The 72089-nt window shown below is 40.3% G+C and overlaps 1 long non-coding RNA gene across 1 annotated transcript; it reads left to right on the top strand.

Moving 5' to 3' along the window:
- The first annotated feature begins 12983 nt into the window (after positions 1 to 12983).
- Positions 12984 to 20612, top strand: LOC139605714 (uncharacterized). Its single transcript, XR_011684504.1, has 3 exons — positions 12984 to 13239; positions 17975 to 18008; positions 18804 to 20612. It is a non-coding gene; the product is annotated as an uncharacterized lncRNA (long non-coding RNA).
- Positions 20613 to 72089: the final 51477 nt, after the last annotated feature.

Consider the following 72089-nt stretch of genomic DNA (forward strand, 5'->3'; position numbering starts at 1 on the left):
TCGCAATGTCTACGGGCCATTTACAAAAATGGTGAACACTGCAAGTGATGCCATGTCCTGTACTCCAGATGAGCCAGGCACCTCAGGGTTGTCTCCAGGTCAGGCATTCAGTCCTGCGGCTATATGGCCGTTTCCAAAAGCAGGGCCAAGGAAAACAGTTGGTAGGATCAGGAAGAAGAGGCAGTGGGAAATACTCTCGGATACATCAGTGAAGCAAGCATACATAAAGCTCATACACTGAAATCATGTCCGTTACTGTTATTTGTACTGTGCATGTTGTGCTAATTTTATCATTGGATTTATTGTTTATGAGTCATAATGATCTGTTTTGATCAGCCTGTGAACACATCTGTGGACAATAAAGATTATTATTATTATTATTATTGTTATTATTATTATTATTATTGAGAGAAGAAGAACCGAGAAGAGGAAACAAAACTGTAAAAGACAGTATCTGAGGAGAGAATAAAGGCAAGCAAAAGAAAAAGGGGAGAAAGTGCTCATTAAGCATACAGACCATGAAGGAAGTTTGCTGTTGTAGACTAATTTACAGCCATGCACACACACCATGACGCCACAGGGGCCCAGGAGACACCCCTCCTGTCAGAGGGTTGAAAACACGACCTGTATGTTTGTTCAGGATGGAGGACTAGTTGACGCTCCCTATGATCCCCTGTCCAATATTCTGTTACCATACATTTGGGTCAAATTTGATCCACGTCAAGTTCAAATATGTCATAATTGTTATCCTCCATTTTTTGTTGGAACAGTAACCCCAACCTGTATCATCTAACCCGTAACCACATTAGCCCGTGTCATATTAAGTGAATACAGAGCCGGGAAACACAGTTTTCAGCTTCCCATTATGTGTTAAAGAGCTGGGTGACGTAGAACCCTGGAGAACATAGAACCTTTTGTCATTATGTGCCATTTAATCTGGGGAACACAGAATCCTGGGAATGAGCCTGACTGTGGCTCAGGATCTGTCTCCTGGCAGCACCACTTACTCGATGTCCGCCCAGATCATATTCATGGGTGTTTACTGTCTGTACTATTGCATGTCTGTCCATCCTGGAAGATGGATCACTCCTCTGCTGCTCTTCCTGAGGTTATTTGCCCTTCAACATATTAATCCAGTTATAGCTGACAAATACTTACCAAAATATAACCGTCAATGGCACTGTTTTCTTAGTGAGGAGGGCGATTGGTGCAAATAAACCAAACTAAAATAAAATGCAAAAACAGTGATTTTCCTAGTTTTACCCTACGACCTACCTTTTCAATAAACCATTGTTACTATGGCAATCAGGGGAAAAACACCCACTCTTCTAAAAACTTCTAAAACCAGCCCACTGATATTCTGCATGACGAGCTTTCCTTTTTACCGGGTCATTTGGCAACACATCAACACCTTTGAGATATCTTTCTAAAAATAAGTTCTGCCACAGAGAGTTTTTATTTCCTTTGTTCCAGACAAAGAACTTATTGCATTAGAAACGCTCGAGAGAAACCAGGGGGCTTCTAGGTCAGAGCACTTTGTGATGGGAAGTGTAAATACAGAGAGGCAAATCAAGTTAGGATGCATTCAGTGCTCATTTGCTGACAGCGTGAAATGAAAGCAAGGTGCAATAAGATCTGTGCAAGGAGTGTGCTGAAGGTGAGCCGTGGGAGAAGCATAATAGGGGAAAGATCCACATGTGATGGACTAAGAGGCTGGTAAGTTGATTTTAGCCCTCCCTGATGAGTAAGTCAGCACATAAAAAAAAAGGAAGAAAGAAAGTGGGAGGAAAACCTGAGGTCACATCAGCTGCCACTTCAAAGGGAGAGACACGATGATGAGCACCAGCAGACAAGCAACAAAAAGTTTATTTCTCCAGGTTCTTTTCTCCGACTTTTCTTTGTGAAGCATAATTAATTAAAGCACATCAAGCATGTGTGGAGATGACAGGCAGTCTATCACATCTTGTTTTCATCCTCAGCCTCGTGCTATGGTGACGACAGGCAAGATGAAAGGTGGGACCACACTGAGCAGGTTGCAGAAACCGGAGCCAGGTTTTAATTTTTCCCTCTCACCACCAGAGACCTGCAGAGAACAAACAAGCCCGACCACGCTCACAGCAAAAATGTTATTACACTTTTTGCAGAGAGGAACATGTACTTTATTAGAATCTGTCACAACCAAATTTCAGTCTGCAAAGACAGGAATCCATTTATGACATGACACACATGGCAGCTTTATTCTACTTCATTCTAATGTCCAATCCACAATCCTGTGGACCATCAACACCTTAAAACAAGGCCTGGTCCTATTTAGTCAATTCTTTCATGTCCATGTTCATATTCTGTACATCAGTCATCAAAACATCTATATACAGTATATGCTCCTAATTACTGAACTCTTTGACCCCTCTGCAGGTGTTCAGGAGCAGCTAATGGTGTTGCATCACATAGAACTGAAAATATTTATGAAGCTCCAGCTGGAAACATCACTTTGTGCACTGTGCACAGATTATTCATGGGTACAAAGTGGAGGATCAACTCTAAGTGAAAAGCCCTGGGCTTAAGAACTAAGAGTTTAGTCATGGCAGACTTTTGCATCTCAATTGTGGATCCATACCTTAAATACACTTATCAGGAGCAGTCCCTTTATTCTAATGGTGGAGCTACCTTATGTGGTTTAGGAAGCACATTTGAAACACTGACAGATACACATACCACTGAGTTATGGGGAGCTTTGTCATTGTGTGATCTGTAATGATGAGATATTGCTCAGCCTTCAGTTTAGCACTAAGGAACTATGGGAAGGGGCTGTATGATGGACACTCAGCCCCCTTGTTTGACAACTTCAACAAAGGTGTTTGTCTGTAACTGGCACAACTGCAAAAGCTGTATCAAGCTTTTTTTGGCTCCAGAGGGAGCTGTGTGAAGTCTGATGAGTGGATCTACATTGAGTCAGCGTTGGTTTGGTCTGGAGACTACAAGTTTGTGCAGTCAGAAAGATGTGAATTTACTAGACCTCTGAAGCCTACTACTCATCTCTGCTTGAGATTAGCAGCTCGAGGCTACATGAGTCGCCACCACTGTAACAAGCCTGAATCTGAGTTTGCATCATCATTGACAGGGGAGGAGAATGTGTGGGATGAAGCAGACGATGTCTCTGGTTCTGCAGCATCAGTTTTTACCTTTTGGAGTGGAGTGCAATAATAAGTGTGTGGAGGCTACAGCAGCACAAGGTTAAAACCACACAGTAATATTAAGTACAAGTCTTGCTTACCAACATTAAAGGTCCATATTTTACACTTTTCCTGTGTTTTAATCGAGGTGTTGATATCCATCAGAAGATATATTTGTAGTTTTAAGAAACAAAAACCATCTCATTGTAGTTTTGCATCTCCTCTCTCAGGCTTCTCTCTGGAGCCCTCATAACAACAGTTTGGCCAATCAGAAGAAAGGCTCTGACTGTATTCTCAGTGATCTAATAGAAATATAGCAGATTTCAGCTAAACACTCAGAGAAACAAAATCCTGCAAGGTTGGATGGTGGGTCCAGGTGGGCGGGGCTTGGGGCATGGCTGAGAGCAGTGACTGCTTTGTTGTGACATCACAAAGTCACAGAAGTCCTGACGGCTGGTTTCAGTTTCTGAATACAGGCTGTGTGCATTTCTCTGTGGACTGAGGCTTTGATACTTTCACAGTATTAATATAGAACCTAGACCTGCTTTATAATCAAAAAAAGACATGGAAATCTTACTTTATACATGATGGGACCTTTAAATACAGTCTATTCAATAAACCACAAAATAGTTGAGGAAATTCCTCTTATTTTTATGTGTCCCCCATCTTTCCAAACCAGGTCCTACACAGTGCACAAACATAGTGGCTCTTTCTGTGATGGTGTTGTCATGTTTCATCACCGAATATCTACATAAGTGTGTTTGAAAGGCCAAAAGTCGTGACTTTAACAGGTAGATGGTGCAAGCAATGTTATGTACTCCAGGTCTGGAGCGGGGCTTTGAGGGATCTTTGTGTGTTTATATTGTTATGCATGTTCACCATTGTGTGGAAGCCTTTCACTGGGACGCTGCAGTGTAACAGACATGAAAGCTGATAAGTGAAAGCCAGTGAAGCGGAGCAAAACCTTCTAAATAAGCATCAATAATAGATAGTTGCACTCTCTCCTGGGCTAAGCACTGCAGGAGGTATACAGTCTGGTGAAATCAACCATCTGTGGCCCAAACAAAAGCCCTCTGAAGCTCTGATCTCTGCTGCCCTCACCACCACCACCACCGTCTCTCATCTCCCCACCGCGGCACCCTCTCCCAAGACCCTAATACTTAGGGGACTTTGCAGCTATTTAATGTTTAATGTCCTCTAAAGCCAAAAGGAATGCTAATTTCTGTGGCCTGCTACCAATTTTCCTCCTTTTCACTCTCACCCCAAAATTACAAATCTGTTGTCCCTTCTGCCCTATTTATCTCCGGTGTTACAGCTGGGGACAATTATGCACAGGAAGCTTGCAGGGGGACGTATTTTGGGGGGCAGTCAGGAAGCGAGCAGTGGATCCATCCGTCAAGGCAGGCAAAGTGCTGTAGACTACGGGGGGGTGAACTCTGGCCACAGGGCCTTTCTGGGGTCTCTGCACCAAACCCCCACTGGTTCCTTGCCACCACCATGGCCTGTGAAGATTAGCCAGAACAAGACATGGAGGTGGGTGAGGGGATTTGGAGGAAGAGGGATGAAAGAAGGGGAGAAAATGGGAAGTAACTCTCTGTTTACCCTCTGTCCTCCCCTCCTACTGTGCACAGCACTCGAGTGTTTCTGCAGCTCGAGACATCATATTTCCGGACGGAAGAAAATGTCTTTGTTTCTCTGTCTCCAGCTCTCATCAGCTTTAAAAGTTTTCTCCGCTTGTGAGAGCGAGCAAAATCCGAAATGACCCTTCAAACTGCATTCCATTTTATTTTGTCTGCACAGCAGGGAGCGCAAAACTAACCAGAGTTAAAAGGAAAGACCATGGGCTTCATTTACAAACATTTTATTCTCTCTTGCTTGTTGAAGGAGCAAAATAAACCCTCACAACTGATTCAGAAAATGTGTCAAAACTGGGATGTTTGTATTTTATTGTGAAATTCTAATTCTCTCTAAAAAAGTGTTAGAAGAAATGTAAACTTTTTTTTTGATGATGATGTAGAAAGAGAGAGAGAGTAGATAGATAGATATTATGTGGAAAGACACACACCTGTCTGTTAGGTCTTACATCTGATAATGTATATCAGGGCAAAAACCATGAGGAGACAGGATTGTGAGCAGTGGCCTCTGACATTCTTACATGGAAGAAGTTTTTAACACAGGGGGAGAAGGGTCTTGGTAAAAGAGCAGACCAAGAACCTGATGGTCACTCTGGATGAGCTCCAGAGATCCTGTGTGGAGGTGGAGAAACTTCCTTTGCTCTTTTCCCTCCAAACTACCATGTTCAGAACAACCCTATAACCTATAAGTTAAAGAATGGACTTTTGAATCTCATTTGTTATTAATTTTATTAACATGTCAGTGAGATGATTGTTTAATGACTATTCTGTTTGAGAATTTGTATTGCATTAGATTCCTGTGTTTAATACCTGAATGAAATGGACAATGGGAATACCGAAATTATAAGTGTGAAGTTTCATCGGCCTTATTATTTTTGTTAGTGCTGAGATTTTGTTTATCTGCAATTGTATTTATTTCTGTCTTTATGTATTTAATTTCCTTTCATGTGTAGAAAAAACCATCCATCCCTCCTTCCATCGAGTGAAACAACAAACTGTTGGAACGGCCTTTGGATCCTGTGTTTAAATGGGCACTCCACATCAGATGCTCAGAGAGGCACCATCTCCACTATAGTTTTTACAGACTTCTCCTGCACTGTCCTCGCACACACAAAACCTGTGTCATAATAACACACATTCCTTAGGTTTCCACACTTAATGCAAAACCTTTTAATACAGGTTTAAGATTTCCTTTTAACACTTACATGTACAGAAGTGGAGAAATGTGACAAAGGCTTTAGAAACAACACGCAAGCATTGCAACACTGTGGGATGGAGGTTATGGGTCTATGTTTTACATTAATTAACTTAAGTATCCATTATTTGCCTTGAACAACAAGAGGAGTCAGGACTTAACTGCGATCCATTACTGAAGCAGCTTGTATCTACAGTAAGCAGTGGGTATGAATATCTCTGCGTTCAATAATCCAAGTGTATCCGTATGTGATTGTGTGCATTGAGGTGCATTGTGGGAAGGCTTGACTGAACGGCATCCTCTCAGGGGAAGCAGATCTGGGTGACATTTATCTAAGGGGACTCTTTTGTTCTTGAAATGTCCCCTGTGCTTTCAATAATTCAGCAGGCAGCCTTTTCTTCTCCTCACTTCCTCTTGACTCGATGCCAACATTCACCACTTCAGGGTTAAATATCTGCTCGCCTCCACATCCCGAGAAGACGACGGCTGAGGTGCCACACATCAATGGGATGTTATTTACAAGGCTGTGTATTAAATGTCTGTGTAGACACTGTACTTCTGTGCAGGTACTATACTTCTGTACATGAACATGTGTCTGAAGTACATTCTTGTGAATGCTTCCTCCTCCATGAATGGCATTGGACACAGGCTTACACACACTGCTGTTATTTATCTACAGTATGATGTACCCTAAAACACCTGCAAATTACATTTGACTAATAAGCCAAAGGGGAAAAAAGAGGATAAAATTGATCTTGGTTTTTAACATCCTGGTTGTGTAAGTTTGCTGGTTTGTTTCAAAGTTAGCTGTTGTTTTCTTATAAATGTGATCACAATCTGCCCGAGCCTGCTTTAACTATGACCATGGCTGTGGTTGATTTGCTGCTGTTTTTTTTTTTTTTTTTTTAACTTTATTTATAACACATGGACAATAAATACTCTCTTCCTAACCACAAACACAACGGAGCAAGGGATCAGAATAAATTACATTCAGGCATAAGTATATAGAGTTTCCTGCCTTGAGCACTTGACATTTTTATACATTTGTTAAGTACAGAAAATTATTTTTTTAGTGGATTGCACAATAGAGGGATTCACTGAAATGACTTTTATGTGGGTTTTTTTTTTCCAATGATAATATTATTAACTAGAAATTTAATCTTCTTGTTCTTCATGATGATTCCTGACTGGATCTGAAAGAGAAGAAATCTATGTTCATAGATTTGGAGCTCAGCCAATCATATAAGGATTTCCATCAGTTTTGGATCATAAAACAGGTTGTTTCTACATTTATGTGCGTCTGCTGTGGTGAAACAATGGTGTGTCGTTTTAAATGTTGCTGTGGCAAGGAATTGTGGGAGGGAATTTCTCCTTTCCTTTGTAAAGGAAGGTCCAGAGTTTCCTTTTCCTATCATTTAAATAATTCGACAAACTCTAAAAGCACTTTGAGTGGTCGATAGGACTAGAAAAACAGTATATAAGTGCAGTCCATTTTCTTATCATGGCTGCCGCTTGGATACTTCCGGGTCATTTCATTCAGAAAGGAACCATATAGTTGTAGTCCAAGAATTTATTTTGTTATTTTGTGGTGGTCAAATGAATTTGAGTTCAGTTCAATCTCTGTAAATTTATTTGGTCATTAAGGCAAAAGTACATTGGCTTGAAGCATAATCTCCCATCACTTTCAGCAGCAGAGAGAAAGGAACAACCTCTACTGTTGAAAGAAGGACAGATTAAATCAGATTAAATAAAGAACATATGTGAGTCAAATCAATGTACTTGTGAGGGTACAACTATACAGACCTGCCACCTGCATGCATTATTATACACATGCGCAGATGTGTGTGGAAACTGTACTTTATCTACATGTTCTTACAGAACATCCTTCTGTCTCCTAAAGGTGCTGATTGCCTGTTGTCCCACTGACAAAGGCTTGGGCTTGTCAGGCAGAGAGGCGAGCACCTTTATTGGAGGTTTGTGCATGGTGGGGATCTTTGACGAGTGACTAGTTATAGCTAGCTACAGACAAGTGCACTTCTCAAGGTGTCCTTGACTCATCTTGACTCATCTTCCACATCTTCCACAGATACTGCATGCACTATTATACACACGTGCAGATGTGTGTGGAAACTGTACTTGCACATTAGAACACTTCTTCCACAGTGCTTTTGTAAGTGTTAAGAGGCAGCAGCAGCAAGTAAACAAACTAATTACACTGGGATTCATCATCTCTTACACAAGTAGTGCAGCTCCTTTAAGGAATAGCTCAGTATGTAGGTATGTGTGCTGAGTGGGCGAGAGAGTGGGCGAGAGAGTGGGCTGTGACACTGCTGTTATTCATCTACAACTATATATGTTATATATAAAGTATATCACAGGGAAATGTGCAGTTTAACCAATTTGTCAGTAAGTAAATGTTCTTACTCCTCAAGAACCCAGTTTCATCTGACTTCGGCCCTGGGACCATAACACAAATTAAACAACAAGAAAGTGTGTTATGATGAGTTAAATATGTTGGAGATTACCAGAGAGGTGATTTTTGAATACACCACCGGTGACAGTTTCTGATGCAAGCAACAGGAAGAAGGAAAAAGGAACTGGCAGGTAGCTGGACACAAGTCCACAGATAACTTTTTTTTCATCTTTCTATTTTACAATAACTAGCAATCACTAACTGGTGAACCAACAAAGAAACAGTACACTGAGTATCTTCATATTCCACATCACTTCCCTCCATTCCCCCATGTACCTAGGTAAACAAACCAAAACACTACAAATAATCAATATATAAATATAAAATATAATAATAATATAAATAAAATATATACATGTGTCACACATATACAGATACATACATACATATATGCACCCATACACATACATACACATACATATACACAAATAAAAGAAAGAAAAAAAAATGTGAGAGTTGTGATGTAAACTGTACAATTGTGATTTGTGATGTAGCTAATCAAGGACTTACCTATTGATGTTCTTTTATTATTGTTCAATATTCATTATTGTTGTTTTCTAAGCAAAAAACTAATGGGAACCATAGGTCTTAAAAACATAACCATGGTTATTTCTCTAAATGTAAAAATTCAGCAACTTTGTCCAGGAACATCAGCTGGAGAACAAGTTGGAGGGGATTTATTTTTCCTAAATAAACATATGCAAAGTATGCTATAATAATTAATATTCAACTTTTTTATTTTATTTTATTTTATTTTTGTAGTTGAAAATCAATCATATTGTTTAATAACTGAGCCAAGGGTTTAAATCAAATTCCGTTTTCAAAACTGATGTAGTGAAGGAGAGACTTGAAATCCAGGTTGCACAAAACTGAGGCTTGTCTTGCATCTGGGACAGTGGAATTAATTATCTGCATTATCTTTGTGGGAGTGAGGTCCACAGAGAACTTAAAGAACTTGACAATATGGAAATTGACTGTGGTTGATTAGGGAAAGGAAACAGGTGAGAATCTCAGACAAATGTTTCCAACATCCTGTGGAATCAATATCCCGAAAAAATGTTGACTGAAAATGTTGGGAGAGCAAAGGGAGGCCCTACCTAGGATTAGTACGGCGTTCCTAATAAAGTGCTCGGTGAGTGTACGTCAGCTATATACATCAACTATCCATTTCCTGGAGATTAGAAGGGGTTGTATCAAAATTGTTATTTGGGGGAAATGTCTCATTGAGCTTCAGTCTCTAAAAGACATAAAGCTTTTATCCTTGACCAGCCCGAGTGAACGACCCAGGTGGGATTTGGGGAAAGATCCAACCTGACCAGACCAGAGGACAAGACACAGTGATCTGCCTCTCACCCTCATTTCCCCCAAGGCCACAAAAATGTGTGTGTGTGTGTGTGTGTGTGTATGCATTCTCGAGGGTAATCAGGTTCTGTGTTCAAAGGAATACAGGCTCTTGGTGGGTCAGAGGGGCCTACCTGACGACCGCATTTATCATCAGCTGAGAAGTGGAGAGGAAAGGTCGTATGTAACCATCTCTGAGGTTGTTCAAAATCAATCACAGAGTCGGCTGCACCCGCAGACCAAAATAGAGACTGATTATTTGGTTTTGTTGTGCAGCTGTGTGTCATTACCTGTATGGCTGTTGATTTGTTTTGCCATGAGATTGATATCTGAGAACACTTTTGTGTGGCTGTGGAGTGGGAAACGCTATATGGGTCAAAGTTTTGAATTCCTGGTTCAAAGCCTCATCAGGTTAATAGGCCCCATAGTATGTATTTAAAATAGTCACATATCTGGTGATAAAGAAAAACTATGAAAATCATTCATAGCCAAACAGATGATCCTGATCATCATAGGCAGAAACTAAGAAATCTTGTGCTACTTTGTGTGTACAGTACAAACAGGGCCCCGTCTTTCAAACATGTCTTAACTAATCCCGCCTAACATGCTGGTATGAAAATGAAACCATAGGAAAATCTCTTGAAAAGCAGTTTTAATATACCCATACTGCAGCTTTAATTTCTTAAATAATTTCAGCAAAATTAATGATAAAAAAATAGGTTTAATGAAAATTTTAGTGGTCAAATGACAATGTCCATGGAAAATTAAGTTCCATATTTTCTGGCTCCATTGGTCTTTTAACAATAAGACAGTCTGAGTTGAGTTGATGTATTTGCTCTCACAGCATCTATTAAAACATTTTTAATTTGTATTTTTATGTATTTTTAAGTTATCGTTATAGAAACTGTGATCATTACACCAACAGATCATAATGATTTCTCAAACCTTATGTATTAAATTTTTCAATTTGTCAGTAACAACATGATCCATGTAGCTGTCCAATAAAGAGGCGTTTGAACAGGTGTGGGTTGACAGATCTGTTGCTCTGAGAGCCTACATGTTTTCCATGTATGACAAAACTACTTCACTTACTTCTACTTCTACTTCTACTTGTATTAATTACTTAAGGCGAACATGACGTTTTCTTCCCTCACCTTTTAAATAAACACAAAAAGAATAGATCTGAAACCATGATGTGTTGTGTGTGACTGACACTTTTACACAAATGAAGTTCCCATCAGATAAATGAAGTTATTTTGAGTTTGAGTTGAGTTGATTCATATGATTGGCTGAGTGTTGAGTGTTGTGATTTCAGTTACATGTGGTAAGTGCATTGGGAACCTTTCACTGCATGCACTGGGGTGATGGAGTAGAAATACTGAAGTACTAGAAGAAACGTCATGAGTTCATTCTACTGTCTGCAGCCATAGGGAGTATAGTGCCCATGTTGACTCAGTTTTTATTTCTACACCTTCTTTTCTTCTTCTTCAGTTAGTATACTAACCAGCTAGCTCCGGTCTGGCTGGCCCGTCAAGCACTTTCAGATACAGAGTAACTTGTAATTATGACTGTACTTACAAATTTTGACCAGATAAATCTCATAATTCTGACTCTTATTATTTCACTTTTCAGTGAACTTTTACACAGTATGTCTTGATTGTGACTTTTACAGGATATCAGAAGGGAACAAGACAACAGCTATAACTGGTTATATAACTCTTTCCCATCATAACCCTATTTTATGAATGGTGATGGTGTACTAAAAATGGCACAGCTTTAACAAGAAAGATACAAGCAGCCACCGCATTATGACCTCAGAGGAGTTGTGCACCCTCACATGATAACAAGGAACTGATAAGGAATACTTCAGCTAAATCAGAAGTTTCAAATCATTTATTTTCCCTCAGCGCCGATGTGTCTTCTGAGGGACACTGTGTCTTTGATGGTAAGACTCTCTTAAGGAGTCCAGTCAGTCAATTAGCGCCCCTCTGATCTGGCCTTGTGTACAGGCTGAGCCTCTTCACCAAGACCTCTGAAATAACCAGCTGTGTAATCTCGTTTAGCAGCACCTGGGCCACAGCGGGACCGAAATGAAATCATTATATGTGCCTGTTCACACTGGTGAACATATGCAAATTGAGATGAATCAACCAATGCCAAAAATATTGTGTTTCAGGTAAAGCTACACCATTAATCAAGGTAAATGTATATATGTTTATATAATTGATGATCATTCATTGAAACTGATAGTGAATGTATGTAGTGTATGTTACTTCCAGAATTCCAAAAAGGCCTGAGAAACAAAATTAGAATGGGACACATCCGAGGAGATTTCTATACATCATATTTTAAATTGAACAGTAATATAAAAACAATACTATCTTTATCCAAATCCAAAATATGAAAGACAATTTAAGGAATTTAAATTTTATATATTTTCTTGTGAATTTTTGATACCATTGAACCATTGACCACTTTTTTTTTTTCAACAGTCAATAGTCATTAAATTATGCCGATTCACTAGTTGTTATTTATATAATTTGATGAAAACCGTGTGGGTTCTCTTATATCTATAACATAACGGTACAAGTTCATTTCCAACAGCACAGTGGGCACGTACAAGAAAACCAGCCTACCAAAGCAGGTTCCAGACATCTGGGGGTTGATTTGATTAACTTTTGCTGAAACTTGAGTGTTTTGCCATTTCACCACACTGGGATCTAGGTCTGGATGATCTGGCCAAAAGATCATGACAATATTTTTGAGTGAAATTGGAATCAGTGATCTGATACAAGATCTGCATCCTATTTTCACTCTGGTTTTATTGTGAAAGTCCTGACTGGAAGTTGTGATTTGTACCTTTCTATCAATTTGATCCATCTTTTGAATGCTTCTCTGCAACATATTATGATTTGTTTTATCACAACCAATCCATTTTTATTTTTTTTAGTTCATGTTGAATATTTGTTTGAACAGCGCCGTTGTTTATTTATGAGGTGCCCAAATATAAGTGTTGTGTTTGAAAGTTTAGTCACTGCTGACCAGCTAGCCCTGGGTTGTCCGCCTCCATGCTTTCCTGCCTGCAGGCAGGTCTCTCATCTCGCAGATGGACTACAACTCTACCATTGTGGACTGCAGCTGGTGACGATTCATGTGGAGGACTTGTACAGGTGCCGCTGCGCCAGGCTCGCTGGAGGTGCAGAGCAGAAGAAGGACTGCTGTCTCCAGCTGCAGTTAGCGGGCTAGTATCTTAACAGTTAACACTGGGCTGGTTAACAGCAACTGACTTATTGAAATTGAATGTATAAATATAACATAATTTCTGTAAGATTCATATGAAAACTCGATCATATACCAAAGTAAGATTGTCCAGGATATACGCTCATCAGATCGCCCACCACCACTGGGATCCATACAAAACAGGTAACAATAGATGGAGCCCCTTCTTTTAATGTGGGAATAAATGTTTGTATGAATTTAATGTGGGTTTCCCAGTGACTCAACAAGTAATGAAATTATGCTAACTTTAGCAATCTTGGCTAATTTACCGCTTCTTATTTTCTCATTTGACTATAAACTTAACAGCAGCATTGGTTCTCCTGAGCGTTGAAAACAGCTCGTCAGTACTAACTATTGACTAATGATGGTTAAGGCTACGTGACCTTGTTGAAAAAGGGAATACAACTATGATATCAATGTCCATCTGCTGTCTCCCATTAGCAGTGCATCACAGATGTTTCATAGAACTTCACAGGATGTAACGCAAAGGCTTGGGGTTTAGATGCTGCACACAAACCAATGACTGTGATGTTTTGGCTTCACTTTTGGGGAAGTGTCATGTCATCCATCTTCTATATACACTCACCCCCTGCTCACAGTTTAGGTCTCCACATAAACTCCACCCCCCCTCCTTGTTAGCATATGTGCCAAACTTCAAAATCAAAGTACTCATTACATACAATTTTCCCAAAGATGATTTATGTCATTTTAGGTTCATTCAGTTCTTCTCTTGCTAATTTATGTTCAAGTGTTCTGAAATGTTTGGTTTTAATTAGTTATTTGAAACTATAAATCGGACTTGTGTTTTGGTGTATGGGCGGGACCTTGATCGAGCAGTCAATCACTCCTGTACAGACTGTCCCAAAATGATGTCACCAGCGCATCATGGCAGCGACTGTATATGGGATATTTTGGCTTCCTTTTTGTACAGTGGGAGGAAGTGGAGACACGTCCATCTTTACAGTCACTGGTACAAACTAGTAGCAATTCCGTGCAAGAAAAGAATTTCAAATGGTAGTATATTGGAAAACTAAAATAACATTTTTGTGATTTTTTTTATGTACAGAAATCAAAAGGAATTTTCATTCATCAATAACCCTATAGCCCTGCTTAATGATGACACTGGATGGGTTTGTATGGCTATTCTCCTAAACAGTGACATGTTGTCACAAATACAGAGGAAACCATCTGTGTGGGTCAAAGTGATTGTTATAGAACAGCTTGCAGCAGCAGATTATATCAGTCGTAATGCATGGAAAGTCCAAAAATGCACACTGTAAGCAGACTGCAAGATTACTATAAGCAAATTATTTAAACACTATTTGTACAGGAACTTTGACTTCAACTGGTGTAATCAAGACAGCACTTTCTCCCTGCTGAATTTTGTGCATTATGTGCGTGTAGAGTGAGCACAAAGCCTGTTCTTCACAGACTTCTTCAAAAATCTTGCAGATTGACTGCCACGTCAGTACCACACTGCACTCTTATCTGCTGGGGCAAAATTAGCGCTTAGACTCCTGTCAGCGCTATTCATCCCGATGGCTCATCCGTCACTGGAAGCTAACGCTAACAGCAGGCAGGTCACTGTGCACATCGTCCTCTAAAGAACCGAGACGGCTGCACTTGGCCATTAAAGTGATAGATTTGCTCTCTCCACCTCTTGCGGCTTTATTTCTCTTTTTTTTATGCCCTCATCTGTCAATCTGTTGTACTCAAAGGAGACTGACAGATTCCTTATCCTTTTCTATTCCTCTCCCTCCCTGTCTTCCACAGGCAGCTACTCCTTTGCTCTCTCTCTTCTTGTCGTTCTTGCTTTCAGTACATCTTTGTTTATGAGCTGGAGTTGCAGACAGCCAATGGCATTCCATCCTAATTATCTATCAGCTGGATGACGGCATTTATCATATGTATAATTAAAGCAAACAGAGGAATGGGGGTTATCTGTGGCCCCATGGGAGCCAAAGGTGACATCATTAGCCCACGTTCAGAGGCCCGAGCTGGTGCATGGAGGAGGAGGAGGAGGAGGAGGTGAAGGAGGTGGAGCGGGGTGTCTCTAGGTGGACAGAGTCATTAAACTGGGCCTTCATTCATTATGAATGAGCTGTAAGGCCTCTCTTTGAAGTGGAAGAAAGGAGATAGAGTGAGATTAAAGACAGAGGGAGCTGACAACTGAGAGAAAAGAAAGGGAGGGGAAGAGATGAAGAAGAAATGAGGAATGAGCCAGACAGAGAAAACACCTTCTACTTCTTCACCTCTTGTTTTGTGCCAGCACTCTCTTTCCTTCTCAGACTTCATTATTGAGCATCTGGCTTTGTTGTTTTGCTGGATCCCTTTTTTGTCTTTCCGTCTTTCTCCCTCCCCTTTGCTGTTGTTAGCCGTGCTGGCAGGATGGCGCCATCAGTCGGTCGCCTGGTCCATCACATTGGTCCAAATGTCGGATCGATTGTTAGAAAATGCTGTGCAGATAACAAAAGTCTACAGGAACTAAATTTAGTCCCTTGTTCCTCTTTTCGAAACGCAGGATTAGTTCCTGAGTCACTGAAAAGTTCTTGGTCTCCTGGGAATGTTCTGGTGGTGGAAACACCCTAATAGATGCTTGCGATTCCTTGAAGATACACAAGTCTTAGAACTCCTGCACACACAGCCGATCAAAGGAAGTGGTTAAGTATTTACACGATTAAAAACTCAAACAGCTGTTTGTTTGCCACAGCCTCACTCTCTGTGGATTTTCCGACTGTAGAGTAGATTCGTCTAAAAAGGCCAAATTTAAAAAGCCTTCTTAAAGTGGGTACGAGCTTGTCTCGCCCCCTGTCACTGACTTATCTTTGCCATAATGTTATTAGTAGGTATTTGCTATAATGGACATGGCTGATATCAAAGTGGCTCTTCTCTAATGGGGGGATTACATCTCCAAGATACATTCAAAGTGGCTCACCATCATCTTGTCCATTTGTGGTGTGAAATAACAGGGGGACTGTTTAAATTTATGTTGCCGTAGATGTACTGTAAATACCTTTAATTCACTCTGTTTCTTTTCATTTTTCCGTTTCACTTGTCTTTTTCTCTTTTCTGCTCTTCATCTTCCCTTTCTTTCTTTATTTATTCCTCCGCACCAACGAGAGCCTGGGCTGGAGGCGTTAAGTCCACTTGGAGTCAAGGATGAACTGATTAGAATTTGATGGTCAAAGGTCAAGGTTACTGTGACCTCACAAAGCATATTTTTAGCTATAACCCACAAATTAATCTACTAATTATGACACATTTTAAAGGTCCCATATTGTCTGAAGTGAAATTTCCATGTGTTTTTATGCCCCCGCATGTGGGAGGCACAGAATATCCCAGGTCTTTGGAAGCAGCAAGGCTGATTTACATTACACACAAACAACAAAACAGTGATAATCATTTGTTGGTGTTACACATTTGTCACTTTAATGAGCAGTCAAAATGGTAGAAGTCGTGAAAGACAAGGGCAATGTTACCACATACATACATTACATAAACCTGAGTACCTCATTAGGGAAATACCTTTTGACCTGCTGTGGATTTCAGGCCTTTTCATGTTAATGAATGTGTTGCCAGGAAACAGAAAAAAAATACGACTCATTTATTCAGTTAAAAATGTATCTTGCTTTTGCTCAACTGCAGAGGCCCTGAGCTGCTTCTCTGATTGGCTGACTTTTCTGAGTGAGCCAATAAAAATATAGCATATTTCAGGTAAACACTCAGAGAAACCAAATCCTGCAAGGCTGGATGGTGGGTCCAGGTGGGCGGGGCTTGGGGCGTGGCTGAGACCGGTGACTTCTTTGTTGTGACATTCACAGAATTAATATAGAAACTAGACCTGCTTTATAATCAGAAACACATGGACATCTCCCTTTCTAATATGATATGCAACCTTTAAATTTTGGATTCAATTATGCTGTAACTCCAAAATCTGAGGATAATAATAATAAATGGCATTTATATACCAGGGCTTCTCTCAGTTCACATAATATAACTAAAAGAGTTTATTTCCTTTCATCAATTTTTTTCATCTTTTTTTCTTTTTTTTTGTGCTGAGCCAAGCACAAAGAGTGAACAGCCAACACGCCCGACGAGACTAACGCAGAGAAAAAGAGGCAGTCCCCATTAGGAGATGACAGCATTTAAAGGCAAACACACACAGGAGCACCCAAATCTATCTGCTCTAATGAACCGACCCAGTGCTTTCGGCCTGAGCTTGCAATTATTCTCACTTTCCTCCTCTCATTAACGCTTTCCCTATATTTGCCTTTGTTTTGTGTCGCATACAGCTGTTTGCTCCCCATCTTCCTATTAGCCGGCGTAACCCCTGACCTCCTCTCCCGGCACTGAGTGAACAAAACATGATTTATGCATTGTGGCATGTGGTTCAGAATAGAATGGGCATTTGGTTATACATTTCACAAGTGTTTACTATCAGGAGGCCAATTATTGCAAATATGAAAGTTGATGTTATGTCTTGGGTGCTGCTGGCATATGCTCATATCTGACTTTCTGACTTCACGTTTACTTCACTTTACCCTGCGATAAACACATAGAGGTTATCGTGGCTTCATTCAACTTGGCAAGCCATCATGCTACTGTGAGTGGGCTGCCTCACCTTTCTTCTTTTTAATGCAACATCTTTTTTTCTCATATATTGTTATGAAAACGCACCCACAAGCTCACTCGCTGAGCTCATGAATGATTCAAACATGCGCCCAGTGCAGAGCAGAAGGATTTCAATTGGTCCAAACTGACCTTTCCTCACTCCCCCAGCTTCAGATTTGGGACTACTGTTCATTCTTACTAGCTGGACATACAGTACTTTATGTTCTTACATGTGTGGCTTATTTCCTGTGTTTTTGTATTTGTCTAGTTGGACAGGAGAGGAGGATCCAACCAGAGACCAGGTGACAAATTCACTGTTTCATCCTTATTGAGTAACATTCACTAAAAAACACCCAGCTGGATATTACATATGTATTTGCCCTAAACAGTCAAGGTACAGATGTTACAGATATTAGCGGTAGCTAGCTGGCAAGCTATGCACAGACTGTGTCTGGGCTGTGTTTTTGTAGAGCTCATATCTAGACTATGTAGACTGCTAAGTGAAAGCAGCACCTTCAATCCTCTATCAGTACACTTGAAGCTTGGAATGATGCTTTGAGCTGTAGCCGCAGTGAAAAGGACCCATCACACAGCTGTTACTGTCTGACAGCTGTGTTAGTTAAGACAAAAGTATATCTCTTCCCTCAGATGCACAGTACAGGCTGACAAAACACTGTGTGGACTAAATACTGGACTGACTCAGCTCAGAATTGTAACTCGCTGTCATGTCCCTTCACTGTCACTCTGCTTCCCACTTCATTCTGTATTTCTTTATGACCTTGGATTAAATGCTAATTTTTCTCCAAGGTTAAAACCTTTTCAGTGGACTGGTGTCTGTTCACAGCCATTTGCATTTTTGTATGGACTTTATATGTAATTGCTTCAACTTCTAAACTGGCTCCATGTTTGAAATCCTCCTTATTTAGAACTCCATGTTGAATAAAACCTATACATCCATGACTTTAACTACTTTATACTGAACAAATGACAGTATGTGCATTACACACTGAAGATGCTAACACTTTGTCTGGGTGAGGGCATGTGTGTGTTTTTGTGTTTTTGACCATACAATTGTGTATGTGTGTCTATACGAACAGAGCCAACGCTTCCTCCCTCGTCAGGACGTTTTAGTCTAATGCTCCATTCTGATGTGGTAAATCAGTCCCACACACAACATCCGACAAAGTGAATCGAACTGTTCCAAAGGTATGGGAACATTCACTCTGAGAGACTTAGCATTTCCTGTGATCACGCTCCGAGATCTCCAAACCCGTCTTTCAAAGGCTCCCCTCCGACAGATCTCTTTCCATCAGATTTACAGATTACCCATATCCTGGTTCAGCCTCTTGGCACCATCAACAAGTGCTACTAAGGAACAGCTGTGGATAACTAGATCAGTGACATCTGCCTGTTTATCATGACAGTGTGGCTTTCATTTACTCCACTGTTGCTCTCTTTAGTATTGTTTGTCACGCATCCTGACCCGTGTTTGGTGAAAAAACACATTGTAAGAGTTCTGTCTGCTTATTCTTTTAAAAATGTTGCTTGTTCCTTTTTATATGCAATATCACATTGACTGGTGCAAAATAATACATCAATTAAAGGCGCCTGTCGACGTGTTGATGATCCGACCCATCACTACTCAGTGGTCATTACTGTGGTAAGGGATGTCTCCAACCACATTCTGCCGTGATGACACGAAAAGCAATCCACCAGATACACGATGTCCAGTTCATTTGTCATGAGGAGTATAACCTGTGAAAGCAGTAGTTTAATGTCTCCTGTGGCTCTGGAGGAGCTTACACAGCTGTTGCAAGGATGGTTAACACACTGAGGTGAAGAGTCCGGGCGCCCCAAATGTTAATTTGCTATTTCTATTTTAAAGCCAAAGGAGAATTTATTGGTAGGGCAAAGGGATTTGTAGTAAATACATGAATAAGTAAGTATCACATGTTTACTACTGTTAACTTGGAGAACTGAACTGAGAAATTACAGACAGGGCGACAGAGACACTACACAGCTCAACAAAGAAAATACTTACAAGACGTTGCATCTTTAGAAACAGAATACTGGTCTGCAGTTCCTTTTGACAAAGACGTTTGAAGCAAACTGTCTACGGAAGTTGCTATAAAACTTGTTCCACCAAATGGGAGAAACAGCAGCCAAATAAAGGAATTCAGACAGAAATTCATTTGTCAAACACCTGTTCATTTCTTGGTGGAGTTAGCTCCACACTAGCACAATGTTCAAAGCTGTCTCCACACTGTCTGGAATAAACTTCACTCTGCTAGAGGGATGAATAATTGAATCACAATACCAAAATGTGTATTTAAACGTGTCAAGTTGGTAGTGAATGCTGGGTAATATTCTAAGATTCTTAAGGTACATGATGTCAGTGTCATCATGGCTGATGATGTATGAGTACTTAGATATAATGTAGGGTAGTAACTTACCTCACCAACATATTCACAATGAAAACCTTTCACCCCCCCTGACTCTGGAACACACACTCTGAGCCTCAGTGTTAAAGCCATGACAACAAGGGCACATATTCTTTCTCTCTCTCGCTCTCTCTCTCTCTCTCTCTCTCTCTGCCTCTCTCCCTCTCTCTCTCTCACACACACACACACACATGCAACAAATTTATGTATTTTGTCTCTGAAGTGGATGTGTAATTGGAAAGTCACAGAGGTGGTGATGCTCAATTAGCCTGGTTAGCGTGTGTGTCAGGGTGAATTGAGTGACGAGCCACGGTGACCAGATCTCATCAGCTGAGAGATAAGTCATACAGCATCAGTGGTGGCAAGACCCGGCCCCTTAATCCTCCACCCACCACCTGTCTCCCACCAAATTCCTGAGCTCTAATCTGACACACATCCCTGTGGGCCGCAGTTTGAAGGGGTGACGCAGGAAGAGGTGAAGAGGTCGGATCAGAAGTTGTTCAATGCATCTTTGTTGCATATAAATCACAAGATTAGAAGAATATAACTGATCTCTCAGAAATATGCAGGAACAGTTGTCTGATGTACTGTGCACCTGTTGTGTGGCCAGGTGTCAATAAAGTTTATTTCTGTGGGATTTTTTCATCATTGCCTCATGAGTGCACAAGTTCTTCATGAATTCCTCTAACTGTAGTCTTTTTTAAAGTGAACCTATTCTCATAATTATGGTCATTCTGACCATGAGTCATGCTATACATTGCACTCACCACCTCTACTGGGAAATTTAGAAAACAAGGAATCTGGCAAAAAAAAAAAAATTAAAAATGTTTATGAGCAGTGTGAGCCTACTACAACTTTCCAAATAAACTTGACACAGCTCATTTCAAATGCTGGTCTCTAAATCCAACTGCAACTTAACATAGAAATACTGTCAGCCCTTGCATTAGCTGTTGTAGCTAACTTCATACAGATTTACTGAAGCTCCAGGAGCCACACTTGGTATTGCAATTTCTGGCAGCACAGGCCTGGAATCCCGCAGTGTCCTCAAGATGACTTCCAGAGTAAGACATGAGTCTCCACACTCAAATTTGGGAGACATAAATACTGTCTGAGAAATAATAAGCCGCTGTTTAAGAACAGGATTAACAGGGTGGTCAAGAGTCAAGGGTCTGGTCAAAAATAACAGACTGTATTAGTAAGTGGCAGAGCAACATTATCATTCATTTGGAGTCATTTCTTTTGTCCAATATTCACTCTATTTTAGCTCTGGTTTTGGTCTCTATCAGGCTGTTTAGCTATAAAATGCTCCACTATTTTCCCCAGCTAGTTTCTGAGTGTTTGTGTCTGCTGTTTTATGGTAACCATATAGTGTACAGTGGATTTTTAGAGCATTTTTACTAAAAACTATTGCTAAAGTGAAAACAGTGCTATGAGAGCGGTGAGAGCGAACCAAAAGTGCAATGTCTTAACAGCTGAACAATAAGCTGAAACTTCCTATGAAGCTCCATAAATTTGGGGGAAACTGCAGATTCCGGCTGTCAGTCTGGCACTTTATCGTATAGCCTATTCGTCACTTTGAAATAAAAGCTGTAGCCATCTGGCTTTCATTGGCAATGGAAAAGGGCATTCACATGTGGGTGAAATGATTCTCTCTGTCACGGCTACTTATCAGCTCCGGCTCCAATAGGCATTGATGTAAACTCAACACCAAGGTGAACTAGCTAATTTTTTGTCACTTTTCCTGCCGTGTCAGTGCACACAGTGCGCTCGAGGTTGACAGAGTCAACGTGGCCCTGAAATAAGTTTCAAAAACATACAGTCAGCCATCGGAGTGTCTCACACAGAGGCTCTGACACTTTTACAATTGCAACGCAACAATTTCCCAGTTTGGGATCATTAAAGTACTTTGATTGATTGATTGATTGATTTTACAGAGACAGATCCGTTTGATGCACGGTGGCTAGAAGCTCATCCCCTTCCTGCATGGCAAGCTTGACTGGCAGTGGAAAAGGGGGCAATCGGCTTTTAATAGGAGGTTTCCCCATGTTTCGACAGTGGTGTGGGATCATGGGAGTTTTTGTCTTCACCGCCACTGCTGCCAGCCTCTCCTGGTTTGGATTCCTTCAGCGTAAGTCAGTTCGCAGCTGAGTTATCCTCAGAGATCTTCTTCTCTCCAAACAAACAGACCAGGTGATTATAACCAGTAAAAACACTGAAGAAAGCAGTTTTACATCGAAAGTCAGTGATTCCCCAATGCTGCGGACACAGGACTGAGGCTGAGCTGTCTAACTTTTGCTTGGCTTTTTATGCTTCTGAGCCGGCAACAGCCAGGGCTGGAGGCATTATGTTTTCAGGCTGTCCGTCCTATTCTCGTGAACAAGATATCTCAGTCACACCTTAAAGGAAATTCGTCAGATTTAACACAAATATTCATTTAGACTTAAGGATGAACTGATTAGATTAGAGTTTGGGGGTCAAAGGTCAAAGGTCACAGTGACCTCACAAAATCCGGTTTTGGCCTTGTGAATGTGAAATCTCAGTAATGCAACTTGGCTGGCTGGCAGAGGCAGCAACTGCAAGGCGGTAATTCTACTGTCACTGATAACGTAAGATCCAGACTAAAACCCTTCATCCAGTTAAAATAAATGTGAAATCAACCAAGGTGTAAAAAATGTGTCTTAGAAATGTGACATAAAACTGGATAAAAAGTCAATTTTCTGGCAGACACAGTGCAGACACACAGACACTTATATATATAAGATGGAAAAGTTACATATTGTAGCTTGAAGTCCATTTACGGTCATTGAGGTTTGTTACAGAACGGTGTTTTCACTACAAGCAGTCATCACATTAACCAGACAGCAGCCAAAATTTTCATTTGAATTGTTAAGAGATGAATGCTGAGAAGCTGCTTCCTGACTTTTTCAGAGGAGGAGGATAAAAGGTTCAATAGTCGACTCATTAACAAATACAGGTATTCTGCCAACTGGGATCTAGATCCAAAATGGAGCCAGCTTTGCTTGTTACCAAAGTGTGTGATTTGTTGCTCCTTCACTTACAGACCAATAAAGCCTAAGCAGGACAACAGAGGCAACAGGGCAGAATCATAAGATGGTAATTCTCTGTTTCTAATTGAATTGATTGAAGCTCGGATGAGGCTCTGGCAGCTCAAATAAAGGAGTCAGACAGAGACAGGCTAATAGCTCTCTCATTAACATCCATTTCTTTCTTTTCTCTGATGCTTCATGCTCTTGCCCACAATGACACACACATGCCAAGTTTAATGTGAGAGCAGCAAGCATGCTTGTATATTTGCAGGTGCCGTGTGGTATCCCCATGATTTAGCATCGCACAATATTACATATGTATGAGAGCAGGGTTTTCCAATCGCTTTTGTGTGTCTTTTAAATTACTTCTCTGTTATCACTGTGGATTACAACCTCGCTCCTCTCGCTACAGTGTGGAATGAATTCAATTCTCTCATGCTCAAGATATTACCTGCCTATTGTGAGCGGATGTCAGTGTGCCTGGGGTTTTCTCTGATTTACGGTATGTGTGTGTGTGTGTTGCCTTTCAAGTGCAGCAACTGGCTGAGCTTCTGAATGAGATGAAATGCAATTTTTCCCAGAAAACCGGGGAGCACATCTAGATCTGTGGAGAGCTTTCATGCAAAGACTCAGAGGAAATACGTGTCGTCCCACACACACATAGAGCATTAAGAGTACATGCCATATATATGTTGACAGTATTGTTGCTGTTATCATTCTTCCTGTCCACAATGGATCTTCAGTAATCTTTTCGTAATGCATCTAAATAGTGAACATGGAGGACAGAGTCCACAGTCCTCATTCTGTTCAAGTGTACAGTGGGAAAAGCACAGCTGAAATGAACATGAAGTTTCAGCACCCTGAGTTAGCCAGTGTGCATCATGCCCAGTGGTGTAGTGTACTTTGTTTTTGTGGGTATACTGTGGACAACCCCCCCCCCCACCCCCTAGACATTTTCTGATGCTGATTTACAACTAACTATTTGGTTGAGTGTCTGTGCACAACCAGTACTGTTATAAATTAGGTTGTGCTTATGTTGAGACAGCTCTCACTGATGCCACTCTTTCCCCAGTACAGGTGGTTGAGTTGTTGAACTGATCACGGATCAGATAAACATTAAAAAAGCACTGTAAGATATGAGTTTAAATCTCTGGAGCCACTGGCTCGCTGTCATTTTAAATGTGACAGTGAGAGAAACTGCAATTTCAGTATAATTTCAGCTGCTGTCACGACAGGGGACAAAACATGTAAGTGGGTAATTCCACAAACTTGGAGAGTGTAAAACATTTTGTATGCGCCTCATTGAGAAGGAAACATTTACACATTTTCAACATCTGGCTGGAGTGTGTCTCGATCTGTCTCCATTGCTTCTTGGTTGAATTCACACTTGGCCTTTAAGATACTGGAAAGCTTTTCTATTTGCCAAAGATCTATTTAGTGGCTGAGTATAAATGTAATATGACTGACTGTTCATTTGGCATTGAAAAAGGGACTGCACATCAGTCCCCACATCAGTTTGATTGCTCTATGTCCAGACAGGACAAACAGGCAAACCCCATGTGATACAGGTACAGGAAATGATGAAGTGTGTCACCTCCTTTCTCAGCTGCCTCTGGTACTGGTCTCTGGCATGTGTGAAAGAAGTTGTATTAACAACTTGCATAAAGTTGTATAAAGCCTTTTGTAGCTCCAGAGGGAGATGCAAGAAATCTGATGAATGTCTGTAAGCAATGTCATTTAAGTCAGCATCGGCTGGGTCTGCAGACTACAGGTGCAAGGAATCAGTAGTGATGGTACCCAGCCTCTGTAGCTGCTTCTCGGCTACATTTGCCCCTGCTACGTAGCATAACACAGCCGAAGCTCCAACTGAACTGGTGGCAGTGGAGTTGCATTGGTGGTAATGCAGGTGCAGGTTTTGACAAGGAATATTAATATATGGAGTCATAAAGATGATATCCCTGGTACTGCAGCATCGATTTGATCCTTTTTTAAAACTGTCCATCACGACACTGACTATTATAGAAGTATAATGCTAAATAATTAGATAGAAAACAGCCTGTTGGTTTGTGCTGTATTGTTAAAACAAAGGTTTAGAGGGGGGTTGAAAGCCAACACTCACATTTTTAGATTCAATCTCTTTAAATTTGAACATTTTCATTTCAAGAATTAAATTTCATGCACAGAAACTTTGATCATTAATTTCTTTCCATTGACCAAGTGAATATGCATTTGGCATTAAATATAATACTTACTGGAGTGTGTATCCTTTACCACATCATCACAGTCTCTGTGATCTGGGATTATGCTTGAGAAACTTTGCAAACAGCAGTGTATGTAGTCTGGGCTTGTGACGGCATTGTTTCCCTCATTGCAGAGCAAAGCCACAGAAAATTCCTGATCACAGTCAGTGTCGTGGGCTGGATGATTTCAGCAGACAGACGCAGCATGAAGACGTGTTTGCACTCGGCACACACATCCACATGGTTATGGTTATCTGTGTTGCTATCTCTTTGTGAGTGTGTGTGTGTGTGCGTGTGTGTGTGCGCTGGGCCTTGTCTTTCCTCCCTCCCTGTGTTTAATCAGCCATTTAATCAAACTGCAAGGTCAAACAGCAGAGCGAGCAGGAGGAAGCTGAGTGGCTTCACTGGCTGAAGTTTGAGAGTCACTTTACTGGGTCTGTCACACATCGCTGGCATGCCGAGAGAAAAGAGGGTCACAATTGCAATGATTTCCGTCTCATAACTGGAACTGCTGCTCTGAACAATTTGAGTAATTAGCAGCCGCATTTTACATTCACCAATTCATGCATGTGATACGTCTTGTAATCAGCGATGAAATTTAGGGCCCTAAACTATGTTTTTAAATAGCAATTACACTTGCGCCTATCTGAGCATCCATGGGCGTGTTGCTCTTAAAATGAGGTGTGGTTAGGTGCATTGTAGGTGCATTGCTATCTTGAGGCAGCAGAAAGTGATTGACAAACAAAAACCTGGTCTGAAGTCAGTATTTCACTTTCATTTTGAGGACGTATTATCAAGAGAGTAACACACGCCTACACAGTCAGGTGTACAACAAACATGCACTCAAGCAGAGTGTGCTGGAAATGCACCCCAGATGTTTGGATGAGTCAGGTGGAGCATTACAACACAGGCCTCAGAAGCCAGAGCTGTGTTGGATGTGTCCTGGACATAAATAAGGCTCTGCAGAGAAGTCTTTCTTACTACCTGGTGAATCCGCCACAGTGTTTCCCATTTATCACCTAGACTAAATTTGTCCACAGTTTCATTTCTCTTCATATAACATAAAATATGTCTAACATGATTTGTGCTGTTGCTTAGCTGTGCATTGATTCACTCAGCCCTTCCCTCACAGAGCTGCTGCATGCATTTACCTATTCCAGCACCTTCTGGGGGATCCCCAGGCATGCCACAACCAAATGGGATTTTTAATCCCCCCTTTTCAATTCAGGGTCTGCCTCGGGGTCTCTTCTCATTTGGACTTGCCCAGAATATCTCTACAAAGAGGTGTGCAACAGGCATCCTCATCCAACGCCAGAACCACCTCATAGGAGAGGGCGACACCCTTTAAAGCTTTGAGGCTGCTACTTGATATTGGTTTCGTCCACCTTATATCAGAACCTGAACCACAAATATTAATCCCAACACTTGTAATTATCAAAAGCAGCGAATATCCTATCAATTAGGGGGGAGCCATGTGTTGTTACTTAGGAGTTTAATGCATATGCCAAACAAGTGTGCCAAAGTCTGAAATACCCCTATAATAAAACACAATGTAAACGGCTGTGTGGGTGTGTGGGTGTCAGGTACCAGTGAGACAATGAAGTGTGAGCCAGGAAATAACAAAACATTGCACAGTGGTTTGTAATGTAGCACTTGTGTCCAATTTAGGCTAAAATGCTGCCATATTTAACAAGATACAATGCATGCATTTCCCACAATGTGGGAAATTACCCAAAACAAAGAAGAGCTCTTTGTTACCAAACAAATAACCAGATAGAGCCTCTTATTGCTAAATGTCCCAGGTAGAATGAATGAATGAGCAATGGGTATTTCTTATTTTGCAGTTTCCTGCAAATCCGTTATGTCTGTCCTGTGGAAAAGAATCTGAAACAGCTGGCCACACAGCTTTCTGATTTCCCACAGGATGCTTCACCACTGGGACTGGCTCACCATCAAGTTCCAGCAAAGAGTTAACATAAAAAAAAATCCATCCGTGCATACAGACGAATCAGATAAATTATCATGATGCATATCGCATCCTGCTTCTCAAAACTTCTTTTCTTCTTCTCATAATCCTTTTGTCTATAGGGATTCACATAAATTACCGTTCTACCAAAGATTTACAAAAAATCATTTTTTTCAGTCACTGCACAAAGCTTGTGACCAGTGGTGGACAGTAACAGAGTAAATTTACTTGAGTACTGTACTTAAGTACATATCCAGAGGATTTGTACTTTACTTGAGTATTAGATTTTTTTGGTACTTATTACTCTTACTTGAATACATTTCCAAGACAAATATTTTTACTTTTACTCGAGTAAATTTCTAGGAAGGCTGAAAAGTACTCGTTATTTTCAGGTCTGCTCTTTTTTTTTTTTTTTTTTTTTATTCTAAAATACTATTGGACACAAGCTGTGTTTGTCAAAGAATGAAACCTATCACAGTGCACGCTCTCCACTGGGATCTACGTAAAAGCGGATAATAGAGACAAGAGACAAGACAAGACAGACATGGGGAGACAGACATTGGGAGACAGGCACGGAGACAGACAAGACAGACATGGGGAGACAAGACAGACATGGGGTGACGGACATTGGGAGACAGGCACGGAGACAGACAAGACAGACATGGGGAGACAGAGTCTGTTGTGCTCCTATATTGTACTGGTACATGTCCTTCCTGGAAAGTCAAGTGACTTCAACATTGAGTTATTGAAAGCAGAGATGTAGTTTTTTGTAAAGCAGTGGTTCTCAACCAGTGGTCTGGGGACAACATTGGTCTTTGAGGGGGTTCCAGTTCCCAACTTAGCTAAATGATAGAGAGTTAGTTGGACGGTGCAGGTTCATTTGGTTACAGTTTTAATGATTGTTAATAAACACTGCATCTGCAACATCTGCTGTCCTCTTATGATCCCATTCATTTTATTTGTTCTTATAGGTGTTTCTGCAGGCTTTATATAACATTGTGGTTCTAAAAGCAAGCACATCAGTGCAGGTGGTTTCAAAGAGTTAATTCTCAGAAACAAGAATTAAAAGGTCCTTAAATTCATTTAGAAAAAAATATAGTAATTCATTGATGTGAAAAATAAGAAGTTTACTCTTACTCTTACTCTTACTTTTACTTAAAGTAAATTTAAAAGCCTGTACTTTTGGATACTTAAGTACCTTTAAAAGCAAGTACTTTTTTACTCTTACTCGAGTAACATTTAGACTGAGCTACTTTTACTTGTAACGGAGTAAATTTTGACCGGTAGTATTTGTACTCTTACTCAAGTACTGGGGTTGAGTACTCTGTCCATCTCTGCTTGTGACCATCGGTGACACTTTGAATGTAAACCTACTGATGAATTTCTTGTCACTTGTTTTCACCTAACATGTAAATCACAGCAGTGAACCACCTGTTGATGGCAGGTAGGTACAACATCTTGCAGCAAGGCCCTTTGGTGGCCAACCAAACAGGGACAAGCACACACTGCTGCTAGGTTGACATGGTATTTCTAAAATTTACCTGGAAAGATAGAATACCTACTGTCATTCCATACAGAAATGTGATGAATGACACCTATAAGGGGATATATTATACATAAAATACATTTGGAAAATGTGTGTATATATTACAAATGAATTTTTATAAGGTATAACATGTTGCAACCCTATATGTTAAGGATATATATTTCATTTATATATGCACATTTATTAAAGCAACATACATAACATACATGAATCATAAACATATATGTTTTTTCTTATTCATTCTGGGAAATTGTAGATTGTAGACATATGTTACTTAAAGATATATCCATCCCAAAACCTCTCGATATATGTTGTAATACACACATTAGGGATGGATATAGATATACATATATGTCAAAATATATGAACTTATTTTGGATCAATTTGTATTAGTATTTCATTTCTCACCTGTAACTGTTGTAAAGGTCCACATGGTTTCTTTAAAACAGCCAGTCTCAGTTTTCAAGTTGTATTTTCACAAAGGTGAAAATAATTAGATTTTTTCAGGTTATAGGTCACGATCATGATCTATCATATCAAACACCGGGAAGGAGAGGCCTTTCCACAGCTGTGGATGATGATATTATGTAATGTTCCTCTCACCCACTCCCAGGCGTGATAATCTCATTGGTGATAAATAGTCTCACAGCAGCAGCAGCAGCCGAAGCAGCAGCAGACACCCATGAAACACTTCTTATGTATTCTGCCATATCAGAGGATACAATGATTTTATGGTGCAGGCTTAAGAGTAAAATCCACATTAGCCAATAAGATTGACACACGGTGTTTGGTGCAGTGTAGCTCACCAGTTATTTCATGGTCTATGCATGAGCAAGTACTACACTGAGATATTGATCAGTCTCATGGAATAAACAAATGTATTGCAACAAAATGTGCCAATAAGATGCGTTAATTTGTGAATCAATACACACTCATTTCTGCAGATTTGTCAGCTGCACGTTCATGCTGCCAGTCTCCTGTTCTACCACATCCCAGAGGTGTTCTACTGGATCCAGGTCTGGAGACTGAACCGAGCTCACTGTCATGTTGATGAAACCAGTTTGAGACGACTTTAGCTTTGTGACGTGGAGCTTTATCCTGCTGGAAGTAGCCATTAGAAGATGGTGAACTGTGGCCATACAGGGATCAACATGGTTCCGAAGTGCCACTAATTCTTATAATGAGAACAAACTCACCAATAATCTGAGAACAGTATAATGTCATGATGTGTTTTTTTTAAACATGCACTGTTCAAAAACCTATTTTCAGGTGGTGGAGGTGCTGAAAAAAAACACATTATAAATATTTCTGTCCAAGATGCTTGAGCTGTGAACCTTGTTGACATTATGTGGTTTGACGACTAATTTCTTTCACAGCCAGAGGTTTACATTGTGAATATTGATGAAGTAGGTGTCAACAGACTGTTACCATTGCCCCTCCCCACTGTCAAAGGCATGGTTCATCAGTCTGAAATGTCACCGTGGTCACTGGACACTTTATATCATTACCCAGCTTGTCACCACAATATCCTGCCCATTTCATCATGTTTGTTTCACAGGTGCAGTGGTTTATTTACCCTGTTGCTGGATTTCCATTTCCTTATTGCTTATATATTTTCTTAACAGTGTGGTTTGCTAAAAGAACACTGCTTCTGAACGGACATGTAAGGTGCTATATAACCATCAAACCATTCTTAAATAATGTGTCTGAACAACCCTCATATGTAAAATATGAAATTCCAACTTAACGTTGTAACTAAACTTAGTCTGAACCGGTGCAGTAGTTTCCAGCTCCACATGATGCCATATTTGATCATGTCTAATCTAGAAGGACCATGTGTCTGTCCTGTTTTGTCTAGATCTCATGTTATCTCTATGAGACTTGATCTACATAAATAAATGTCAAATAAAATAAATAAATCTAATAAATATGCATGTTGGTGAGGTAGCTGCCATGTCTCCCATGTCTGTGCGCTTCAATGTCAATAGGTCCCATTAAGATGATTGAATAGAGTCATGACGACTTGGCTGTTGCCAAATGTAAACACATATGTGTCCTGCAAACCAGAAATTGTAAGACAACATGTTAATGCAACCTGACAGCCATGGATCAAAGCCTGTGCTGCCTTTGATTGCATTTGTGCCCCAACCACAATGTCGTACGTTGCTGGTCAGCTGATTTAGACCGCATGAATTAAAAACAGAAGAAGCCAGACAAGGAAGGCTCAAATATCACAGTCACATTTAACGTTACAAGGACCCAGCAGGAGTGAATGAATTGCTTAAATGAATCTGTGTAATGCGCTGCCAGGAAAAATGGTGATGTAACAGATGCAAATACTTCCTGCTGACTTCAAAAAGCATCAAAGATCCATGACGTGTTAGAAATAAACACTGCCAAAGAAGCTCCAGAGAGAGAAGTCGGGAGAGACATGGAGATTCATTTAAAGAGGACATTTAACAGAGAGCAAAGCTGAGAAGCTGTCTTACAGAGAAGAATGAAGATAATTAATGCTGACACCTATCTGGAAGACAGAGGTGCTGATATTATACATGCATGCACGAAACAAAAAAATGCAAGCGTGCACCGTCATACATATTAAATCTGTGAGTGGTTTCCTGCCTGTGCCCCATTTTTCAAGCAAACACATTATTCACTCAAACTTCCTGCAGTGATGGTTGTGGACAAATCAATTAAAAAAACAAAAAAAAAAAAACAAAAAAAAAAAACAAACAAAAAAAAAAAAAAAAAAAAAAAAAAATATATATATATATATATATATATATATATATATATATATATATATATATATATATATATATATATATATATATATATATATATATATATATATATATATATATATATATATATATATGTATATTTACATGTGTGTGTGTGTTTGTGTGTGTGTATATATTATATATATATTCAATATTCTAGTGGTGGAATGCAAAGGAAAGCAAACACCATATACACACATGCACACAAAGTTGACATCCTAAGACAGCAGCGCTGCGGCCTTATCAGGCCATCAGAGTTAAATACCATGAATAGTTTCTTCTGTATCATTTAAAGGTCTCATATTGTATGAAGTGAGATTTCCATAATGTGTTTTTGATTATAAAGCAGGTCTAGGTTCTATATAAATACTGTGAAAGTATCAAAGCCTCAGTCCACAGAGAAATGCACACAGCCTGTATTCAGAAACTGAGCCTTAGCTAAGCTGATAGAGCAGAGAGGAGTTCTTCATCTAACGGAAAATCACGATGTGTGTAACAGGGGAAGTATGAACAGTTTTAAATACTTCTACACAGTTTTTTTTAAGTATTTGGCTGGTATGTTGTTTCAAACATCTTGGACAGCTTGCCACAGATCTTCTGTGGATGCAGGCTGTCTCTTGACAATTCAATTCAATTTTATTTGTATAGCGCCAAATCATAATATACATTATCTCGAGGCATTTTACAGGGTAAGGTCAATACCTTACTTTGTTACAGAGAAAAACCCAACAGTTCCCACAAAAAGCAAGCACTTGGCGACAGGGGGGAGGAAAAACTCCCTTTTAACAGGAAGAAACCTCCAACAGAACCGGGCTCAGGGTGGGCGGCCGTCTGCCTCGACCGGTTGGGTTTAGGAGAAGATAAAAAAGGGGGGGAGGGGGAGGAGAGAGGGGAAAAGAGAGAGAGAAAGACCAGGAACAGCTGTGTAGGTAATGGTGTTATCAATAATGATGACAGGTAACAGTGGTTAATAGTAAAGATGAGTAGTGGTGGATCTGGATCCTGCTGCTCCAGAGGCAGAGATACCTGCAGAATGAGGACAGAGAGAGGGAGAGAGAGGAGAAGCACAAACTACGGGAGAGAAAAAAAATACAAAGTTAATGGCATAAAGTAGTATAGAGAGAGAGAGAGAGAGAGAGAGAGCCCAGTGAATCATGGGAATCCCCCAGCAGTCTAGCTCTATAGCAGCATAACTAAGGGATGGGTCAGGACATACCCGAGCCAGCCCTAACTATAAGCTTTACTAAACAGGACAGTTTTAAGCCTGATCTTAAAGGTAGAGAGGGGGTCTGCCTCCGGAACCCACACTGGGAGCTGGTTCCACAGGAGAGGAGCCTGATAGCTGAAGGCTCTGCCCCCCATTCTACTCTTACAAACTCTGGGACCCACAAGTAGACCTGCATTTAGAGAGCGAAGTGTCCTATTGGGAAAATACGGAACTATAAGCTCTCCAAGGTACGATGGTGCCTGACCATTAATGGCTTTGTAGGTGAGGAGGAGCATTTTAAATTCTATCCTGGATTTTACAGGGAGCCAATGCAGAGAAGCTAACACAGGAGGGGTGTGATCTCGTTTCCTCGTTCCTGTCAGTACTCGTGCTGCAGCATTTTGGATCAATTGGAGGCTTTTTACTGAATTTTTGGGACATCCTGACAATAAAGAGTTACAGTAGTCCAGTCTTGAGGTAACAAATGCATGAACTAGTTTTTCAGCATCCTTTAGACACAGAATGGGTCTGATTTTTGCAATATTGTGCAGGTGGAAGAAGGCTGTCCTAGAGACTTGCTTTATATGTGAAGTAAAGGACAAGTCCTGGTCAAAAATGACACCAAGGTTTCTGACTGTAGCTCTGGAGACCAAGGTGATGTCATCCAGAGTCAGTATATTATCACATAGTGTATCTCTGAGGTGTTTTGGGCCAATTACAATAACTTCAGTTTTGTCTGAATTTAAGAGTAAGAAATTACTGGTCATCCAGGTTTTTATGTCCTTAAGACACACCTGAAGCTTGGCTACCTGGTTAGTCTCACCTGGCTTCATGGATAAGTACAGCTGGGTGTCATCTGCGTAACAATGGAAATTTATCTGGTGCCTCCTAATAATGTTTCTTAGAGGAAGCATATATAGAGTGAAAAGTATTGGTCCTAGCACCGAACCTTGTGGAACTCCATGACTGACTGTAGTGTTGATAGAAGAGTCATTATTAACATGAACAAACCCGAGTCTATCTGACAATTATGACTTAAACCAGCTTAGTGCAGTTCCTTTAATGCCGACCATATGCTCTAGTCTCTGTAATAAAATCTTATGATTGATGGTGTCAAATGCAGCACTAAGATCTAGTAGGACAAGTATAGAGACAAGTCCATTGTCTGAGGCTATGAGGAGATCATTGGTAACCTTAACCAGAGCTGTTTCTGTGCTATGATGGACTCTAAAACCTGACTGAAAATCTTCAAACAAAGCATTGATTGTGATGCAGATAATCACATAACGACAATGATGTCGAGATCAGGTTTATAATACAAAACATGCCATTAACGCACACATGTTCTGTGATTATGACCTTCAGCCCGCCCCTTTTGCAACAATAGAATACAATACAATAGAAGAGCGAAGAGATAGAAGTATAGCCTAACTGTTTTATCCAAAGAAACTTGAAGTATAAGCTATTGTGTAACTGCACTATATAGGCTGAGTCCTAGTTCTGTATTACACTCCCTGCTGTTACATGCACACTTTATCTATTGTTTGTTTTAATTCATTTTTTGTATCTTCCTTTGTGAGCCTTATTTTTCCCCCATGTGAGGTTAGAACACAGTTACATTGTGTGAGAGTATTTGCTTTAAGTGTGCAGGATCCAGGGAATGAGTGCACCATGTTATACTTTCAGCATATTTTGTGAGCGTGCAGTACCTTTAAGGTTATTGTGGAGAATATCCTGGACAGTATTTGTCATTGTTTTGGATTGTTGCAATAATAATAAACATGCATTTGCATAAAGCAAGTTTATTTGTCCACTCCCATGTTGATAAGAGTATTAAAAACTTGAAAGATATCCCGTTAAGGTACATTTAGAACAGATAAAAAAATGTGGGAGTAATTTGCAATTAATCGCAAGTTAACTATGGACAATCATGCAATTCATCAATTGATAGCCCTATCAGAGAGAGAGAGAGAGAGAGTTAGTTAGGGTTCATTGTGGTTTAAAGGTACTTTTACTTTTGATGTTGTTTATACATTTTACTGTTAACAGTCCTGTGCAACCTTTATCTATTTATCGAGTATATATGTAGCATAAAAATGCAATGCACCCCAAGTGACCTCATAACAAACCCAGAGGTATATCCAGCCATCATTACCCAGTCCAGTCATCAGTCATTGAAATCATCATCACTGTTGAAGAATCTGATAAAACTGATATCAGCTGGTGAAAAAGGGAGATGGTAGAGAGCTGAGTCAACACTGCTGTGTCAACTTATCTCTTCCCGATTCATATCCTAATAAGCCCTTTTTTGTACACAGTAGAGCACCTGGCATCATTTTAGGTCAAGGTCTTGTCCAGCTTTATTGAAAAGGCTGTCTCATAAGAGGCTGTCCTGCCACAGTGCTGAGCTTTAGAATATTAAAACCACATAATGCGGGAGCCGCTTCAGGGGAGCAACCAGTCAGATACCCTTGTCTGGTTCTGTTTATGTCCGTTTTGCTTTAGTGCTCTACATGTTCCCTGGTGTGTATTTACCTCACCAGTCTGCTCCCCATTAAAAAATTCATTTAGGTAATGCAGAACAGCTTTAATAGATTAAATGAATTTAATAATCGTCATGCCCTGCCAAAATCCCAGCACAACAGGTTCATCTTTCAAAGCAGGAGCCTTTGAAACCCGAGGAAAAGAGTTGGCCATTTTTCTTTGTATATTAATTTCACTGAATTTTGGAGCCACTCCCACCCAAACTCATCAATTAAACATGGAGTTTCAGGGGGTTAAAGCATTTTGTTGTATAACTTCATCTAAAAAAAAAGACACTCACTTTTAATACAGACCAGGAAGCGTAAGATACTGTTTTACATCAACTGATTTATCTTGTACACACTGTAGCACTGTTAAAAGTAATTGCTGCATGCAACCCTAACTGCAAGACTTATATTGATTACATCAATATGATGCTATCAGTATTACTGACTGTCATACACCTGACCTGACAGGCTGTAACATCAGGAAGTTTTAGCTTTCTCTCAACGATTAACACATTACCTATTTAAATCCCTCTTCAATAAATAATGTAGTGTTAAGCCTATCTGCTGTGACTCCTAGACTCTCAGAGCCTCTTATATCCAATTGCCAAAAGCTCTCTTGGATGAAGAAGTCATGGGTCTAGACACTAAGCCTTAAAATCACACTTGGTCACAGACTGTGAGAAAGTGTCACTGGTTCCATACCCAAGCCTGCGCCCAACAAAGCCTCTACAGTGTGTGCATTAGCATGGAGACCGAGGTGAGAAAACGCCACCTCTGAGAGTCTGCTGAGGCACGCCTCAGCTCATCAAAACTGGATGTGAAGCCAACACTTTTCTTCCTATTTGGAACCAAGCAAACACCGAGCCTAGGTGACAATGGGTTAGTCCATTTGTTTTCAAGAGGCTGAAGTGCCAAAATCATCATCTTCAGTAAGTCTGAGCTAAGAGAACAGGTACAGAGGAGCTAACAATAGCTAGGTAACATGGAACCTAGCCCCAGCCGAGATCTCAGCACTCTACATATTAATCTGTGATTCCTTCACATAGTGTTCTCTGTGCACTGTGCACAAAGTGCTGAGGCTAGGAGTGGAGCTATTTTAAGTGCCTGACAATTTTACATGTATAATTTGGGATACATATCTTCTGTTTGCAGCCATACTATGACTATACCTTTCATTAAATGGAATGAATTGGATGCAGGTCCAGGGAGGCTCAGAGCCACGTGCACAGAACCATAAAGAGAATAAAAAGTCAATCACTTCAAGAAAAAACTATCCCTCTGATACTGGTCTCAGGCTGCCTTCACCTTTCTCTTTGCCTTGACTCATACTGTTAAACATTATGTGCTTTCATATTTTATATATTCATTCTTAGATTGATTATTTCTCACATTTGATAAATGCTCTTAATCCTCTAATGAACTTTCAAAGATTTCTTCTTTGCTTGATGAATGTTCTGTTTGCTTAATTATGTTTGGAACCATGTAATTGGTGATTCTGGCAATAGACACCTTATGGCATTGGGTTGTGCATGGCTCAGGAGGACAGGAAGGTTCTGCAGCAGTGATTAAAACTGCTCAGAACATCATCAGAACCCATCTACCAAGCAGCATTGATAATGGTGGAGTGCCTGTGCAGAGCCCACCCCAGAAAGCACCTATTCCAGCCACAGCTTGTTCCCCCTGCTGCCATCTGGCAAGTGATAAAAAAGCATCTGCTGACTGAATAAGTGACTGACTGAGTGAGTGAGTGACATAGTAGTCAAGTTACACCATTGGTCGGATGACTGAGTGTTGAGTGTCCTTTTAGGCCATTGCTCTTTTAAAATTAATTGGCACAAACAGTCTCTATTAAGGCGACATTAACCAGCTGTAGTGTTGCCAACTTAGTACATTTGTCATTAGATTTCAAGACTTCTTTTTTTTTTTTTAAACAAAAAAGCACCAGCAGTGACAAATCTAGTGGCTCTTTGAACAAACCTTAGTTGTTTTGTGTATAAGAGTCACCAGTACTGCCATCTCTTTGTGTCTCCTCTGTTCAAGGAGGGGCAAAGATGCAGAGCAGCAGTTTGTTACACAGATGGAGGCTGTGCTCTGTGTAAGAGACACAATGAAAAAATATACAGGATGCAAATATGAAGTGATGACATCAGTTGTTTACAACAGGTCCATTTTTCAAATACATCCTCAATTTCACATACACAGTCCAGCCATATGGTTTTGACATAGTCTTTACTATTTGTTCATTCATTTATTTAACATTTGTTTTTATGAGTAGCATAAAGAGACTACATCTGTAAACTGTGTCTGAACTACATCTGTTGCTTACTGATGATTGAGAAAAACTTTTCATTTTTAATCTTAATGTCACATTTACTGAATGATCTGAGACTGTGCATCAAACTGATTTGAAGCACAGAGTGACTTTTGTGAGTGATTATTTCTTTGATTTCAATTCTAATTGATTAGAATTGTTTTGAATCTTTATTAATTTTCACATTTAGAATATTAAAATATTAGAATTTCTCCCATTGATCTTGGGCATTGATATTTTCAATCTGCTTATAATAGAATGTGTTGACATATTTAACTGAATCAGGATTGATTGTCTTTTTCAGTGATTGCTAATTGATGATAATGACTTGTTTATATTTTGCATACTCAAGTAATTATCTCTCAATCCTTTAATTGAAGTATTAATTGATTCTTGCTATGATTACTTTTGTTTATTGATTAATTTATTTACGATTAATTATGTGGATTGATTATGAATTGGTTGCTGTGTTTGGTTTACTTGGTTAGTCAGCAGATAATGTATCATTCATGCATTTCAATTCTGAATGATGTCAGTTAAAATCTTTGCTAGTTACCTGAGCCAGCTGCAGACCATTAACTGTCGATGGCGTTTCACAGTCAGTCGATGTGTATTGTGCATTGTGATCCTATTTTGTATGTTCTCAAATGAATACATGAATATACTGTCCCTGTGTGTCCCTCTTACATATGGACTATCACCTCCGTTATCTGATGCCCTCAAAGGAGAGACTCACTATTTCTAATGACCTAACATGTGGTGGATGTCATACAGCTTATGGTGGAAGGGCGAGCCCATTGCTTTGCAATTACTTAACAGTGATAGAACAGGAGATCTCAAGGGCTGATGTGGGTCTTTGTGGCCATGGGTGAACAGTAAGAGGCTAATTACTATAGCCTGTGTGTATACATACATCATACAGAAGACAATATAATTCACAGGGGTATGTTTCACAACAATATTCATCACTTAACATACATCAAGTTTTTGTCTATAAGATTATCTTTGACATGGTGGAAAAAAACAGCATTGAGACCATTCTGAGCCTTTAAAACACACTTTTGAATTTCTTACTGAACACTATTTTAATTGTAAAGTAAATAATGACAGTAACTGCTGCCTCACAGCAAAATTGTTCTGTTTTCAAACCTGCTAGAACCTGTTCATGAGTGCATGTTCTCCTGCGTGGGTTTCCTGCAGGTACTCTGGGTTCCTCCCACAATCCAAAGGAATGCAGATTGGGTTAAATGCCTGTAGGAGTGAATGGTTGTTTGTCTTTACATGCCAGGCCTGTGATAGACTGAGGACCTGTCCAAGGTGTACCCTGCCCACGCCCAGTATACCCCACCCACACCCAGTGGGAGCTGGGATTGTATTGTATTGTATATGTACGTCTCATCCAGTCTTAAAGGTAGATGCACATAGACGTTGCACCCGGTATTAATGGGTTTAACAAATGAGATATAACATTTTAATTAATGAGCCTTACAGCTGCTCGTAGGTTGATTTTATTACCTTTAGACAGAGCTAGGCTAACCGTTTCCCACTGTTTCCAGTGTCTATGTTGAGCTAAGTTAACCAGCTGCTGATGGTTGTCACTCAATGGGGAATACTGGACTCTGTCATTTATGACAGAGGCTCCCAATTTATCTACACCATCTTCACAGCCACCTGCAAATCATGGAATGTGTCACATCTGCCCAAGTAATGTCCGAATGAATAAAGCAGATGTTGAAGATCATGGCACTCTGCTTTGTTGGGTCCTGGCATAAACACTGGGATAAACACCCTCCTGAGTTGAGGTTTGCCTGTCAGAACTAGAGTTACTGCTTTGTGGTTGTTGCCTCTGTCAATCAGCCAAGCTGCAGGAAAAGGCTAGAAATGGCCAGAATTGTTTTTGCAGAACATTATGATGTCACAGTGACGTTGACCTTTGACCAATTGTATATGAAATGACATTACATAAACATTTTATCCTAATAGACCTTTGTGTTGAAGTATTATGTACAGAAATGTGTGTTGTAAAACCACACTGACCTTCACCTTTGACATTTGACCATATATCGCATTCACAAGAACATGAGGTCACTGTGACCTTGACCTTTGACCTTCGACCACCAAAATCAAATCAGTTCATCATTGACTCCAAGTGAAATTTGAACGGGATGGACGACCAGAGGCATAGAAATCTCATACATGTCCTTTACATGTATAGATCAGAAAGTTATGTCTGTACACAGCAGATGCAGAGTTTGTGTTCTGAAAGGCAACTCTGCTTATTACCTGTGATGTGCACATCACTGAATTGCACTGCATGCATGCCGATGTCACGTTCAGGCCCTTTTAACTGGCGTCTGTGTGAATTTGCATCTTTGAAAGTGTGGAGCAACAGCATGCCTCCCTGCAGCGTGGCTGTCACCTCATTCTCGGGGTGTCAGGGGATGACACAGAAATAAATAAGTGATGGGGATATTTTTAACCCCCCTCGTGAAATCATAGATAAATTGATTTTATTTCTGCAAGGCCCGTCAGCGATGCATATCTTCCTTTGATTCAGGCTGGCAGCCGGTGAAGGTGATATGAATTTTTCATTGTTTCAAAAATGAAGCCCCACCCCAGCCCACCCCTCCTGGTTCGTTCCCCCATCTCCTTCCTTTCCGTCTCTTTCTTCGTCTCCTCTCACATCCTTTATGTCTGTTGTCTTACCTCTCTCACGCTCTTATCCTGATACTGTTGCTGCTTCAGCCTTATATTCCTCTGCATAATGGCATCTCATTGACTCTGACTTCCCCAAGCAGCACAGTGTTAACGCTGATGTGTGTGAATGCCTCTCAAGTGCCTGTTTCCATAACATTGTAAACTCTTTGTCACCATGGTTATCTTGTGGAATTAAGTCAATATGACTGACAGTTTCAAAGAACACAGGAGTCTACTCATCCTAACAGTCCTGGAACACAAATAGAAAGTGAGACTTTGTCTTTAATGAAGAATGAAGGGTTGATAATGGATGTTTAGGTGTTTATTATTTGGAAAAGATTAAAAATAATAGATTTTTTTTTTTCCTTCCAAGACAAGAATGGGGATGAGACCATGGCATGAGTCCTCCTGTAAGTAACCAGCCCACAGGTCGTCTGTGCAGCAGGTAATTATGACCCATAGTTAGATTTTGTTGCTAGGTGACATCTAGTGGTCGTAGTAATTATGACAGGAGCAAAGGGAAAACTTTATAGAGCGACAAAGTCCATGTCAGGAGGAGGTTGGGGTGGATGGATGAATATGACACAGGAGAGCGGTGTTCAATTCCCATGTGACAGTAGCAGTTTATGTTGTTTCTATTATCCATGACTGTTCCACAAAGTTAACCATGTTTTTACTATTTACAAACCATGACAACAAAGATCGTCTAATATTGATGAAGGACTTATTTTAACCCAAATCACCATCTTTTCCTAAACTTAACCAACCTATGACCATTATTATGGCAACCATGGTGTACGCTGTTGTCAGTACAGTCTGCGTGTGTTATCATGGTAGCTGTGACAACAAGATTCCGTACACCTGTCACCATTGGGATGTTATTTCATTCCTATGGGTTGTATCAGAGGGTGGAGAAAAAAAAACCTGTGTGGTTGTTCTGGTCAGAGGATGTTTTTTTTTTTTTTTTTTTTTATGTGGAATTTAAAATTTTATGAGCCTCCTAGGGTTTAAGTAAATTGTATGTTTGACTAAATAAATGGTTTTACAGACTAAGTTTGGTTTTTTTTAGGTTTTTCTTTTGGATGTGAAACCCCAACCATTGGGGTCATTCTGATTTGTGTAGCAAAGTGTAAGTATTTTTAACATGAGCTCCTTTTTTTTTTTAATTTGAATACAATAATGCCCATCAGCTTCGTAGACCTGTGAAATGGGATGACCTCTCTTACCTCCCACCTGTTCATTTTTCCCACAGACTGTGACTCACAGTTGGAGCACTTCAGTCTATGAGATTAACAAGTGAATTAAAAAAATAAAGCCTGTGGACATAAAGTCTTCCAGGGAGGAGCTAAAGACTCCTAAGATGCGTTTCAGCAAGAATCATCCTGTCACTGAGCTTGAAATTCTGTCATGTGCACCACTAATTGTGAGCAGGCATGAGAAATGCTGCTGAGAGAAGTGATTTCACAGTTTACAGCATAAATGAGCTCACTTTGGATTTCTGGGTCAGTTTAAAATGAATTCAGAAGCTGTGGAGCTGTAATTTGTTTACAACTGTGACGGCAAATTGAATGAATTTGCTACAACTTTGACTACAACATGAACCTCTAGCTAGCTGATTCATATAACCAGGTCCAAGGCTCCTGGGTATTCTAGTATTCAGACCTTCTGACACTGGTAGTTGTAGCATTATTCTATATTATTTCATTCTGTATTATTATTCTGCGATTGCTACATTATTCATGACAGATATACAGACAGATATACTTTTGAGGGTAGACGTCAACTTATGTACTCATTAGGGCTGTGAGTGTGATGAGATTAAGGACTGAGCATAATGCGTTTTTTTTTTTTTTTTTTTAACTTTTTGCTAATCTCTTGCCGCCAAAGATTCTTTATTTTACACTATCAATGCTGCTGTTACCAAAGATTCTAGTGCACTACGTTCTATAATCTTTGACTGCTACTATTTTGACCCTTTGATGCACCCTTACTTGTTGTCATGCTGCCACAGACACTTCCTACAAAGATTTTACATGGAGGAGCAACATACTTCATGGCAAGTCATGTCTAGGGGAGCAAAAGAGGGCGGTTCTGGTCTGCACAAAGGGGCGTGTCAGGAGACCTAAAGTGTTAAAATCCAATGCCTGAATCATCTTTGTTGAAGATCGAATGAGTTGGAAAATAAAAATATAACTTACCCAGAGCTTGTCTATGGATAAATAAATTATCAGACATCTTCATAATGACACGTCAGACATGCTAACGTTAGCTTCTAGTTCAGATGAACTGATGGTTATGTGTTGTCAAGACAGAAACAGTTCTGAAATGCAAAATAATAGAATTTTAATCATGTGATAAAACATGTGATTAATTGCGATTAAATATTGAAATTGAGGGATTAATCATGATTAAGAAACAATTAATCATTTGACAGCCTTAGTACTTGTGCTTTTAGAGTCACAGACATGTTTCATTATAAAAAAACCCCACATATTTTATCTAAAGGTCTCTTGAAGAATTAATATATTAATTTTTGCTAAGGTCCCATATTTTACACTTTCCCTAGTGTTTTATTTGAAATGTCGATATCCATTAGAAGATATATATGTGTGGGTTTTAGAACCAAAAACCACTTCAGTGTAGTTTTACATCTCCTCTCACAGAGCAGGAATAAATCAAAAAGAGATACAATGTAACACAAAAGAAATCTTATAAAGAACCTTCAGTAATTCCACGGCATCCAGTTCCCACCATCCATCATCACATTTCACACAGCTGCACCGATCAGCCGCAGCATTAAAACCGGTTGTGGCTGATGGGTGTAAATGTCCTGACAGATTTGATGGAGCTCATGCTGAAGACAGCTTCAATACCCTGGATGATTTTACTGTTGAACCTGGAATCTGTGAGCCAAAGCTTTTCCAGTCTGATGTTCCAAAAAGTCTGAGACCAATTTCATGTGTAAAAGCTGCTCTGTCAAATCAGGAAGTGTGGATGAAACACACATATCATTTCTGCTGCTGCGTGATCTTCAATCAGCTACACAGAAAACACATTCTACAAATTGTTGTAGGCAGCTCACTCATCACTTAGAACAGCAGTGTTGACATTATTTCTGCAGAACTCCAGGTCACCTGATTACACTGTGGATGACATACTGTAGGTAATCTCCCGCAGTCTCTTGATGTATTTTGATGCATACATCAATCTGCAGTAGGTGGGGAACACTGTAGCAAATGGACAGATCACAGCTGACATAATTAAAAAGGTCTGTGCATGCCTCTGCCAGAGAGAAAAAAAAATAAAAATAATAATAATAATAAAAATCCCTCTGTCTGTGATAAGAGGTGGTCTGAACAGATTTTAATGCAAACAAATTTGTTTGGTGCCTGTAAATGACCAAACCCTGAGGAAAACTGCATAAACCCTGTTTTTACCCCTGCCCTGCCATTGCACCTGCAGGTCCTGTTTGAGAGCAGAGTGGGGTCCCACTGCTTATCCATTCTGATTAGTTAATTTTTCCATTAAAGTTCCTCTAAAGACATTTTAAACAATGTAAAATTCCTCTGCTATGATTAAAATTTTGTTTACCATAATTTGCCCAGATAAAAAGAGAAAAAAAAAAAAGAGAAAAAGTGGGGGCTGGAAGCACATCAACGCTTACTGATTCTGGATCAGGTCTTGTGCTCCACCCACCACTGCTGTTTGCTCCAGGTTGACAGGTGAAAGAGCAGCAGAGAGTATCGAAATGGTTAACAGAGGAAACATCAGAGAGACTCAGCCACATGTTTGAAACACACACACACAGAGAGACATGTTAACAAGGTTAAACACTTGATAAGGCTTTTTAATTTAATATTTAAAACACTAAAGGAAAATTGCAAAAATTACAGGACAGTTACAACCTGCTGGGCCTTATCTTGGACCACTAAAAAAAACACAGGCTCTTTAGTATTAAACCAGACTTGGGTGTTTTATTATTTTTCCTCTGTCCTTTTCCTTGTCTCTGTTGTTCTCCATTAAACACAGCAGCAGTCCCAAGACGATGTAAAACTGATTTGTGGTGAGACTATTTGTAGTTAATGTTCATAAAAACCACAAGCCCAATAATCTGCTCAACCCTGCATCGCCACAATAAAAAAAACACCTCTCATTAGCATCATAATAGGCAGCTTTAATATACAGGGGCTACTGAGATGATGCTTCATCATGTTCTCTTCATTACCTTTTATTATATCTGTGCTGTCTTCAAATGCTGCCATCTCACTCTACACATTCAGTGGCAAGTGAGAGGCTCCGGCCATAAAAAAATAATAAAAAAAAAAACACCCCTTGTATCTTATTAGCTGGAAATGCCAATATAATCATACTCTCTGTGGTGCAGAGAAGCAATAAGGGTAGCACTAGCAACGGCCCAAGGTTGCTTGCATTGTCAGACAGCCAGTCAGCTGCAAAGAGTGAATCTAACTCGCAGATATTTCAATAAATTGTACAGTCCTTGTTTCTATTTAACTATTTCCTGTTGTTACACTTGTAACATTTTTATTAGAATTATTTAGTGAGGGTTAGAGGGCGGAGAAGGAGAGATAGAGAGGAAAACTGATGAAGTTAGGCCAGCAGAGATGGGGGCAGAAGGGCATGAGGGCAGGAGCGCAGGAGGGTAGAAGGGCAGGAGGGCAGGCAATAGGATGGGCAAACAGATGACATGATGAAAGGCGACACAAGGAGAGAGAAGGGGGAAAAAAAGAGCAGATGAGAGACGAGAGGAGCATGTGCTGAGGGAGCAAACATCCATTCAGGACAAGGTGAGCATCTCCCTGATGGTTCAGAGGGAGCATCCATGACTCTGGCCTAGTGAGCTCTCCTGAGAGGAGCTGACAGATGGACAGCTGGGAAGGTCCTTGTGACTTTCAAGAGGAGATGATGGGGAAGGAGGAAATACCAAAGCACAGTGAGGGATAAAGAAAGAGACTAAAAAGTAATTATAAAATTCAGGAAACCAAGATTCACGTCCTTAAAGGCAACTTGTTTACCAGTTCTTGTTTTTTTATGAGTTCTTTCTTTCCAGGAAGTATCTAAAGAGGTCAGACTTTTAGTTTAAGGTTGTATGACCGATGAAACTCCCTCACTGTTTCTCACATCTTGTTATGTTGCAGCCTTATGCTAAATTCCTTAAATTCTTTGTCCTTCATCAATCTACACTCATTACCCAATGATACCAAAGTGAAAACAGAATTTTAGAAAGAAGAGAAACTGAAATACCAAATAGACATAAATACTCAGACCCATGAATCAATATTTAGTTGCAGCACCTTTGGCAGTGACCACAGCCTCAAGTCTTCTTGGGTTTGATTGGATTTGATGTTGAATTGGTTTCAATCAGGGCTCTGGCGTGGCCACTCAAGGACATTCACAGAGTTGTTCCTAAGCCACTCCTGTGTTATCTTGGCGTAAAGTCATTGTCCTGTAGGAAGAACCTACACCTGAACCTTTGCCCAGTCTGTGGTCCTGAGCACCCTAGACCAGGTTTTCAATAAGGATATCTCTGTACTTGGCTCCATTCAATCCTGACCAGTCCTGCCACTGAAAAACACCCCCACAGCCTGATGCTGCCTCCACCATGCTTCACCATTGGGATGGTGTTGGGCAAGTGATAAGTGATAAGATAAGGTGCCTGGTTTCCCCTGCCATAAAGCCCAGATGGAGTGATGCAGTGATGGTTGTCCTTCTGGAAGTTTCTCCCATCTCCACACAGGATCTCTGGAGGCCAGATATCAAGATAGAATCAGGTTCTTGGTCAACCCTATTACAAAGGCCCTTCTCCTCTGATTGAAGTTTGGCGAGACACTGTGTTGAATGTGATAGTTTCCTTTTCAAAACATTTCTAAAATTCTGTTTTCGCTTTGTCATTGTGGGGTATTGAGTGCGGACTGATAAGGGAAAAAAGAATTTAAATCATTTTAGCATAAGACTGCAACATAATTAAACAATGAAACATTGAAGGGATCTGAACACTTTCTGAATACAGTGTAAATTGTCTGAGAGGTGCAGATGAAAACCAGCATGGCCCTGGGTCCTGAATTTCAGGGTTAAGAAATACTGTTAGGAGACAAAATGTATCAACAAAATATTCAAAAGCCAAAAAAGTAAAGAAGCTGTGTTCCCACTGAAGTCTGTATGATCAGAATAAAAAGTTGAAAAGTGAATGTACCCTTTGTCATGTTTGCCTGCAGAAAAATGTTTCTCGACTTAATATGAAAAAAAAAAGTTCTCAAAAGAGAAAGTAATGTATGAATCCCTTTCTAATTTACTATATCACTTTTCTCAAGGGATTCATACAGGCTAAGACTCGATCAAACAAAGTAGGCCTATGTATGTACAGAAGTTAATTGTAAAACTGAAAATTTAAAGATACAAAAGTATAAAAGCAATATTAATAATGGAGCGCAAAGTAGTATACACACACACACACACACACACACACACACACACATATATATATATATATATACACACACTGCCTGGCCAAAAAAAAAGTCGCCACCAAAAAAAAAAGGTCACACACTCTAATATTTTGTTGGACCGCCTTTAGCTTTGATTACGGCATGCATTCGCTGTGGCATTGTTTCGATAAGCTTCTGCAATGTCACAAGATTTATTTCCATCCAGTGTTGCATTAATTTCTCACCAAGATCTTGTATTGATGATGGTAGAGTCTGACCGCTGCACAAAGCCTTCTCCAGCACATCCCAAAGATTCTCAATGGGGTTAAGGTCTGGACTCTGTGGTGGCCAATCCATGTGTGAAAATGATGTCTCATGCTCCCTGAACCACTCTTTCACAATTTGAGCCCGATGAATCATGGCATTGTCATCTTGGAATATCCCCGTGCCATCAGGGAAGAAAAAATCCATTGATGGAATAACCTGGTCATTCAGTATATTCAGGTAGTCAGCTGACCTCATTCTTTGAGCACATGCTGTTGCTGAACCTAGACCTGACCAACTGCAGCAACCCCAGATCATAGCACTGCCCCCACAGGCTTGTACAGTCGGCACTAGGCATGATGGGTGCATCGCTTCATCTGCCTCTCTTCTTACCCTGATGCGCCCATCACTCTGGAACAGGGTAAATCTGGACTCATCAGACCACATGACCTTCTTCCATTGCTCCAGAGTCCAATCTTTATGCTCCCTAGCAAATTGAAGCCTTTTATTCCGGTTAGCCTCACTGATTAGTGGTTTTCTTAAGGCTACACAGCTGTTCAGTCCCAATCCCTTGAGTTCCCTTCGCATTGTGCGTGTGGAAATGCTCTTACTTTCACTATTAAACATAGCCCTGAGTTCTACTGTTGTTTTTCTTTGATTTGATTTCACCAAACGTTTAAGTGATCGCCGATCAGGATTTTTTTCCGGCCACATTTCTTCCTCGAAGACAATGGGTCCCCACTATCCGAGATGTGTCTTTCGACATGGTTGTTTAAGAAATGAGAAGCAACTCATTGCACCAGTTGGGGTTAAATAACTTGTTGCCAGCTGAAAGATAATCGCCCATGCAGTAATTATCCAGTAGGAGGCTAGTACCTATTTGCTTAGTTAAATCCAGGTGGCAACTTTTTTTTTGGCCAGGCAGTGTATATGAATGGCTATATTCTTTGTACTTATTGTTTCGAAATTTCATAAACAGACCAAAAGCAACGCTGAATAAAAAGAATAAAAAAAATTTAAACAGAAAGTTCAATTAGCGAAGGGCTAACCACATCGCAGCCTTCAACAATGGATGAAATCTAATTTTCATGTCAGGTGTTGGTGACTCCATCCGCTGACAATGGCCAGGAGATGTGGCTCAGAGCTCTATAGGATGTCAAGTAAGTGGACCTTGTGAGTTTTATTACTGTTTCAAAAATGTATTCATCCTGTGATGGATCCCTGCCTAACCTGCTAAGTAGTTGTATTGGATTAGTCACTGCGCTTTCCTATGTATCCTCGAACGTAACTTTGGGACGTGATCACAGCAGCCCGACAGATTTGGAGCACCTGGGCTGCGCAGTCCCAGAGGAAAAAGCACAGGCCCACACCGCTCTGGTTCTCTCTCTCACCTGGAATCATCCACGCCAGTGTCTACGTGTTTTATTTTGTTGGGCTTTTGCTTTTGCTTCCTAACACTCCACAATTCATTGACAAACTGTTTGTGCTGTGACTGAGTGGGATTTGTCATGGTGGGCTTTTGCGCTTTTCTGTTATTTGGTAGGCTTCCTGGTTATGCAGTTTGTTGTTTGTTGGTTTGGGCCATTTGAGTCAATTACAAGGTAAAAATGACATTGATTGTAGGCTATATTGTGGGGATGAACAAATGTGCAGTTCAAGCCTGCAATAGCTGATACCTCTGAGCTTCACTGTTGCCTAAAATGTATTAAAACCCCATCACTGAGCCACACTGTTGCACTGGGTAAGACGTTCTCCCATTGTCCAGAACACACTGTAGTTTATTTCACCTAAATTCCACATCTTGATACTGTTATTGTTTACTGGAGCACAGAGCATGCCCGCAGCTGAAAACAAGTCTCCAATAAATTCACTATTTCCTCCAGTCTGAATAAGGGTTTTTTTTTTTTTGTTTGTTTTTTTTCTAAAAAGTACAGAAATAAGAAGAAATATGCTTTTAAAAAAGTAATTTATCAGTACATTTGGGACCAGTTTTTAAAGATGTGTGTCGTCAGGAGGAAGCTGTGGACAATGACCCATCTACAAGGTGGGAAGTCCAAAAGAACTGACTAGATAGGCCACAGATGAAGACACAGACAACACAGTCAGACCCAGGGAGGAGTAGGCCTCATTTGAGGTAAACATTTCCTTTGCTTATAATAAAACATTCCATAAAGTAGTTAGAGAGATATTGCTTTACATTAGGGGATGACATTGGATCCAGTATAATCAGCTTTTAAGAAAATTCACAAAACCTTAACATCTTTAGCTCAAGTGGATGAGATAGATGGCAGCTGCCCTGACAATTTATTCGCAGTGAGAGGGAATTTCCAAAACATCCTTAGGGGCTACTTAAAAATCTGAGGTACTTCCTTATTTATTTATTTTTTTACTTTACTTTAAGTTTAGTTCCTGCTGTGAATTAAACTTGTGTGGCCAAATTTCCCCAGATGAACAAAGAAGGAAGAGGTAGGAATTCTAGGCGAGGAGAAAACAGAGGTGATGTTAACCTGTCCAATGCCCCTCGGACCCATCCCACTTTCCCCTTTGCCCCTCTATAAATAAACCAATGCTTTGCTCAGCAAGGTAAAGAGATATGCTTTGTTCCCGGGCTCTTCCCTTCTCCCCACCCGCTCCTTCCTGTCTCCATCTTCCCAGGAGAGTGTACGCTGGCGATGTCAGCATCAGCTGATTAATCTAATCAGGTAATTATGTGCTTGCTTGGGTCAACACTACATTTGGGTGAGCTGTTTTAGAGAGAGGAGATAGTATAGACTACTCTGGAAGATTTTAATTCCTAAATGGAAACCGCTCTGGGGGTGGGGGGTGACATGAGCTAATGGCAGTCATGACATTCAGCCTCTCACATTAAACACCCCCTCCAATGACAGTCAAACTTTTAACCTTGTTAACGTGTCTATATGATGTTTTTGGCTGGACTGCAACACCGGAGCCAGCCCTATAATCTGGACTGTCTCTGACTGACTGACTGACTCACTGATCATATTTTCACCACTGGTCAGCCAAGAGTTGGAGTTTCTGGTACAAACAGGTTCTATTAGTGAGGTGTTTATAGCCCGCAGTGTTGCCAACTTAGCAAATTGTTGCTAAATTCATTATATGTATCATTATTACTAAAGGAGGCAGAGAAATAACTAAACATAAGACATACCGAGCAGAAAGAGCAGGAGAGAGCGAGCGAGAGAGAGAGAGAGAGAGAGAGAGAGAAGTCATCACTAACTGCTAAAGAAACTAGCAGATCTGAATAACATATAATTCAGACACAAGGCCTGATGCAGATTTCTCAAAGAGGGAGTGAGCATAGATGTGCCTCAAGCCCCAGTTTTCCATTTTGTGCACTTTTTTATGTAGGAAAATCATGTTAAACAAAATATTAAATCATAATAGAGTATTTTTGTCTGGTGACAGAAGAAAAAAACAATTAACTATGGGTCAGCTGGCTGACTGCAGTTTCAAAGGATGATTAGGAAGCTGTGCAAACAGACAATTACATTCTTGGCTTAAGTCTCAGTAAGTGTTACCAACTAAGCTGATTAGTGTTAGCTAGGTAGCGTTAGCTTACAGTAAACACCTGAGTTTGAAAGGGTGACTACTATTATTGTTAAAATTCCAGTATTGTTCCAATGTGCATGTACGTACTTAAATTAGTTTATCATGTTATTCAATTACCTTTAAAGGAAAAGAGAAGTTGATTAGAAATACAAAGTTAATTAGAAAAGGTAAACTTAAAATTAAACAAAAAGTTCAGAAATGTTTTTGCCTAGGGAAAGGTATAAAATGATAATAAAACATTCTGGGTCTCTGCTTACCTAACAGACAGTTGGTTTACACTCTCAGTCATACCTCAGATGAGATGGAACTGTGTATCATTTCTTTTGATGTACTGATGTTTGTATTAATAGGATCATCGAAACAGCCTCGGAGCTAACCATGCACCACCATCAGGCACAGCACAGGACGAGCAGGACTCCTCCGGCTTTAACAGTGGACACTAAACATCCAATACACATCCTGTGCTTGATGAGTTCTAGATAGATTCATAGAACAGGTTTTAATCCCTTTGGAAATACAGATATCCCCTGGGGAAATTCACATCCATTGATTTTGGTGTAAGTTGCGTTTAATGCTACAGTAAGTCACACCAGCATTTCATTTAAGAAATATCTATTCTGTAAAAGACAAATGAAAATGAAGACATACACCTCAGCCACACAATGATTTTAGGCAACAAGAAACATCAATACAAATAATTTTCCTGATGCGCAAAATGAGCTCTGTCCAGGGAAAATGGGGTAGAACTGACAGACATTATATAAGAATGATGTACAACACTACCATCAGCACAAACACAGGTAGCTGTCACACTGCTCACCTACTTCCATGTTTGGTCAATATCTGCTGTCTGAGCGGATAGCACTGATATTCATCAGATGAAATGGATAGTGTCTGTCCAGCAGCTTCACATTTTTCTGGTTCTTGTTTCTGCTGCAGTAAATCAGCAGGATGTTGGGAGCAGATGAGGGACAAGTTCTTTTTTTCATCACCACTAGACCCTGATCTCCAGATCTAGGCTGAACTTGTTTGTCACCATTGCTTTTCCATCATCCTGATTTTAGACCTTGTTTACTAGAAGAACATGTTTTATTAAATTACATTCACAGCATTTAAAAAATATATATATTTCACAAAGAATTTACATTTTTAATGTTAAGAAATCTAGGCTATTTTACACGAGTGGTTATCATAGAATGTCTATTTCAGTAAAGATATTGAGAAGATTTTGGGCAACCATAGCACTGAGTGTAACTTTTGTGCAGACAACATACTGAACATCAGAAAATTACTGATGAGGAGAACAACTGTGAGTGTGATTTAATCTGCTAAATAAATGCCCTTTAGATATTCTGCTCTTGTCATTAATAACATTAAGTACTGCAACATTCATCCAACCTGGAGTCTCACATTCAGCTCTTAAGGCAATTATAGTGATCACCCTTGCAGACATATGTTAGCATTAGCTTATCCTCCTCCTTAACCCAACTGTTTACTGTAAGCTAGTGCTACCAAGCTAACGCTAATTAGCTTACTGAGGATACAGCCCAGAGGATAAATGTAAGTGTGTGGCTGTCAACAGTTGTGTCTTTCCAGCCAGGTGGCCCACAGGAAACTGTTTTAATGTGAAAGTGTGACTGTCATGGCTGCCACCCGCTCATGTCACAAGAGGGTTCTGGGTGGGGGCTGCAGACAGACAGGGTTCAAGCCCCACATTGAAAATCCAGCCCCACCCACTAAACCATATGTCCACATCATATTTTTTGACAAAGACGAGGGTCCTGCTCACAGAAGGTAACAGTCGGCGTGGTGGTGGTGAAGTGTTAGCGCTGCCTTGCTGCAGTCAGAGAGCATCATTTACATTTCTTGATGAGTCACTAAACTTAACTGTGTGTTAGTTGTTAAATCATTAAACTTAAAATGTTAAATGTTGTATGTCACACACGAGTGTGTTTGCATGTGTGTGTTTGCATGTGTGTAACACCCTACTTGATTAGTCTTAGATGACTAATGTATGGAGAAATGTTACATTAATTACTAGCAATCAAGGTGCAACATTAATTAAGCAAACCTTCTTTTGTGAAAGATTAATTTTAATTGTGCTGATTTATTATCGAAATCTGCTGCTATGGATTTCTGTTCATTCCTTTTAACCCTGTCAAAGTAAAGCTTCACTAGCAGCATGGACAGTAGAGACACGTCTCCTACCAATGTCAAGATGTTACTGCCTTGTCCCTACTAATATTTTACAGATGTAAATTTATACCATTTTAACTCTACACGGTGTAACTGGTAAGATCCATGCAGAGTTTCCAAGTTTGTGTGTTTCCTGGAAAATGTTAGTTATTATGATAAAGAGTAAAAGACTGGAATGTTTGACAATATGATAACTCTCCACTTCAAACTGTATTTTGTGTTGTTGACAGTAGCAGTGGAGTCAGTGATGAACAGTGGTGAATCTCAAACACTGTGTATTTATAGTTTAAACAGAATTGAGAATGTCTTTGCTGAACAAAACTAACATCACTTGATATTACATCAAAATTTCAACAACTTTATTATTGTAGGCAAAAATGCCTCCCAAAGCACTTTACTGTTTAAAGATGAACCAAAGTGAAAGTAACAGCTGAGCTCAGCTAATAATAAAGTTCTCTGATCAATGCAAATGTGTGTGTGTGTGTGTGTGTGTCTTCTTGGAAGTTAGTGGGAGGAAATATTTCCTATTTAATGCCTCACTCTTTCCATAAGGGGATCAAGATCAGAGTTATTACTGTACATGGGTCATTAACACATGAACATTATTCATGAGGTAAATTAGCCACAGCTTGGCCAGCTGATTTGTTTGTTCATTTCAGACATCATTTCATTCTTGAAATCCTGTGAGCAGCAGCCCGAGCAGTAGAGAGTCACAGACATGTGAGCTGCAGGCTCTCAGGTGAGCTCTGAGCTTGAGCTAACTAGCCACTGGATTTTACAGTCACAGGAGCTAATTTAGCTGTTGAGGTTCAGGATTACCTTCAAACTGTAGCTCAGTGCTTGTTGAATTACACATCCACACCGGGTGAGGTGTGGGTTTGGAAAGTTGCTGTAGAGTAGTTAGCTTAGAAAAATGTAATGATTTGGGGCGGCCCGATGGCGGAGTGGTTAGGGTGCGTACCACATGAGCGGATGCTCTCAGCAGGCGAGCACCGGCCCGACTCCCAACCGGCCCGACTCTTTCCTGCATGTCATTCCCCCTCTCCCTCTGCCCCTTTCCTGTCACTCTCTACTGTCCTGTCAATAAAGACAAAAAGTGCCCAAAAAAATATCTTTTAAAAAAAAAAAAAAAAGAAAATGTGACGACTTCTTTCAGGTGGTAATATGAAATGATAAATTTTGTGCTTTTTTCAAGTTACTTATCATCATCATCATTTAATCCTTTATGTAAAGTAAAGAGGGGCTTTACCTTGACGACGTCACCCAGTGATCACCAGTACTGTGCACCTGACATTGACAGATTGGACTGTGCATTGTGTTCCTGGATGATGTTGCACTGTGTCGAGGAAAAAGCTGAGCTCAACTTTTTTTTTTATGCCTCCATGCTGGTGACAGCCTACCTCCATCTGTCCCATTCTCATGAACAAGATATCTCAGTAACGCCTTGAAAGAATTTCTTCAAATTTGGCACAAATATTCACTTGGTTTCAAAGATGAATTGATTAGACTTTGGTGGTCAAAGGTCAAAGGTCACGGTCTGAGTGATCACGCAAAACACAGCAATAAAAAACATTTCACACAAATGGTTATTATTTATGCAAGGGGAACAACCATTAGGCTATTATTCAATTTTTTATTTTATTTTATTTTTTATTTTCGTAATTACTGAGGAGGCTGCATTTTCTCCCAGTGCTCCCAGGTTTTCTGGGAACTACATGGAGTTGGGTAAAACTGGTTGGAGACACAATTTACACGCGCATGTATGTATTGTACACATAGACTAAATAACGACACTATCTCTTCTGTCACTTGGACTCATATTTAGTTATCATGGCAACAACAGTGTTAGACCTGAACCTCATAGTGGGCTACAGTTTCCTGTCAACATGTTCCTGGCTGCAGTCACGTCGGATCGCTGGGCTCACAAAGCACAGAGGTCGCACCAGGAAGGCAAAAGCTACTGAGCTGAGAACTGTTATTTTGTCAAAATGCCAACTACCATCACATCTATTTTTAGACAACAGACCCCTACTTTATGAAATTGCAGCCATTTTACAGATGTGAGATAAAAACACATTTATTTTCTAAAAAACATGCACTCAGTCTTACAGTCTTACAGTAAGTGTAGTTTTGTTGTATTGCCAGCTCTCCTCTCTTTTAGATTTAACTATTTCTTGCAGCGACTCAGATCCTCATCTGTAGGCCACCTGTGATGTCACAGACACAAACCTGAGTGGCCTTGAATTGTTTTACCAACAGATTAAATCACTGAAGGAGGTCTAAGGTGCGTCAGTTTCATCCCAATTTTTGGCTAATTAAGTGATGTGAAAGGAAACTAAAGAGACACTCTGATCTTTATTAAATCTGCACAAGTAGCTGTGTTAGATTCACACTTGACATTTCACAAAAAGCTTGAGGCGGTGAGAGAGATACCAAGGACTTTTCAATGAAAGGCAGTGAGTTTCCGTTAGCCGCCAGCATACACAAACTTTATTTGAAGATATAAAGTTGAACAATAAAATGTGGGGAAGCAACTGAGGCAACATTGCTGTGTGTCGTCCTGTGTGTTACCAAAAGCAGCTCTGAGGCTAAGCTATTTGATTTTCCCTGCCTCTCTGGGCCTCTCAGTCCGCAGAGCACCTCTCTTGATGCTCGCCAGCAGCGCTCAGCAGATGTTTCAGAGAGACGATAGTCAAGGCTCCGGCTGTTGCTATGAGACTGGTAATAACTGTTATACACCACATCATGCTTTAGCTAAAGTTTAAAAGTTTGTGGCTGTAGTGTTGCAGAGCTCATTAATATTAATACTGCAGTATTTCCCCCCTATTAAAAGTTTGACTCTTCAGTTGAGCTATTGAACTGACTCCATTGACACTGCAATGAAAAAGTGCTGCATTACACAGGAGCACAGGAAGCAATGTGTCATTCATGTTTTATTAACATCAACACCAAACACAAATAGGTGTAAGAATCTGTGAAATGGTAACATAACAAATACCATAACAAATGCTAATAATACAGTAATAAACTGTATGTCTCTACTAGGCTGAGTGGAGGAGATGTCTGCCACAGGGAGCTACTTCCTCACATGTGGAATAAGGACTAAAAGGAGCATGTGTAGAGTGAATCAGCTGATTCATAACTTGTTCTTAATAGCAGAAGTGTAACAACCATCCCCGGCCTCAGTTACATGGGACCTTACTGCATAAAAGTAATTTTCAAGTAGGCTCCATGGGGAAGAAAATGGCATTTGTTTTATTTTATTTTATTTCCTCTGCTCACTGTAGCACTACATACCCACAGTGCAGAGGTCATTAAGAGCTGGACTGCAGTCTGGATCGCCACCCAGACGCCATCCTATCTGGCGCTGATCACTACTCAGCCAATCACTGCTTGAGCAGTGACTTGAGCCAACCAGTGAGATACAAACACACAATGGGAGAGGATGTCGGATAAACAACTGGGGAAGGTGGAATGGAAGAGAAAAGGACGTGTTAAAGCTTTCCAGGTGATGTTTTTTAGATCATTATGTCTCCACGGAGGGGACAGTCAGGGCTGGAGGCATTATGTTTTCAGCTTGTCCATCTGTCCACTGTGGAGGAAGTGATTCTAGTTTATTATGAAAAGAAAAGGTTGGGACTGTTTTACTTATTTCAGCCAGCTTTTTTCCTAGAAATGCTAAAAGAACATATTATTATTATTATTATTATTATTATTATTTTCATAGAATTATGTTTGATTGGAAATTTTCTTCCCAGGCTCAGACCTTTGCTTGAGGAAACTCTGGATGTCTTTGAATTTGAATTTAATACCTCTGCTATAGTGAAACTTAAAAGCTCTTATTTTGGTATAAGTGTAGATTGTTACCTTTGTTAAGATGAAATCTTTTGCATTAAAAACACATTAGAAAACACATTCAAAAAATGCTCTGATGAATGCTTCAGAAAACAATGCTGGTGTGGATGTCCCCTAAGACTTCCATAGGACTGAGAGAGACATTTCAGATAACAAATAGAGATGTTACTGTAAGTCCAACAGGTGTCTCAGGTGTTTACAGATGCTAGGTAGAGAGGATAGGGTCAGCAGCCTCGCTAAAGGCCTCTCACTGAGCCCCTCCCACCCCTCCATCTCCTCCACCACCTTTCACGAGGAACACTTTCCTGCGACATGAGTCATGCTTGCCTGACTGGCTGACTCCCTCCACACACATCCCCCTCCTTCTGGACTGTGCTATTGGTCTGCAGTGGAGCATGGCAGCAGCACCTTTGACAAACAAACAGACAGAAATACAAGAGGATCAGGCACAAATAAAAAACATTCCTTGCTCTGGGCCCTTTAACAATTCAATCTTGTGTTGTGGTTGACTCACAGATGAGTGTATGCACACATACACGCAGCTTCTCTCAGTCTGTCTATCTGCTGTCTGACCTTTTCTTCCAGGCTGCAGACTGTAGTGTCTGTGCTGTGGGTAATGTGATCCAAGCTCTACTCTTTGTGGTGCTAATGTATTTGGAGTCCCCAACCCTTGGGGCAGCAATTATTTTTTATCAGCCTGTGAAAGTTAGTTAAGTGCTACAGAGTGAGGGTGAACAGGGCAACACAGGAGGGGGTGTTGGTTGAGTTGACTAAACCATGCCCCCAGTGCCTGTCTGTGCATGAGCTGACAAGCTCATGCACCCCCCACCCCCCTGTGCATTCTGGCGATACGCGCCAAACATCAAGGAAGTGAGCGCTATTATTGCTCAAATATTTTCCCAGAGTTACAGAGCCACTGGGAGGGTGGGGCAAATTAAGTCATAATGGAAAAAAGGACAGGTGGGGACGAGGGACAGGAAAGGGACGAGGGGGTAATTGGGAGAGACATGATGATAAGATAACAGACATAGCTTCTTTATTTAATTAGCTCTCCTCTGAACTCGCACACGTAGCCCCCCCCCCCCCCCCCCCCCCCGTCCCCTGCTGTTTGCAACGTCTGGTGAGGTTGCTGCAAGCACATATGGCTGCATGTCAGTAAACGCTTCATCAGTCATCCCCATTCACATATTCTAACAAGCTAATTGGTCTAATGTATGCAGTTGTAAGCACATTAAGCTAATTAATGTAACGTTGGACGGCTGACATGGTGACCTTTGCTTCTTTTTCTTTTTTTAAAAATAACTATAACCTGTAACATCTTCTTATGAAACAAAAAATAAATAGCTCCACAGGTTTCCAGTTAAAAATATGACTGACAGCTGGGGAACGCAAATACAATGTAAACAACCTTGAACAGACACAAGTGTTGTGTTAGTTTCCCATTTACATACATGAATAATGGCAACTGGTTACAAAGATGGGGATAAAAAAGGTCAAATACACAGTAAATATCTTTTTCATAGGGAGATAAAGTGCAGGGCATGAGAGCTGCATAGCTGATAGTTAGGATGTAGAATGTGTTGATCTCCATCAGAAGATATATTTGTGGTTTTAAGAACCAAAAACCATCTCAGTGTAGTTTTACATCTCCTCTCTCAGGCTTCTCTCTGGAGCTCGAGTAACAACAGGTCAGTGAGCCAATCAGAGGAGAGGGTCTGAGCACAGCAGGTGTGGTGAAGTTTTAATGGAACCATAGTTTGGCCACCTTGGTTCATTCACACACGCAATAACACTCAGGCTGATGGGAATGTTTTGGTATTTGGTTATCAAATGAATGAAGGATCATTTGTGAGGATGTAGCCTGTGGTGCTGAATTCTGTTATACTAGCAGGCGTAGGCACCAATTTATGTTTCTGCCGTTGGGTGCTAGTCTAAACAGTTGAATGCCCACCCCCACCCCCTCCCATGCCCAATATAAACCAAAAACCACAACCGACATGACTTGTTCTACAGATTTCGGAAAGTCAAATGCACACATTTGAGCACCAACACGACTGACACACACAGAGGGACTGGAGATGAAAAGTTTAACGATACACAACACAAGGATAACAACATGCTGTAAATGGGAAGCATGTGCTGGGTTAGTTGGAGCGTGGTAAGTGCTACATCGGATCAATTGGAGGGGCGCTCTGTGATTGTCGGTTACAGTTAGGATGAGCCAACCTAGCACCAACCTGGAGTTTGTTATCAAATGGATGTAAATTTGGCACCAACTGCATGAGGGAACTTGGCACTCTACAGGGTTGCCTGGGCCCAGAAGCACCCATGGTCTCGGTGCCTATGCTAAATAATAGCAAAACCTCTGTATAATGTAATACATTTCAACTGCACATCAAACCACAACCAAAAATGATCATAAAGTTGAATCACGACCTCTCAACAAAACAATCAGTGTTCGCACGTCACCAGAGCTCAAAGTACAATCAACACAGATTAAAATGAACTAGTTCATGTTCATAGTTAATGCATGAATTTTGAACTAATTTCAATGTGCCAAAACTTGAACTAGTACAGGTTCATTTGATCTATTTATGTATTGTTTTTGTTTTTTTAGATGAGCTGCTCTGAGGTTTCGTTTTTTACTTTAATCTCCTCCTACCATCCATCCCCAGCCCCTGCTCATTACCAGATTACTGTACACTACTACAGAATCGTAAACAGAGAGATCAGCCAGGAAAACCAATGTAAGTATATGTCAATGTGTCATAAAGCAACAATCAGCTTTACCAATGTAATTCAAGTGAAGAAAGAGGTCCAGTAAAGGGATCCTGAGGATTCATTGGACATGTTTTAGCCTGTGTGACCAAAATTATGCACCAGTTCAAAAACATGAAATAGATTCCAGGTTGGTACAGGCTCCACCCCTACACCACAGTCCAGCCATACACTAGGTTTTGATCTAGTGTTGTGAAATACCTCCCTGACCAAGTGCATTAGTGTTATCATCGTTGAAATTGTCCGACAGTGAACGTCTGAAATATGACCCACACCTAAATGCACACCTGTAGAGTGAAGGCCTGCTGAGTGTGTGTGTGTGTGTGTGTGTGTCTCACACAAAGAGAAGAAAAGACAGAGGCTGCGCAAAAGGGCAGGTGATAAGAATGCTATTGGAGATGGTGAGAGGGTTGTAATCGAGAGGCACTAAAAGGTCCTTTGTGTGTGTGTGTGTGTGTGTGTGTGGAAGAGAAAGAGACAGACAGTTTTTGCAGCGTTTGGAGCTCCATTATCGCACCGTCAGGGTGCACAGGTCTGGCGTCCTGGGTCTAGAGGATCACACAAAGACGCTACTGTGAGGACAGGTGAACCGAACACAAACGGTTACCTTTGTTATTCTGCTTGTGAAAACACACTCTACAGTCAGGCTGCAGCGACACGGTGAATGGAGGAGGCTGGGAATCACATGAATTTGTCTTTGTGTGTTGTAGCTCTGTTGTTTTTGTGTTTTTAGACTGAACTTTTTTGACTGACTAATACAATACCCCTAACCCGTTTTCACACTGGTTATAATTACATATCAACTGAAAAGATGGAGGTTTACTTGAGTTGAAGTTCAACACTCAGTAACTTTTTGTTGTGCATTGCAGAATAAAGCTTGACTCATATTTCGCCAGTATTATTTTTAGCCTGGAACTGTGCCTCTCAACAGGAGAGACGAGACAGAAAAGTGAAAGAGCACATGTAGAGAATACACATCTCCGGATGTGACGTGCTTCTCCCTTTAAGACTGGATGACACGTACATAGTATATGATTAAGTTGTTTTTAAAACATGTGACCAATAAAATGCATTGTGATTTGCTGAAATTTGTGTCAGGAAGGCAAAATGCATTATGGGAAATGTATTTTGTTAGGTTTTTTTTCTGCAGTTTTAGCTCGCAAAAAAGTCGGTTTGGACAATGGCTAACGACCTGAGGGATATTGAAGCAATTTACAGCATAAAAACAACTAAACAACAACTTGAAAGATTTAGAGACTGACTTCAACCACCTAAGCTGCTAACCAGCTAATCAAAGCTCAGGGTGAGACATGTTGGAGGAGGAGGAGGAGGAGCAGCGAGCCAGTATCATCAGTTAAAGACTTGCCTGATGCGAGACTGTCACTAAAACCTTAATAACTTTGTTTCTTTAGCAGATAGAAGCATGGAACAAAACCCATTTGACACATTAAACCTTTGCCTTTTACCATAAATCACTGCCTTCACCCTAATGTTCCTCAGCATTAAAAAAAATAATAAAAAATCGATAAAAATGTTAAAAGTTGAACTGAAAAATGTGTTTGTTTTTCCAGCCATATCCAAATTCAAAGGCAAAGGCAATGATTTACAATAAAAGGTTAAGGTCTCAAATGGTTTTCATTTCATGTTTCTATCTGGGAAATAAAGATTTTAGTGAATGTCAAGCTTGTCAGGAAACCCTCAGGTTTTTACAGTTGTTTTCAAACCTGAAAGCATATGATGTTTCACTGGTGCCTCCCACTTCAGATGGCTTTTGTTTTGTATGTGTGTGTCTATCTGTCTGTCTTTTTTTTTTTTTTTTTTTTTGTTATCTGAATGTATTTTGTTTTTTTTTTTAACTTTTTAGGATTTGTCTCTTCTGATCTTCTCCACAGTCTGGTGTTTTTACTGAAGGGCAACAAGCGTGGGTGTCTGGACTCAAACCGGAGACGTTGCAGACCACAACTTTGCAATGAACTCAAAAAATCTATTTCCATCAGCCTTCATCACATCATCTTGTTTTTTTTTTCTATGTGCCAGCTTTTATACCACAACTAAAAAAATGCTGGCGCTTCTTTGCATCTTTTTTCTCCTTGTCTCCTACCTTTTGTCCCTTAAATCCCTTCTCTCCATTCACACTTGCACACCTCTTTCTGTGTCTCTCACACGTTCTTTGTCCTTCTTACTCTCTCTCTTTGTTGGTGCGTCTGCCCTTGTGTCATAACCCTCTCCTCTTTATGCCACAACAGCTGAATCCCTCTTTATCCCACCTCAAGTCAATCTGCCGTCTGTCTGTCTATCTTTCCTGGGTTTCTTTCTCTTTCCATCTCATCCAACCTGTCCATTTGTCAGTTCCTCTTTTTTTCCCCTCTCTGTAAATCCCACTCGTTCCCCTGTCTACTGTACCTCTCACGCCTTCCTCTCCTTATTCTTTGTGTACCTGACTCTGAGCCTGTTGAAACCCAGGGCCATGGTGGCTTAACTTTAATTGATGCATCGGATAAAACAGAGGAAGAGGAGGGGAGAGAGGGATGGCTCCGGGCTGACAAGGTTAATTCTGTTTTTCCTAGCTCCTCGTCACCTGGCGGCAATTAAACTCATGACATCACTCCCAAGGGAAAAGAGACGCTGATGGAAGTGAACAAGAGGAAGAAAGTGAGAGGGAGAGACTGATTCCATGAAACACATTCAAAGGCAATCAGACAAACGCACACCATGAAAAAGGTGGGACAAGACTGTTTGAAGCAAATTAGATAAATCAGAAAGCTCTGGATGCTGTGCTATAATGAAGTATTGAAATTCAGGAGGATTATGTGCTTGTATTAATATTGACAGTTTCTTCAAGGGATGCCTCCATCAAACACCCTCCTAGCATATTGTAATTGGGGATGAAGCTTGACAATGGTGATACATCAGCAGTTGTGCACTGAATTAATGAACTTCACATTAAAAGACCTGCAGGTGCGCTTCTGATGGAAACAAAAAAAACACACACAAACTAATAACCTGATATGAAAATCAATTTATTATATGTTCTTGGTTTGTGCAGTGAGGCTGTCAGTTAATGTAGCAGTGAAATATATTGCAAGGGTCGGTGAGTAAATTTGGCCTGGGGTCAGTTTTTTCCTAAGCCATTAGACAGCTGCCAGAACATAATCAGAGGCTAATTTAACAAATTGATCGATAAAAATGTAACTGGAATTTGTGACTGACTGTTTCAGAGAGTCCTGTTGATACCTGATTAGTCACATGACTGTCATCAGGAACAAAAAGAGCCACAGTTGTCTGCCGGTGTCTGTGTTTTGCATTAAGGTATACAACAGACACAATCTGGCTTTAGTCACCAATAGTTAGCCTATAAGACATGTATGTGTGAGAGATGCAGAGAATGGATAAAAATAACTCAAGGAGTGAGTTATTAACGGCCTATTTGAGTCAAGAAATGCTCTTGTTCCTCTTCATATTGTGAATAATATGTTTAACATTTTAATTTTGAGAACGACTAAGAGCTTCTTTGTTATAAACTTATTGTCATTTTTTGCTCGTCCGCCACCAGCTGGCGACCACTGATGTATTGTGTTTCTTACTGGAGGATGAGGTTAGTTATAACTTCAGCTAGTTCTTATAGAGTGAGATGAGAAGATTGATATTGGTCCCCTGTTTGTGTGGAATATGGAGCTGAGGTCAGGGCATGGTTAGATCCTCAACACAGAAAGACAGAATGTCCCTGACATGGATTTACAGTACAGGCCAGTACACTTTTTTGTTAAGTACATAATTCCATATGTGTTCATTCATAGTTTTGATGCCTTCAGTGAGAATCTACAATGTAAATAGTCATGAAAATAAAGAAAACGCATTGAATGAGAAGGTGTGTCCAAACTTTTGGCCTGTACTGTATGTTAAGGCCATCACTCTGTTGTTATTCCAACTTATTCCGAAAAGTCATCAGTCTGAAAACACAATTGTGTGTGTAGTTGTAGCTATGAAGCAGAGCTGCAAGAAATTCTAAATCTTTCCCTGTAGCAGCAAAGACCAAAGCACCGATGTTGCTGAATTCATCCAACACTGAGCGAGCAAGTGAATTCATTTAAGCTAATGATTGAATTGTTGGTGTAAATCGAAGAGAAGCAGATTTCTGATTTCTGGTCATCATTTTTTTTTTTCTATTTTACAAACCTAATAAACAACACAACTGAAATCTGGTTCATTTACCACTTCAAAACAGAAATGTAAAAGTTCCATTCTTTGTGGTTTGTGGTGGGAGTTTAGTATTGGAACCACTTCTGGGCAAGCAGTTGGGCTCAGTGACAGTGTGCAGCATCTGGAAGTCTTGTCAGAGTGAGGATGCCAGGTTTGGCAGCACGGTGCCTGTACAGAGACCAAAACCAAAGTCTCTGCTCACTGAGCACTTTGAAGGATAAACTGTTGTTTTTCACAAAATAGCTCCAACTCCTAAATCACAAATTGCCATTTTTTTTTAACCCTCAGTTATTTCAGTTTAACAGACCAGATGCATTATGTAAGTAACACTGAGTCAATGGCAGGTGTGTTTTCTACCAATGGACAGAGCCATGTTAGCTGTGTCGAGAGTTTTCGCTCAGTTAACACTTTTCTCACTACATTTGGTGACTTTCAAAACCCTTTAGTTCATGTTTTCATAAAAAGCAGCTGGAGACATGGACAGACTTTTTGGACAGACCTGATCTCAGTGATGAAGCTCTGATGAGGCTCTGGACTGACGGTGTTCAGTGGGCGGGACAGAGCAGCAGCACATTCAATCGACCATTCACCAGCTAGACAGAGACGTGACTAGTTGTTTTTATTGTTTTTATTCTAGATGATTTAATTTTACGATCTAAGTTTGATTTTTTTTTTTTTAACAGTTGTTTATTTTTAATTTATTCCAGTGCTCTGTTCATGAAACAATTTTTAAAATAATACTTATTCTGTCCACTGCATGTGCGTGACTGCACTGAGTAACAGATAGCTAAACAATTGGTGTGGCGTGAAGGCGAAAGGATGACTCAGACGTAGAAGTAGGATGTTTACTGTTGGTCTTTGTCAGCAGCTTTACAAAGCCAGACACTCTATTGTGAAACTAAAAATAAAAATACAGAAAACATTTTTATGAACATTACATTGTTGTTTGAAAGAAGTTACATAAAATGAATTGTACAAATATAAAACTCACAAACAAAGTTTCTCCAGGGCTCAACGGCAGTGGATTAACAGGAGGGATGCTGCTCTGGAGCACATTTCCATTAACCATGTAAGATGGCCGATATGACCTGACCTTGCCATGTGACTTTAGCAACCAATGGAAATGACAAAAGTTTCAAAATAAAAGAGCATCTTTCACAATAAAGTTAGTCACTGCTGAGCTACATCACAATACTAATATGTAATAATAATAATAATAATAATAATAATAATAATAATAAAGATCATTATATGGGTAGTTACAGACAGTTTAGTTTAATCTAAATATTTATGTTAAAAAAAATCTCATATGCCTGTGCAGTTTTACTGAAAAGAGTTGGCAACACTGTCTCTGCAATGTCACTTCAAACCGTCCATTGGTTGTTTTAAATGTTGAATTCTGTCTTTCCTTTATCATGATATTAAATACAGGCTTAATTAAAATTATAAATATGATAGATTTTATTTGGTAACACTATTTGGTATCCGTGACCTACAAAAGGACACACAAAAAACATTCAAATGTGTAACATTATGATCACAACCATCCATAAATCTCAACTCACAATGGTAGGATTTAGCCTCAAGCTCCAACATCCAATCAGGAGCCAGCTCCTGCACTTACCCAGCATTCATCACGCCTTGATATTTTGGCACTGCTTTGTTTCCAGACACAACTGGACACAAACAGCACCGCAAACCGTGTTGTTCTGTGCCCTGAAACAAAACAGAGCACCAGCCATGAGCAACGAGGGAAGAGAGGGGGGCGAGAGTGGGAGAGGCTGGATTAGAGAGGGAGGGAGAGATGGAGAGAGAGAGAGAGAGAAAGAGAGAGAGAGAGAGAGATGTGGTATTGTTGGTGGAGATAAGGAATGATTAAAGAGCTAGCAGGAGAATCAGACATGCTGAGTTGATCCAGCTAACGGTTCACTCATCTGTCTCCTAATGGTCCGGAGGGTGGAGGTGTGGGGGTGTGCATTGTTTCAACATGGGTTTCCAGATGTTACAGTATGGCCCGACTCCCTCAGTGCTCCTGTCCCTCCTCCTTCATTTCTTTCATTTTTTGGTCTTTTTCTCTCTGCTCACTTTCCTTTTTTTTATTTATTTATTTTTTTCTTTTCCTTCTTTAAAGAGACACAAACCTACTACTCACTGCGGATATAGAGGATGTGGACATTTAATACCTGCACGTAACACTGAGTTTTCTGTGTGTTTTTTTTATTTCTGATGAGTAACCAGCCGTTAACTGTAAATGACATCCAGACACACCATATCAAGGGGTGTCCAATTTCAGGCATCTACAGTGGAGCTCGTTAGCATAACATTTGTAGCATTAGTGATAAAAGCTCGGTTTTGATGTTGGTCAGAATCATAGCCGCTTAGAACCGTCACCTGCCTTGTTTGCTTTGCTGGTGTTAGCCTATTAGCTTTAAGTTTCTGCTTACAGTGCTGCTTTTGCCACAGCACATCAGTAAAATTCAATCTCCATGCATTTGTCTTGTTTCATGATGCTACTGTAAGGCAGTTGACTTTCAAGTCAGCGACCAGATGGACAGTGGGTTTTGGGTCCACACTCATGCAGCCAGAAATCTGGTTTCCTGTGTAACCTAACCAACCACATTGCAGTGCGGCCATAAGCGCGGTGTTGCTGGAGTAAACTGGAACGATGCTCTGCAGATTCACAACGTCAACTCAAGGATGCAGTAACAGGCAAGAAAACATTCCACCTTAAAATTTACCAGTCACTGCCAGTTGCACCATGTAATAAATTATTTTTTCTATGTAGCTATCGTTAACTATTAAAAATGAAAAAGCAGCAAAACATCTTTTCATTCATCTTTCACTCCTCTGACACAGTCAGCCTGTTACACCTGGACATGAAAGATAGCTTAGCTGTGTTTTCATAGCCTAGCCTATTAGCTTAGCTTTACCTCTGCCTGCAATGCAGGTGTCCCTCTGAGCAGCTTCATTGCAGCACAAGTCAGTAAATGAATTCATTCAAAACACAAAACACTAACATTTAATGTCACACTAAATGCAACTCACTACATCTATGGTACCACTCAGCTAGATGTTTGGCTGACTGCTGTATAATATTCTCAAAATGTTGAAACTATACACAAAGTGAGTCTAATGTATGTAAACGTCCCACCATAAGAACAGTGGTTACATAACCTTTGAAACAAAGCCACAACTTAACCGTACCCACCCCGGTCCCTAAAGAAATAGCACCAAACCTCTGGGTGCAACGACAAAATGTGCAGAGATAGACGAGACATGGTGAGAAAATATAGGACTATAGTAGACTATAGAAGACACCACAGGAGAGAAGAGAGGAGAGAAAGCCAGATGTTGTACTTAAAGTCGAGGCAGAGAAAGGGAACATGAGAAAGAAAATAGGATGGAGGATGGAGAGTACAGGAAGTTGGGGCTGGAGATAAAAGGGGTCAGATTGTGGAGTTCGAGGAAAGAAAAGAGAAAAGCGAGAGCATGAGAGAAGCAAACAAATCCCCTTCACACACAGCTGCAACCCCGGCAGAACCTTTAACTGTTGTTCCTCTGCGCCAGAACTGAATTACCATATGTGGCGAATTGCTGATGATTGAATAGGTAGGGCTTACAAACATGCCAGCTGTTTTTGAAGGACTTTTGAGGGACCAGTCAATCTAGTTTCCTTTGGTTTGAACCTGAACCTCATTCCCAGCCTCTGCTCTGAGACTGACATTTACATTTTAGGTATTTAGCTGGTGTTAAAGTGATTTACAGTGAGTGCAGGTGAGAAGTTCACTTTCTAAAGGCAGAAACACACATTCTGATTGCTGGGGTGATTTGGGCACAGAGAGACTGATGAGTCAAAGTTGTATCTGTCAGGAACTGTTACATAAGAAATATTTGTCGATAGCTGTTATAACTTTAGTCCAGTCTAGGCTGGTTGTTGTCAACAGTCTGGAGACCAAATCTCACATTGTGGTGCATTCAAAGAGAAACACCAGGGTGAAGCCTGTGACCACACCAGCATCACTAGTGTGTGTTGTTGGGTGTGGTCAGAAGTGTGTTTTTCCTTGTACCTGCGACCAGATGAATTCTGCTTCTTTGCTGACATCTCCTGTTAAACCGCTCTCTTTCAAAGATGACATTGTTTGTCTGCACAGTGTTGCTGAAAAGCAGCTTTAACTGCATCATGTTTAACGTAATTTTTATCAGTTATTGGCAAAACTTCCAAAATATCCCCTGCTGCTTTTCCTATTGCACGCAGGGGTGAATTCACCTGATATTCCTCTGATGCAACACCAAATCGCTCAAATCATTTGATCCATCTTTGCCATTCTGATTTGGGTGTGATATTTGTACAGCTGCTGCTGCGATTTTGTCTTTCTCTTCGTTGTTTTATGTTCAGGAAAACTTTTATGCTGCTCTGCTGGTCCTCCTCTGCTCTCCCCGTGTGTCTGGCCGACTAGCCCCTCACAGACTCCAGCAGACTTGCTGCCTTGCTCCGCCTGCATCGTTCATCACTGTTGTCCTCACTTATTTTCACTGCTAAACTTCCCCCCAGGTGTTTAATCACTGAGAATAACATCTGCAGCTTATAGCAGACCGCTGAGGTTTTCAGTTATTTTTCACTCTCTGACATGACAGATAATAATGATGGGACACCACTGAGTTACAACAGTTTACTGAGTCCTTACAAATGGCAAACTTTTTGGCTGAAAAATGAAGAAATGAAGCATCAACAGTGAAGAGCTAAAAGCTGCAGTTCCTCTAATGACCACTAGAGTCTGGCTCCAACAGTGAGTCAGTCCCCATAGACTCCCATGTTCAAATGTCCAACTTTACAGCAGAAATAAACATGTTTACAGCCTGGTACAAAAACTGTTCTGGTCTTTAGACATAATTTCCTCCTTCATGACAACTGTTCGGGGGTGAATTTTTATATACAGTAAGTCATCTGTTGAAATGTTGTTAAGGCTTAAAGTTATGTATAATTGACGGAGCACCATGTTGAGTGACAGGTGGGTGAGCGTATGCTGTCTACAAACTGGCATGCACTGAAGCCTTGGTTCCACACACGCCCCACCTCTCTGCTCATTTTGGTATTAGCAAAGTCAGGCGGTGATGGTGACAGTGGAGCTCACTCTGAGCTTCAAAACCATGGCTAATGTCATGAAGGCTTCGTTGATCTTTGCTTACTTATGTGAGCATCAAATGGTTAAAGACACCTGAAAAAAACAAACCCAGATGACAAATCTTCCCTGAAGATTGGTTTAATTTCAGGTGCTGATGGTAACACTGTAAATGTTTTTATTTCATGTACAGATGAGATGAATGTGAGAGGATGTGTCACCTGAGACAGTTGACTCTGGGACTTAAAGACGTCTTTTCAAATGTCTAATAATGAAGGAGTCGGCCTCCTTTATAGAGGTAAAAGGTGGAAAACGGTGCCTCATCCAACTCCTCTTCTAGGAATGACACCTTATCCAGGGTTTTCCTGTGTTTCCACTTTTTCCTCATACCTGAACAATATGTTTTACATTAAAGAAGTTAGTAAAGGAATGTAATCCTGTGTGTGTGTGTGTGTGAGTGTGCGTGTGTGTGTGCGTGTAGACATGCTGAACTTCCAGGCAAGGAGGTGTAAAGAGAAAGAAGGGGTGGGGGTCGGGGGTGAGATGTGTATTTTCCAGGAAAATGTCAAGCTGTACAGTAAGGTTGAATCAGAGGTGTGTGGTTTTAAATCATTGTCTCTAAGTCCCAGCTGAAGATAACAGTGTAACTAAACATGATAAATGTCCTGGGTGCGTGCTGAGGAATGTGTGTAGTAGTTGTCAGCAGACATGTGTTTATTTGTCTGTGACCTGAGCATTTTTACAAGGACATAACCAGAGGAATTTTGCTTTCCTTGCATGTTTTTTTCTGATGTAGTGTCACAACACGCAGCTGTCACACTTGTTTCCTGCGAGAAGCAGTCCCTGTTTTTAACATTAGCTTTTTCTGGTTGGTTGCATCTGGTTGTGTTGTAGAGTGTGTGTCGTATCACTCGCCTTTTTTGTAGGTTTGTTTTCCCTGTAGAAGTCTGCCTCTGTTTTATTTGATCATTTCACCTAAGGATTGAATGCTTCTGGGCCACGGATGTTACCTTGAGGAGGAAGAAGTAAGTCCAAGGCGTTCTTAACTTCACAAGTTCACTGCATGGTTCACAAACTGGCAAACAGCTGTTTCTGTTCAATTGTGGATAAAGTTTTCAGTAGAAGTAAAATGTGAATCAGTGTGTGTTTCTTTCAGCTAGCTTTACATTTCAAAACTACTCAAGATCATGTGACGAGCCAGCCATCCTCATGTGCTGCAGAGAGAAGGTGGCAAGAAAGTGACACATTGCTAAGGACACAAGCACTTGCAAACTTTGTAATAGCCCAAAGTACAGTAACTTCATAAAATTACTTGTGTAGTAAGTCAGCACAAGATATTTCATGTGTGATGATATATATTAAAGGTCCCTTATTTTACACATTTCCAGGGTTTTATTTGAAGTGTTGATATCAATAAGAAGATATATTTGTGGTTTTAAGAACCAAAAACCACCTCAATGTATTTTCACATCTCCTCTCTCAGGCTTCTCCTTGGAGGTCTAGTGACAACAGGTTGGTTAGCCAATCAGAGGAGAGGATCTGAGCCTCTCTTCTGTTTGGCTGACAGTTTTCTGAGTGATAAAAATATAGCAGATTTCAGGTAAACGCTCCAAATCCTGCAAGGTTGGATTGAGGTCCAGGTGGGCGGGGTTTGGGGCATGGCTGAGAGTGGAGACTGCTTTGTTGTGACATCACAAAGTTAAGGAAGCAATGTCCTTTTTAGTAATGGGTATTTTGTCAGCATACAAAATATGTGTGGAAGGTGTTCAAATAGAGATGTCCACTGCTTGTGTTCGACTGTTTCCCAAGGTGCAAAGTTACTCTTGTTCATGGTGTTCAGCCGTGTTCATTATGTTTGACATACTATATCCTATGGATATAATAAATGCTCATAACCAGCTTTTTCAGATTTCAGTGACCACCACACTGTGAAGTACAGCATGACTTGCTGTCAGTCATCTGAATAAATTAATTCAATTCTTCATCCCAGGAATTCCTGCTATGATGCAAGATGACAGTCATGAAAACCTTCCCATGAATAACTTCTTTTTACAGAAATGGCACCTAAATGCAGTCATCACATCCATAAGAAAACTGGAATCAATATAGAGCAAAAATGGCAATACATCACACCAGTAAAATTCAATGAAATTGATTGTGAATACAATAATTAAGTGAAAAGTAAGCCGCTGAGCCAGGGTGCCATGACAACTGCATAACCGTCATATGTGGATGTATGGAGTTATTGAATGTGAGCGACAGCTAGACACAAACAATCCTGTCTGTCTCCAGACACAGTCTCCTGCTTCTTATTAGTCTTGGTCCTGCACATACACACACACACACACACACACACACACACACACTCATAAGATAAAAAAAGAAAGCTGTGTCTAACGTGTGCACACACACAACACTGCTACACAGACGCCATAAGATGGTTCAGATGTATTAACATCATGTACCAGTTTATATATAAACTGGAATCAAACTCTCTTTATCTGCCTGAATGTGTTAAGTGCGGTGCACATTTGACTTTGATTGGTGCTGACACATACAAGCCAATTACAGAATACAAGATTAACACACAAGTGCAGAAAAATAATGAGAGGGGAGACAGCTAAAAACAAAACATAAATTCAGAGCTCAAAGGGGTGAGTTAGTGTTGCACTTCCATAAAGTTGGGGGAATTGCAAGAGACAGATAGAATAATGATCATAATGTTTAAAATGGAAAGAGCAGAAATGGGCCCTTAGTGTTTTGTATGAGTCAGACCTAAAAAAAAAAACTCTGGTACCTACGTTTCACATAAAGCAACACAACCTACCAAACTGGTAAACATGTATGACGCTCAACACATGGCGCCTGCATTTTTTAACATAGGCTTACTATCCAAGGTCAAGCTGAGATAACCGGGATGACATCACTGTGCCATCACGAGGGACTATTTCTTCATACTTAACAAATCAAAGGACATTATACAATGTTTTTGTCATGTTGATTAGTCCTCCTCACGATAAGTAAATGAACTTTGACATGTAACAGCAGTGCAGTGCTCCTTAAAGAATATTCTGTGCATTAGCCTCTAACTGTAGCTGCAAGTTAAAGGTCCAATATTTTACTCTTTTCCTGTGTTTTCTCTCTCAGTCTTCTGTCTGGTAATTAGAGAATTATGAAAGGCCGAGATG

Source organism: Trachinotus anak, unplaced genomic scaffold, assembly GCF_046630095.1.
Source record: "Trachinotus anak isolate AG129_WGS33_773 ecotype Australia unplaced genomic scaffold, CSIRO_AGI_Tana_v1 ptg000001l, whole genome shotgun sequence".
Taxonomy (NCBI): Eukaryota; Metazoa; Chordata; class Actinopteri; order Carangiformes; family Carangidae; genus Trachinotus; species Trachinotus anak.